This window comes from Oncorhynchus kisutch, unplaced genomic scaffold, assembly GCF_002021735.2.
Source record: "Oncorhynchus kisutch isolate 150728-3 unplaced genomic scaffold, Okis_V2 Okis03b-Okis08b_hom, whole genome shotgun sequence".
Lineage (NCBI taxonomy): Eukaryota > Metazoa > Chordata > Actinopteri > Salmoniformes > Salmonidae > Oncorhynchus > Oncorhynchus kisutch.
Window position 1 is genome coordinate 15,885,022 of NW_022261980.1, and position 60,948 is coordinate 15,945,969.

The 60,948-nt window shown below is 48.1% G+C and overlaps 2 protein-coding genes across 2 annotated transcripts; one reads left to right on the forward strand and one right to left on the reverse strand.

The window, feature by feature from the left end:
* Positions 1 to 1,764: 1,764 nt before the first annotated feature.
* On the reverse strand, positions 1,765 to 3,206 carry LOC116359619 (C2 calcium-dependent domain-containing protein 4C-like). Its single transcript, XM_031812616.1, has one exon. The coding sequence runs from the start codon at positions 3,176 to 3,178 to the stop codon at positions 1,775 to 1,777; it is 1,404 nt and encodes a 467-aa protein (XP_031668476.1). The 5' UTR covers positions 3,179 to 3,206; the 3' UTR covers positions 1,765 to 1,774.
* Positions 3,207 to 36,381: 33,175 nt separating this feature from the next.
* On the forward strand, positions 36,382 to 37,055 carry LOC109886123 (galactose-specific lectin nattectin). The gene has a single exon (XM_020477864.2). The coding sequence runs from the start codon at positions 36,493 to 36,495 to the stop codon at positions 36,991 to 36,993; it is 501 nt and encodes a 166-aa protein (XP_020333453.1). The 5' UTR covers positions 36,382 to 36,492; the 3' UTR covers positions 36,994 to 37,055.
* Positions 37,056 to 60,948: the final 23,893 nt, after the last annotated feature.

Here is a 60,948-nt window from a genome sequence, read left to right on the forward strand (position 1 = left end):
TGTTTTTCTCGTTAGCATCATATCCCCAAGACTGGTTATAGCTAGTTAGCTAGTTAGCATTAGGGCTTGTTTGTTTGTATTAAAATGCTGATAGCTAACCTAGCCGCATTAGCATTGCTTGCTCTGTATAGGTTAGCGACGCTTTAAAACTGTCATTCCAACCTCTTCTGTGCGTTTCACTTACCTCCCCAAATGCCAATCTTCAACTGGGACTTGTCGAGGTTTTCCACATAGTCTCCGATGAACCTGTTCAGGAGATCACTGACCATAGATTCAAACACCATTGTTGAACTTCGTGGCTAACACTACTACCCTTGTTGATGTGGGTAAATGCCGAGATTATCCCGTGATCTGTGTGAACGCCTTTCCGTAGCACAAGATGACAAGAGCTTAATATGAAAGTGATTCGCTCTGCGATCGACTAGTAACCTAGGTAATCGACTAGTAATCTAGGTAATCGACTAGTAATGCCTGTATACTGTGACAGCCAGTGGTCTCAAATTATGTGATCTTGAATAAACTGTATATGCAAATAACAGAAGTGTGATCATGCAAAAAAAAAAATTTGTGGCCAGAATTAAATCATTGAATGACATTTAAACATGAGGGAATGTAGTCCTTTGTAACATATCGATTAACCATATTTGGTAGTGTCATCTTTGACAAGGTTATTAACCATTTTGTGTTTAGCCTTCTCATCATAGGGCAATGTAATTGTATGTGTATTTGTTAAATAAAAGCTTTTCCAATTCATTAAATGTATATTATAAAATGTAATGCTCTTAAAGATGATTTACTATAGGTTTTAAAGCAGGTCCAATTCATTCTTCTTCTTCTTCTTTAAATACATTTTCCCATTCATGTGGTCATTTATTGCAATGGTTTCAAATGAGGAAAATATTATAATTATTTGTGTGTTGTATGGAGGGGGGGGGGGATACTGTCACTGCACATTCCTCTGCTCAGACATTGCTGACGCCTGACAGATCGTACAACGTCTGGATAGGTATTTACTCATCAGCAAACCACGTCACATGTCCTAGCAATCTGTCAGTCGACGAGACACAGTCGATGACGTAGCAGGCAGCCAGTGGTTGATACGTCAACGTCGTGAGAAAGGTATAAAATAAAATAAGCAACCTCTTCAAAGATCAAACGCCCGCCTAACATTGTATTGTTTCCATTTATGGACCAAATCTAAATCATGAATTACATTTCTAAATCCTTCCTTGTGTCGATGTAGGCTGTTGTGTAGACGATTGCAGCTGTTGAAACAGACCAGTGGAGGCTGCTGAGGGAGGACGGCTCATAAACGTCTGGAACGGAGCAAATGGAATGACACCAAACACATGGAAACCATGGAAACCAAACACTGATTCCGCTCCGCACCACTGATTCCGCTCCAGCCATTACCACGAGCCCGTCCTCCCCAATTAAGGTTCCACCAACCACCGGTGAAATAAACTGTCTCTGAATACAGTCACACTTTAGTAGGACAAGACTCAAAACAACCAGATGTTTTTTTTTTACGTTGATTTAATAAATATGTAGCAGTATAAAAAGTTGTTTAAAATTCTTATATACAATCTGCAGGGTAGCCTAGTGGTTAGAGCGTTGGACTAGAAACTGGAAGGTTGCAAGTTCAATCCCCCGAGCTGACAAGGTACAAATCTGTCATTCTGCCCCTGAACAGGCAGTTAACCCACTGTTCCTAGGCCGTCATTGAAAATAAGAATTTGTTCTTAACTGACTTGACTGGTTAAATAAAAAAATTCTACATTGATAATAAACTTTTCAGCAAAATCTCACAGTCTCCCAAAATATAGTCTCTTTTCATGGAGGACATTTTGTTGACAACTTTGAACCGCAGCGACCGACAGCAGATATCTTCCTGTGAGATACCATAGAAGAAGAAATCCTCGTTGAAGAGGGGGTTCCTGCTCCTCTTAATCACCGCGCTGCGTTGCTTCTGAATCTTCCCCGGTAACAGACAGATACTGATGCTGCAGTTGATGCTCTTAGGATCCACAGCGATAGCATACAGTCCCTCAGCACTGATCAACCTCACTCTGAGTCTCTGGTTGTCTAGGCAGTACTCTGCTGAGAGCCGTAGTGCCCCCTCTCTACCTACAGGAGCTAGACTCTCCTTCATGACCCTCTCTCTGTGGAGGACGAGGTCTATGGGGAAGATGGCAGGGGGAGCCAGGGTGAAGGCACCTGGAAGGGGTTTTACTAATCCAGCATCAGAGGCTCTCCGGATGATATTGGGGCTGTTGTCCGTGGAGCTGCCTTCATCCGTGGACAGAGAGTTGTTTCTGGAGAGCACAGCTTTTCTCATAGTCCGGGACAGCAGTCTGTCGTGGCTCAGGGCTTTGAGCAGGGAGGTCTTGGGAGGCGGCCTGGCCAGGAGAGGGGAGCTGAAGGGGGAAGACTCGGCGGAGGAGGTGGTGTCACTGTCCAGGGTGCTCTGTCTCTGGAGAGCCACCAGCCTGGAGCCTCCCGGAGACAGCCTGCCGGAGGTCAGCTTGGTGAGGCTGAAGGAGGACGACGGGGAGTGGGGTAGAGATGAGGTTCTGGAGGAGTACGTTTTGGAGCGGCCGCGAGGCCCGGGAGAGGCAGCGATCAGGGGGAGGGGGCAGGCGTTGGGGTGGCTGTGGAACAGAGACTCTTTCCTCCGGGTGTGGGGGCTCTCCAGGAGGGTACAGAAACCGTAGCAGGTCTGGGCCTTGGCCAGGTGGGGCAGGGAGAGAGCTGCTTGGCTCTGGGGGTCGGCGTTGGTACTCTCCTCATCACTGAAGCCCTGGTCGTATGGAGTCTCGTCCACGCTCTCTACCTGGATGAGGGTTGGATGAGTGTTGATGAAGGGTTCTCTCACTGCTACCTCCCTCTCCGGGCTGCTGCCCTTCTCAGGTGAAAAGGACACCTTTCCAACAGGGCTAGTTTTACTCCAGTCCACCGTCTTTAGCTCCTGCTGTGGCGAGATCTTTGGTGGGATGCAGAACTCTGGGATTGTATTCGGAGTGATGATGTTAGGACACAGAGAGATCGTTTTCCTTCCTTTCTCCCGAGATGTTCTTTCTCCCAACATGATGTCTGAGATGCGGAGGCTGTACTCCGCTATTGGCAACAGAAGGTTGTTTTTGGCCACTGAAACACGGATCTGTTCAGCAACCCACATTACATGAGCTTTGTCAGGATCACAGCTCTGGAGAAAGAGAAGGAAGAAAATTAACAGTTAGGTCAGATCACAGGCAACTTTCTCAAAACCAAAAAACACACAAGCAACAAAGTCTACAACATTTCAAAACCAATAATTGCAAAGCCAATTCTCCCTCATCATGTAATATATGAATTCAATTCAGTTCCTTATTCAATTCAATGAATTGAAATAATAATACCTGTATCCTGGTCAGGGATAGTTGACTACAAAAGGTTTTTTACTGTAAAGGAAATGACCTAGAATGTAAGAGCACATTCAAGCCTGGTCCTTTGACTCCCTGCGGTTATAGTCACCTGTTGCACTGTCAGTGTCAGTCTACTTATAGAGAGTGTCAGGCTCAGTGTCCCTCCTGTAGTATCTTCCTGTAGGATCCTCCTGTAGGATCCTCCTGTAGGATCCTCCTGTAGTATCCTCCTGTAGTATCCTCCTGTTGTATCCAGTGTGTGTGATGCTATAGGAGACGGCCAAGCAGGTTAAATAGGGCTGTGGATCTGGGCAGCGGTCACTGCTGTTAAGAAGATCCTCCCTCTCTGTCCTGGTCATCCCTTCACAGACAGGCCAGCCCAGCAGGCTGTTCACATGGAAACACACGGCAACCACTCTCTGGTCATCCCTTCACAGACAGGCCAGCCAGGCAGGCTGTTCACATGGAAACACACGGCAACCAATGCCACGATACTGCACCCTGGGGTCAGCACATGGGATATCAGCTGGACCATGAACAGACACACAACAGAAACATGGGAGATACCACAGTCAGACCAGACACACCACAGAGACATCACAGAGACCACAGCCAGACCAGACACACCACAGAGACCACAGCCAGACCAGACACACCACAGAGACATAGGAGAGACCACAGTCAGACCAGACACACCACAGACACCACAGCCAGACCAGACACACCACAGAGACCACAGTCAGACCAGACACACCACAGAGACCACAGCCAGACCAGACACACCACAGAGACCACAGCCAGACCAGACACACCACAGAGACCACAGCCAGACCAGACGCACTACAGAGACCACAGCCAGACCAGACACACCACAGAGACCACAGCCAGACCAGACACACCACAGAGACCACAGCCAGAGCAGACACACCACAGAGACTCCACAGAGACTACAGCCAGACCAGACACACCACAGAGACCACAGCCAGACCAGACACACCACAGAGACATAGGAGAGACCACAGTCAGACCAGACACACCACAGACACCACAGCCAGACCAGACACACCACAGAGACCACAGTCAGACCAGACACACCACAGAGACCACAGCCAGACCAGACACACCACAGATACATAGGAGAGACCACAGCCAGACCAGACACACCACAGAGACATCACAGAGACCACAGTCAGACCAGACACACCACAGAGACATCACAGAGACCACAGCCAGACCAGACACACCACAGAGACCACAGCCAGACCAGACACACCACAGAGACCACAGCCAGACCAGACACACCACAGAGACATAGGAGAGACCACAGCCAGACCAGACACACCACAGAGACCACAGCCAGACCAGACACACCACAGAGACATCACAGAGACCACAGCCAGACCAGACACACCACAGAGACCACAGCCAGACCAGACACACCACAGAGACCACAGCCAGACCAGACACACCACAGAGACATAGGAGAGACCACAGCCAGACCAGACACACCACAGAGACCACAGCCAGACCAGACACACCACAGAGACCACAGCCAGACCAGACACACCACAGAGACATAGGAGAGACCACAGCCAGACCAGACACACCACAGAGACCACAGCCAGACCAGACACACCACAGAGACCACAGCCAGACCAGACACACCACAGAGACCACAGCCAGACCAGACACACCACAGAGACCACAGCCAGACCAGACACACCACAGAGACACCACCGATGATGTTGAGAAAGATCTATCCAGGGGGTGTAAAGTAGAGGTTAAGAAGCACATGAACGTGATACGGATCTGTCCAGGGGGTGTAAAGTAGAGGTTAAGAAGCACATGAACGTGATACGGATCTATCCAGGGGAGTGGGACGGGTGTAAAGTAGAGGTTAAGAACCACATGAACGTGATACGGATCTGTCCAGGGGAGTGGGACGGGTGTACAGTAGAGGTTAAGAAACACATGAACGTGATACGGATCTGTCCAGGGGTTTCCACGGGAACATAATGGGGCTGTTAAATACAGATCCGTAGCCTCGGGACAATAGTTAAAGACTAGATATAGAATGATCTGTTTTGATTTTGACAATTCATTTCTGATGGCAGAATTCTGGACAATATTTCTATCAATGGGCTCATAGACAGCCTCTAGACAGGGGAAAATGTCATAACCCTCATAGTTCCAGAATGGTTGGATAATGGCAGCCATATTGGTCAGGGAGACATCCTTACCAGTCTAATTGTAATAATGAATGGCATTAGATACAGAGGTGATGCATGTCCTGCATTTACTCAAGGAGGAGAATAAAAGTAAGGCATGTGATATATCAGAAACGGTGTAATAGAAATAATGTCCTATAATTATAAATCATTTATACAGTTTTGTTGTTGTTGGTATAAATAGCCTCTATGTTTGTTCTCTTGGAAAGCTGTGAGGGTTACAATATGATCAAATATTCGTACTGGTTGCTTTTATAAGTTGTCTAAGTGCAATAGAACTAGAACCCCCATAGCCACATACCACTTTAGAAGCCCCCCTATCCACATACCACTATAGAACCCCCATAGCCACATACCACTCTAGAACCCCCCATAGCCACATACCACTCTAGAACCCCCCATAGCCACATACCACTCTAGAACCCCCATAGCTACATACCACTTTAGAAGCCCCCCTATCCACATACCACTATATACCCCCATAGCCACATACCACTCTAGAACCCCCATAGCCACATACCACTATAGAACCCCCATATCCACATACCACTATATACCCCCCATAGCCACATACCACTATAGAACCCCCATAGCCACATACCACTATAGAACCCCCATAGCCACATACCACTATAGAACCCCCATAGCCACATACCACTATAGAACCCCCATAGCCACATACCACTATAGAACCCCCATAGCCACATACCACTATAGAACCCCCATAGCCACATACCACTATAGAACCCCCATAGCCACATACCACTATAGAACCCCCATAGCCACATACCACTATAGAACCCCCATAGCCACATACCACTATAGAACCCCCATAGCCACATACCACTCTAGAACCCCCCCTAGCCACATACCACTATAGAACCCCCATAGCCACATACCACTCTAGAACCCCCATAGCTACATACCACTTTAGAAGCCCCCATATCCACATACCACTATATACCCCCCATAGCCACATACCACTATATAAGCCCCCTATCCACATACCACTATATACCCCCCATAGCCACATACCACTATAGAACCCCCATAGCCACATACCACTATAGAACCCCCCCTAGCCACATACCACTTTAGAAGCCCCCCTATCCACATACCACTATATACCCCCCATAGCCACATACCACTCTAGAACCCCCATAGCTACATACCACTATAGAACCCCCATAGCCACATACCACTATAGAACCCCCATAGCCACATACCACTATAGGACCCCCATAGCCACATACCACTATAGAACCCCCATAGCCACATACCACTATAGAACCCCCATAGCCACATACCACTATAGAACCCCCATAGCCACATACCACTATAGAACCCCCATAGCCTCACTAGCCACTTTAACTATGCCACTTTGTTTACATACTCATCTCATATGTATATACTGTACTCGATACCATCTACTGTATCTTGCCTATGCTGCTCTGTACCATCACTCATTCATATATCCTTATGTACATATTCTTTATCCCCTTACACTGTGTATAAGACAGTAGTTTTGGAATTGTTAGTTAGATTACTCATTGGTTATTACTGCATTGTCGGAACTAGAAGCACAAGCATTTCGCTACACTCGCATTAACATCTGCTAACCATGTGTATGTGACAAATAAAATTTGATTTGATTTTGATTTGATTTTATAAGTTGTCTAAGTGCAATCGTCACATTATTTCAGCCGGTGCATGGCTGTGGAATGTCTGCATTCTTTGTAAGGAATGTTGGCATATTGACAGTTAACTTGATAAAGTTAATAGAATCATTCCAACTTAAAACTGGGTCATGGCTAGAAGAGATCCAGCTTTTGTCAAATTAAAGTCAGATTAGTCTTTTTTTGGGATCAGGGTTAGGAGAATTTAGGCTGCAGGTTAGGAGAATTTAGGCTGCAGGTTACGATAATTTAGGCTGCAGGTTAGGAGAATTTAGGCTGCAGGTTAGGAGAATTTAGGCTGCAGGTTAGGAGAATTAACGTATCAGGTTAGGAGAATTTAGGCTGCAGGTTAGGGGAATTTAGGCTGCAGGTTAGGAGAATTTAGGCTGCAGGTTAGGAAAATTAAGGCTGCAGGTTAGGAGAATTAACGTATCAGGTTAGGAGAATTTACGCTGCAGGTTAGGAGAATATAGGCTGCAGGTTAGGATAATTTAGGCTGCAGGTTAGGAGAATATAGGCTGCAGGGTAGGAGAATTTAGGCTGCAGGTTAGGAGAATTTAGGCTGCAGGTTAGGAGAATTTAGGCTGCAGGTTAGGAGAATATAGGCTGCAGGTTAGGATAATTTAGGCTGCAGGTTAGGAGAATTTAGGCTGCAGGTTAGGAGAATTAACGTATCAGGTTAGGATAATGAGGTTAAAGTTAGGAAAAGGGTTAGGGTAAGCTTAAATGCAACAACAACAAAAATCTATTTTTGACGATACTTTGAGAAAAGCTGAATCCCTTCTAGCCATGAGCCTAAAAGTGTCTAACTTATTAGCTAATAAACATACAGATAAGTGTCTAGCTAGCTAGCTAATAAACTGTGCAGATAAGTGTCTAGCTAGCTAGCTAATAAACTGTGCAGATAAGTGTCTAGCTAGCTAGCTAATAAACTGTGCAGATAAGTGTCTAGCTAGCTAGCTAATAAACTGTGCAGATAAGTGTCTAGCTAGCTAGCTAATAAACTGTGCAGATAAGTGTCTAGCTAGCTAGCTAATAAACTGTGCAGATAAGTGTCTAGCTAGCTAGCTAATAAACTGTGCCGATAATCTTAAAATTCATTGTTTGACTAAATATATTATCACAGCATTAGCTGACCATGGTTGACCAACCTCTTAACCAAAATGTCAGAACCTTCTATTTTTTTAACCTTTATTTAACATGGCAAGTCAGTTAAGAACAAATTCTTATTTTCAATGACGGCCTAGGAATAGTGGGTTAACTGGCCTAGGAACAGTGGGTTAACTGGTCTAGGAACAGTGGGTTAACTGGCCTAGGAACAGTGGGGTTAACTGGTCTAGGAACAGTGGGTTAACTGGTCTAGGAACAGTGGGTTAACTGGTCTAGGAACAGTGGGTTAACTGGTCTAGGAACAGTGGGTTAACTGGCCTAGGAACAGTGGGGTTAACTGGTCTAGGAACAGTGGGTTAACTGGTCTAGGAACAGTGGGTTAACTGGTCTAGGAACAGTGGGTTAACTGGTCTAGGAACAGTGGGAACAGTGGGTTAACTGGTCTAGGAACAGTGGGAATAGTGGGTTAACTGGTCTAGGAACAGTGGGTTAACTGGTCTAGGAACAGTGGGTTAACTGACCTAGGAACAGTGGGTTAACTGGTCTAGGAACAGTGGGTTAACTGACCTAAGAACAGTGGGTTAACTGGTCTAGGAACAGTGGGTTAACTGGTCTAGGAACAGTGGGTTGACTGGCCTAGGAACAGTGGGTTAACTGGTCTAGGAACAGTGGGTTAACTGGTCTAGGAACAGTGGGTTAACTGGCCTAGGAACAGTGGGTTAACTGGTCTAGGAACAGTGGGTTAACTGGTCTAGGAACAGTGGGTTAACTGGTCTAGGAACAGTGGGTTAACTGGTCTAGGAACAGTGGGTTAACTGCCTGTTCAGGGGCAGAACGACAGATTTGTACCTTCTCAGCTCGGGGGTTTGAACTTGCATCCTTCCGGTTACTAGTCCAACGCTCTAACCACTAGGCTACCCTGCCGCCCCTCCACTCTAACCACTAGGCTATCCTGCCGCCCCTCACTCTAACCACTAGGCTATCCTGCCGCCCCTCCACTCTAACCACTAGTCTACCTGCCTTCCCCTCCACTCTAACCACTAGGCTACCCTGCCGCCCCTCCACTCTAACCACTAGACTACCTGCCATCCCTCCACTCTAACCACTAGACTACCCTGCCGCCCCTCCACTCTAACCACTAGGCTACCCTGCCGCCCCTCCACTCTAACCACAAGTCTACCCTGCCATCCCTCCACTCTAACCACTAGGCTACCCTGCCGCCCCTCCACTCTAACCACTAGGCTACCCTGCCGCCCCTCCACTCTAACCACTAGACTACCCTGCCGCCCCTCCACTCTAACCACTAGGCTACCCTGCCGCCCCTCCACTCTAACCACTAGAATACCCTGCCGCCCCTCCACTCTAACCACTAGGCTACCCTGCCGCCCCTCCACTCTAACCACTAGGCTACCCTGCCGCCCCTCACTCTAACCACTAGGCTACCCTGCCGCCCCTCCACTCTAACCACTAGACTACCTGCCGCCCCTCCACTCTAACCACTAGACTACCTGCCGCCCCTCCACTCTAACCACTAGTCTACCCTGCCGCCCCTCCACTCTAACCACTAGGCTATCCTGCCGCCCCTCCACTCTAACCACTAGTCTACCCTGCCGCCCCTCCACTCTAACCACTAGTCTACCCTGCCGCCCCTCCACTCTAACCACTAGGCCACCCTGCCGCCCCTCCACTCTAAACACTAGGCTACCCTGCCGCCCCTCCACTCTAACCACTAGGCTACCCTGCCACCCCTCCACTCTAACCACTAGGCTATCCTGCCGCCCCTCTATACTGTCATAAGATAGTTCATGTCCATTCTATGGTTCTAATGCCTAATTCTATGGTTTCAGGGACCCATTTTGGCTCAAGAGCTCTGTGAAGTTATGTATCGCCTGTTTAAGACTATGATTTCTGTCTAGTTCAGGGACCCATTTTGGCTCAAGAGCTCTGTGAAGTTATGTATGGCCTGTTTAAGACTTATTGGAAGGTACAACACAATATAAAGATGGATAAAGGAACCGGATAGATATCCCAAAACAACAGCAGTAACTTTTAAACAACAATCATGACGTTTAATGTACAATTTACCCGGAATTTTACAGACTTCTACCCTCTAGTGGTTACTTCATGAACTTCCTGTCTTGGCACAAAACGTGTACTTCTAATATTGTCCAAGAGATGGCGGTATTTACTTATTTTCTGAGGAAAGGTCCTCTGTAGGGAGGCTTTGATCCTCATTTCTGTCCATGAAGAAGAGGTCCTGTAGACTAGAACATCTCATTATAGATACTATTATAGAGTCACGGAGAGTCACAGTCTAGTGATGCATATAAACTATAAAAACACACACACACACACACAAACACACACACACACACACACACACACACAAACACACTCACACACACACACACATACATACACACATACACACACACACACACATACACACACACACACTCACACTCCTGCTGTCCTGCTGCTGTCCGCTTCAGAAAATAAACAAACCAGAATGACAAACATCAGCGGGTGGCCACAGCGTGTTACCGTACACCTGCTGGGTGTTGGGGTCTGTATCTTCTACTGTCTAGTGTCTGTATGTGGCTAGGGGGGGGGGGGGGGGGCGATCTAAAGTGGTATGTGGCTAGGGGGGTTCTATAGTGGTATGTGGCTAGGGGGGTTCTATAGTGGTATGTGGCTGGGGGGGTTCTATAGTGGTATGTGGCTGGGGGGGTTCTATAGTGGTATGTGGCTGGGGGGGTTCTATAGTGGTATGTGGCTGGGGGGGTTCTATAGTGGTATGTGGCTGGGGGGGTTCTATAGTGGTATGTGGCTGGGGGGGTTCTATAGTGGTATGTAGCTTGGGGGGAGGGTTCTAAAGTGGTATGTGGCTATGGGGGTTCTATAGTGGTATGTAGCTATGGGGGATCTATAGTGGTATGTGGCTATGGGGGGGGGGTTATATAGTGGTATGTGGCTAGGAGGGGTTCTATAGTGGTATGTGGCTGGGGGGGGTTCAATAGTGGTATGTGGCTGGGGGGGGTTCTATAGTAGTATGTGACTATGGGGATTCTATAGTGGTATGTGGATAGGGGGGGTTCTATAGTGGTATGTGGATAGGGGGGTTCCATAGTGGTATGAGGCAGGGGGGGTTATATAGTGGTATGTGGATAGGGGGGTTCCATAGTGGTATGAGGCAGGGGGGTTCCATAGTGGTATGAGGCAGGGGGGGTTATATAGTGGTATGTAGCTGGGGGGTTCTATAGTGGTATGTGGCTGGGGGGGTTCTATAGTGGTATGTGGCTATGGGGGGTTCTATAGTGGTATGTGGCTATGGGGGTTCTATAGTGGTATGTGGCTATGGGGGTTCTATAGTGGTATGTGGCTATGGGGGTTCTATAATGGTATGTGGCTGGGGGGGTTCTATAGTGGTATGTGGCTGGGGGGGTTCTATAGTGGTATGTGGCTGGGGGGGTTCTATAGTGGTATGTGGCTAGGGGGGTTCTATAGTGGTATGTGGCTAGGGGGGGTTCTATTGTAGTATGTGGCTATGGGGGTTCTATCGTGGTATGTGGCTATGGGGGTTCTATAGTGGTATGTGGCTAGGGGGGGTTCTATATTGGTATGTGGCTATGGGGGTTCTATAGTGGTATGTGGCTATGGGGTGTATATAGTGGTATGTGGATAGGGGGGCTTCTAAAGTGGTATGTGGCTATGGGGGTTCTATAGTGGTATGTGGCTAGGGGGGGTTCTATAGTGGTATGTGGCTATGGGGGTTCTATAGAGGTACCACTATTGTTTTCACTATATATTTTACCTCTTGGGGATGTTATTCGAAAACATAATGTTAACTTTCACTGCTATGCGGATGACACACAGCTGTACATTTCAATGAAACATGGTGAAGCCCCAAAATTGCCCTCGCTAGAAGCATGTGTTTCAGACATAAGGAAGTGGATGGCTGCAAACTTTCTACTTTTAAACTCAGACAAAACAGAGATGCTTGTTCTAGGTCCCAAGAAACAAAGAGATCTTCTGTTGAATCTGACAATTAATCTTGATGGTTGTACAGTCGTCTCAAATAAAACTGTGAAGGACCTCGGCGTTACTCTGGACCCTGATCTCTCTTTTGAAGAACATATCAAGACCATTTCAAAGACAGCTTTTTTCCATCTACGTAACATTGCAAAAATCGGAAACTTTCTGTCCAAAAATGATGCAGAAAAATGAATCTATGCTTTTGTCACTTCTAGGTTAGACTACTGCAATGCTCTATTTTCCGGCTACCCGGATAAAGCACTAAATAAACTTCAGTTAGTGCTAAATACGGCTGCTAGAATCCTGACTAGAACCAAAAAATTTGATCATATTAGTCCAGTGCTAGCCTCTCTACACTGGCTTCCTGTCAAAGCAAGGGCTGATTTCAAGGTTTTACTGCTAACCTACAAAGCATTACATGGGCTTGCTCCTACCTATCTCTCTGATTTGGTCCTGCCGTACATACCTACACGTATGCTACGGTCACAAGACGCAGGCCTCCTAATTGTCCCTAGAATTTCTAAGCAAACAGCTGGAGGCAGGGCTTTCTCCTATAGAGCTCCATTTTTATGGAACGGTCTGCCTACCCATGTCAGAGACGCAAACTCGGTCTCAACCTTTAAGTCTTTATTGAAGACTCATCTCTTCAATAGGTCCTATGATTGAGTGTAGTCTGGCCAGGAGTGGGAAGGTGAACGGAAAGGCTCTGGAGCAACGAACCGCCCTTGCTGTCTCTGCCTGGCCGGTTCCCCTCTTTCCACTGGGATTCTCTGCCTCTAACCCTATTACAGGGGCTGAGTCACTGGCTTACTGGGGCTCTCTCATGCCGTCCCTGGAGGGGGTGCGTCACCTGAGTGGGTTGATTCACTGTTGTGGTCATCCTGTCTGGGTTGGCGCCCCCCCTTGGGTTGTGCCATGGCGGAGATCTTTGTGGGCTATACTCGGCCTTGTCTCAGGATGGTAAGTTGGTGGTTGAAGATATCCCTCTAGTGGTGTGGGGGCTGTGCTTTGGCAGAGTGGGTGGGGTTATATCCTTCCTGTTTGGCCCTGTCCGGGGGTGTCCTCGGATGGGGCCACAGTGTCTCCTGACCCCTCCTGTCTCAGCCTCCAGTATTTATGCTGCAGTAGTTTATGTGTCGGGGGGCTAGGGTCAGTTTGTTATATCTGGAGTACCTCTCCTTTCCTATTCGGTGTCCTGTGTGAATCTAAGTGTGCGTTCTCTAATTCTCTCTTTCTGTCTTTCTCTCTCTTTCTCGGAGGACCTGAGCCCTAGGACCATGCCCCAGGACTACCTGACATGATGACTCCTTGCTGTCCCCAGTCCACCTGACCGTGCTGCTGCTCCAGTTTCAACTGTTCTGCCTTATTATTATACGACCATGCTGGTCATTTATGAACATTTGAACATCTTGGCCATGTTCTGTTATAATCTCCACCCGGCACAGCCAGAAGAGGACTGGCCACCCCACATAGCCTGGTTCCTCTCTAGGTTTCTTCCTAGGTTTTGGCCTTTCTAGGGAGTTTTTCCTAGCCACCGTGCTTCTACACCTGCATTGCTTGCTGTTTGGGGTTTTAGGCTGGGTTTCTGTACAGCACTTTGAGATATCAGCTGATGTACGAAGGGCTGTATAAATACATTTGATTTCATTTGATTTGATGTGGCTAGGGGGGGGTTCTATAGTGGTATGTGGCTAGGGGGGGTTCTATAGTGGTATGTGGCTAGGGGGGGTTCTATAGCTGTATGTGGCTAGGGTGGGTTCTATAGTGGTATGTGGCTGGGGGGGCGGGGTTCTATAGTGGTATGTTTCTAGGGGGGGGGGTTCTATAGTGGTATGTGGTTAGGGGGGAGGGTTCTACAGTGGTCTGTGGCTATGGGGGTTCTATAGTAATATGTGGATGGTGGGGTTTTATAGTGGTTTCTGGTTAGGGGGGTTCAATAGTGGTACGTATATAACCAGAACTCTGGTTATAACCAGCTGTATATAATCATAACTCTGGGGATAACCAGCTGTATATAACCAGAACTCTGGGGATAACCAGCTGTATATAACCAGAACTCTGGGGATAACCAGCTGTATATAACCATAACTCTGGTTATAACCAGCTGTATATAATCATAACTCTGGTTATAACCAGCTGTATATAACCAGAACTCTGGGGATAACCAGCTATATATAACCAGAACTCTGGTTATAACCAGCTGTATATAATCATAACTCTGGTTATAACCAGCTGTATATAACCAGAACTCTGGGGATAACCAGCTGTATATAACCAGAACTCTGGGGATAACCAGCTATATATAACCAGAACTCTGGGGATAACCAGCTGTATATAACCAGAACTCTGGGGATAACCAGCTATATATAACCAGAACTCTGGGGATAACCAGCTATATATAACCAGAACTCTGGGGATAACCAGCTGTATATAACCAGAACTCTGGGGATAACCAGCTATATATAACCAGAACTCTGGGGATAACCAGCTATATATAACCAGAACTCTGGGGATAACCAGCTATATATAACCAGAACTCTGGGGATAACCAGCTGTATATAACCAGAACTCTGGGGATAACCAGCTATATATAACCAGAACTCTGGGGATAACCAGCTATATATAACCAGAACTCTGGGGATAACCAGCTATATATAACCAGAACTCTGGGGATAACCAGCTATATATAACCAGAACTCTGGGGATAACCAGCTATATATAACCAGAACTCTGGTTATAACCAGTTCGTATATAACCAGAACTCTGGGGATAACCAGCTATATATAACCAGAACTCTGGGGATAACCAGCTATATATAACCAGAACTCTGGGGATAACCAGCTATATATAACCAGAACTCTGGGGATAACCAGCTATATATAACCAGAACTCTGGGGATAACCAGCTATATATAACCAGAACTCTGGGGATAACCAGCTATATATAACCAGAACTCTGGTTATAACCAGTTCGTATATAACCAGAACTCTGGTGAAAACCAGCCCGTATATAACCAGAACTACTACCGTCAGGGCCCGGTCCAAATAACTACCTCTCCCCTATATAGGTCACTACTACCGTCAGGGCCCGGTCCAGATAACTACCTCTCCCCTATATAGTCCACTACTACCGTCAGGGCCCGGTCCAGATAACTACTTCTTCCCTATATAGTCCACTACTACCGTCAGGGCCCGGTCCAGATAACTACCTCTCCCCTATATAGTCCACTACTACCGTCAGGGCCCGGTCCAAATAACTACCTCTTCCCTATATAGTTCACTACTACCGTCAGGGTCCGGTCCAAATAACTACCTCTCCCCTATATAGGTCACTACTACCGTCAGGGCCCGGTCCAGATAACTACCTCTCCCCTATATAGTCCACTACTACCGTCAGGGCCCGGTCCAGATAACTACTTCTTCCCTATATAGTCCACTACTACCGTCAGGGCCCGGTCCAGATAACTACCTCTCCCCTATATAGTCCACTACTACCGTCAGGGCCCGGTTCAAATAACTACCTCTTCCCTATATAGTTCACTACTACCGTCAGGGTCCGGTCCAAATAACTACCTCTCCCCTATATAGTCCACTACTACCATCAGGGCCCGGTCCAAATAACTCCACTGACTTGGGAATCGAGTTCCATCTGAGACATAACTCTGTTCTCTAATCTCAAAGATACCCTGGTGATGTCAGAGCAATTATCCAATCACGATCCTGAACCCCCCCCCCATGATCCAACAATCACCGTGACGACCTCTGCTAAGTGAGGAGACGTCCAGTAGCGCGTGTCAGCGTCATTAGAAGTGTATTCCGGGGTGGAGTTAAATGTAAGGAGGATAGCAGAGAAAGGCCCACTTTGTGATGATTAAAAAACTAAGGTTTGAGGTGTTATAAAACGGAGGGATTCACAGGCGGAGCTTGGGGAAAGGACTGACTGACAGTCCATGAGGTCAGCATGATAGTTTTAACCATATTTTGAAACTACACAAAGAGCTGTAAAAGAAAAAACCCAGAGTGGATCTTTGAGCTGTAGATGATGTCAAATCTAAAGAAGCAGGTCCCGTTATGGGGCGGTTGTCGTAAAACCTCTTATCAGATCAACGTCATCTGAGGAGACGGGGGAACTCCGGGGACAACAGTGTCAACTGTTAAAAAAAAACGAATGAACAGGATTGTAGTGTTCCCACAGGTTGATATGAAGATACCTAAAACTGATAAGTGTCTCTGACCATTACTTTACTGACGCTCCACAAGGACAAGAAAGGAACATGACATGTCTTTGTGAAGCAAAGTCGTGGGCTAGAGTTGGAGTTGTAGAGCATCATCTCTCCTCCTCTCTCTCCTCTCTCCTCTCTCTCCTCCTCTCTCCTCCTCTCTCCTCCTGGTAAAGGTGGGGGCTGGAGTTGGAGTTGTAGAGCATCATCTCTTCTCCTCTCTCTCCTCTCTCCTCTCTCTCCTCCTCTCTCCTCCTCTCTCCTCCTGGTAAAGGTGGGGGCTGGAGTTGGAGTTGTAGAGCATCATCTCTCCTCCTCTCTCTCCTCTCTACACCCCTCTCCTCTCTCTCCTCCTCTCTCCTCCTCTCTCCTCCTGGTAAAGGTGGGGGCTGGAGTTGGAGTTGTAGAGCATCATCTCTCCTCCTCTCTCTCCTCTCTACACCCCTCTCCTCCTCTCTCCTCCTCTCTCCTCCTCTCTCCTCCTGGTAACGGTGGGGGCTGGAGTTGGAGTTGTAGAGCATCATCTCTCCTCCTCTCTTTCCTCTCTACACCCCTCTCCTCTCTCCTCCTCTCTCCTCCTCTCTCCTCCTGGTAAAGGTGGGGGCTGGAGTTGGAGTTGTAGAGCATCATCTCTCCTCCTCTCTCTCCTCTCTACACCCCTCTCCTCTCTCTCCTCCTCTCTCCTCCTCTCTCCTCCTAGTAAAGCTGGGGGCTGGATTTGGAGTTGTAGAGCATCGAGGAGAGCAGTATCAGTCATCCTTTAAGAGACTGGAGAGTGAGACAGCCAGACATCAGGAATAACCAGCACACCCCTCTCTTCTCTACTCCTCTCTCCTCCTCTCTCCTCCTCTCTACACCCCTTTCTCCTCCCCTCTCCTCCTCTTCTCCTCTCTACACCCCTCTCTCCTCTCTACTCCTCTCTACACCCCTTTCTCCTCCCCTCTCTCCTCTCTACACCCCTCTCCTCATCTATACACCCCTCTCTCCTCCCCTCTCCTCTCTCCTCCTCTCTCCTCCTCTCTACACTCCTCTCTCCTCTACTCTCTCCTCCTCTCTACATCCCTCTCCCTACTCCAATCACCTCCTCTCCCTTCTTCTCTCTCCTCCTCTCTACACCCCTTTCTCCTCAACTCTCTCCTCTCTACATCCCTATCTCTACTCCAATCTCCTCCCCTCCCTTCTTCTCTCACCTCCTCTCTACCCCTTTTCTCTCTCCTCCTGGTAAAGGTCCACTTGGATAACAAGCTATATATATACCTTGAGATGGAAACTCTGTCCCCGTAATGGAGTCTGTTTCATCAGTGTCCCTCTATATATATACCTGGAGATGGAAACTCTGTCCCCCTAATGGAGTCTGTTTTATCAGTGTCCCTCTATATATATATACCTGGAGATGGAAACTCTGTCCCCGTAATGGAGTCTGTTTCATCAGTGTTCCACTATATATATATATATACCTGGAGATGGAAACTCTGTCCCCCTAATGGAGTCTGTTTCATCAGTGTCCCTCTATATATATACCTGGAGATGGAAACTCTGTCCCCGTAATGGAGTCTCAGGAGCAACTGGTTTGAAGTGTCTCCAAGGCAGCAGGTGATTGAGTCTTGCATTCCTGGGATTGAGCCACATGCTAACTGCCAGTCGCAGCTGGAGGCTGCCGATGAAGGTAATTATTTCCTCATTTGCTCCCTGGATTGAAACGAGCGAACGTTATCAACACAGCGGTCCGCTATCTATAGTCGGGCGGTTGTGTTCACCGTGGCGCCGCCGATGGATTATACACGCGGGAATACAGATGGATGTATGGACACAGACGTGTGTGTGTGTAGAAAGAAAGATCCCTCTAAACCCATTTAGCTCTCAAAGTGTCACACCCTGACCATAGTTTGCTTTGTATGTTTCTATGTTTTGATTGGTCAGGGTGTGATCTGAGTGGGCATTCTATGTTGGATGTCTTGTTTGTCTATTTCTATGTCTGGCCTGATATGGTTCTCAATCAGAGGCAGGTGTTAGTCATTGTCTCTGATTGGGAACCATATTTAGGTAGCCTGGGTTTCACTGTGTGTTTGTGGATGATTGTTCCTGTCTCTGTGTTTTGCACCAGACAGGGCTGTTTTTGGTTTTCCACGTTTATTGTTTTGTAGTGTTCGTGTTTATCTGTTTTCATTAAACATGAATCAATATAACCACGCTGCGTTTTGGTCCGCCTCTACTTCACCTAATGAAAACCGTGACACAAAGCTCTGAAAGCCATTACCCAACAGGGGGTCCTTTCCCAGGGAATTGGTCACCATATCATCTAGACATGTTGTAATCAATACGTCACGCTAAACTACAGTGAGGATGTGTGGGAAACGGTATATCCTACCTACTGAATATTGCTTTTTAAGTTGACCTTTATTTAACCTTGAAAAAGACCCCCGGAGGTTACAAACCTCTTTTTACGAGGTGAACCTGGCAAGAGGTCAGGAGGAAGTTGTCAGCGTGTAAATATAACACATGAACACAATACAATACAATACACACCACACTATACAACACAATACAATACACACCACACCACCACACAATATAATACACACCACACCACACAATACAATACACACCACACCACACAATACAATACACACCACACCACACAATACAATACACACCACACCACACAATACAATACACACCACACCACACAATACAATACACACCACACCACACAATACAATACACACCACACAATACACCACAATACAATACAATACACACCACACCACAATACACCACACCACAATACACCACAACACACCACACAATACAATACACACCACACCACACAATACAATACAATACACACACCACACACCACACCACAACACACCACACAACACAACACAATACACACCACAACACAACACCACACAATACACACCACAACACAATACACACCACAACACAACACAACACAATACAACACAACTACAACGGTGAATTACAAAAAAAAGTACTCTCAATTCCTGAAATTCCTTGCTCAGCAAGGTCCATCCCCAACAGGGTCCATCCCCAACAGGGCCCATCCCAACAGGGCCCATCCCAACAGGGCCCATCCCAACAGGGCCCATCCCAACAGGGTTCATCCCAACAGGGTCCATCCCAACAGGGCTCATCCCAACAGGGTCCATCCCCAACAGGGTCCATCCCCAACAGGGTATATCCCAACAGGGTCCATCCCCAACAGGGCCCATCCCAACAGGGTCCATCCCCAACAGGGTATATCCCAACAGGGTCCATCCCAACAGGGTATATCCCCAACAAGGTATACCTACCAACAGGGTATATCCCCAACAAGGTATACCTACCAACAGGGTATATCCCCAACAGGGTCCATCCCAACAGGGTCCATCCCAACAGGGCCCATCCCAACAGGGTCCATCCCAACAGGGTCCATCCCAACAGGGCCCATCCCAACAGGGTCCATCCCAACAGGGCCCATCCCCAACAGGGTCCATCCCCAACAGGGCCCATCCCAACAGGGCCCATCCCAAAAGAGCCCATCCCAACAGGGCCCATCCCAACAGGGTTCATCCCAACAGGGTCCATCCCCAACAGGGTATATCCCAACAGGGCCCATCCCAACAGGGCCCATCCCAACAGGGTCCATCCCCAACAGGGTATATCCCAACAGGGTCCATCCCCAACAGGGCCCATCCCAACAGGGTCCATCCCCAACAGGGTATATCCCAACAGGGTCCACCCCAACAGGGTATATCCCCAACAAGGTATACCTACCAACAGGGTATATCCCAACAGGGTCCATCCCAACAGGGTCCATCCCCAACAGGGTCCATCACCAACAGGGTCTATCCCAACAGGGTCCATCCCCAACAGGGTCCATCCCCAACAGGGTCCATCACCAACAGGGTCTATCCCAACAGGGTCCATCCCAACAGGGTCCATCCCAACAGGGTCCATCCCCAACAGGGTCCATCACCAACAGGGTCCATCCCGACAGGAACGATGTCAACATCCTGTAATCAACACTTCAGACAACACAACAGTGAGGTGCGAACTTAGGGAGAACGATGTCGGGTATTTCCATTCACGGTTGTTCTGTTCCTAGGTAACGCAGACAAAGAAAATAAATGATTTTTAGAAAAAAAGGAAAGCCATTAAAACATAAAGTATTGTCTGTGTGTTTTGGAAGTGGCCTCTGGGAAATCGGCGCTGGGCGCTAGGCGGCTAAAGCGGAAACCACCAATTCCGATCATTACAGACAAGGTCCATTACCAACAGGGTCTGTTCCTAAGACATTGATACCATCTAGATATATTGTAATCAATACTCAGGGTGAGAGTTTAGAGCAGGGAGAAGGATGGTTCAGGTTAACTGCTGATCCCTCTCTAAAGAATAAAGACAAAGAAACAATCTTAGATGGAGCAGACAAAGACAGGTCACGCAAAGAAAACCTTGAGCCATTTACCCAAACGTGTTAGCTATAGTGTTCTGTGAGTGGACAGCTTGGTGGCTGAAGCATTAACAATAGTGTTCTGTGAGTGGACAGCTTGGTGGCTGAAGCCTTAGCTATAGTGTTCTGTGAGTGGACAGCTTGGTGGCTGAAGCCTCAGCTATAGTGTTCTGTGAGTGGACAGCTTGGTGGCTGAAGCCTTAGCTATAGTGTTCTGTGAGTGGACAGCTTGGTGGCTGAAGCCTTAGCTATAGTGTTCTGTGAGTGGACAGCTTGGTGGCTGAAGCCTCAGCTATAGTGTTCTGTGAGTGGGCAGCTTGGTGGCTGAAGCCTTAGCTATAGTGTTCTGTGAGTGGACAGCTTGGTGGCTGAAGCCTTAGCTATAGTGTTCTGTGAGTGGGCAGCATGGTGGCTGAAGCCTTAGCTATAGTGTTCTGTGAGTGGACAGCTTGGTGGCTGAAGCCTCAGCTATAGTGTTCTGTGAGTGGGCAGCATGGTGGCTGAAGCCTCAGCTATAGTGTTCTGTGAGTGGACAGGTTGGTGGCTGAAGCCTTAGCTATAGTGTTCTGTGAGTGGACAGCTTGGTGGCTGAAGGCTCAGCTATAGTGTTCTGTGAGTGGGCAGCATGGTGGCTGAAGCCTCAACTATAGTGTTCTGTGAGTGGACAGGTTGGTGGCTGAAGCCTCAGCTATAGTGTTCTGTGAGTGGACAGCTTGGTGGCTGAAGACTCAGCTATAGTGTTCTGTGAGTGGGCAGCATGGTGGCTGAAGCCTCAGCTATAGTGTTCTGTGAGTGGACAGCTTGGTGGCTGAAGCCTTAGCTATAGTGTTCTGTGAGTGGACAGCTTGGTGGCTGAAGCCTTAGCTATAGTGTTCTGTGAGTGGGCAGTTTGGTGGCTGAAGCATTAACAATAGTGTTCTGTGAGTGGACAGCTTGGTGGCTGAAGCCTTAGCTATAGTGTTCTGTGAGTGGACAGCTTGGTGGCTGAAGCCTCAGCTATAGTGTTCTGTGAGTGGACAGCTTGGTGGCTGAAGCCTTAGCTATAGTGTTCTGTGAGTGGACAGCTTGGTGGCTGAAGCCTTAGCTATAGTGTTCTGTGAGTGGACAGCTTGGTGGCTGAAGCCTCAGCTATAGTGTTCTGTGAGTGGGCAGCTTGGTGGCTGAAGCCTTAGCTATAGTGTTCTGTGAGTGGACAGCTTGGTGGCTGAAGCCTTAGCTATAGTGATCTGTGAGTGGGCAGCATGGTGGCTGAAGCCTTAGCTATAGTGTTCTGTGAGTGGACAGCTTGGTGGCTGAAGCCTCAGCTATAGTGTTCTGTGAGTGGACAGCTTGGTGGCTGAAGCCTCAGCTATAGTGTTCTGTGAGTGGGCAGCTTGGTGGCTGAAGCCTTAGCTATAGTGTTCTGTGAGTGGACAGCTTGGTGGCTGAAGCCTTAGCTATAGTGTTCTGTGAGTGGACAGCTTGGTGGCTGAAGCCTTAGCTATAGTGTTCTGTGAGTGGACAGCTTGGTGGCTGAAGCCTCAGCTATAGTGTTCTGTGAGTGGACAGCTTGGTGGCTGAAGCCTTAGCTATAGTGTTCTGTGAGTGGACAGCTTGGTGGCTGAAGCCTTAGCTATAGTGTTCTGTGAGTGGACAGCTTGGTGGCTGAAGCCTCAGCTATAGTGTTCTGTGAGTGGACAGCTTGGTGGCTGAAGCCTTAGCTATAGTGTTCTGTGAGTGGACAGCTTGGTGGCTGAAGCCTTAGCTATAGTGTTCTGTGAGTGGACAGCTTGGTGGCTGAAGCCTCAGCTATAATGTTCTGTGAGTGGACAGCTTGGTGGCTGAAGCCTTAGCTATAGTGTTCTGTGAGTGGGCAGCTTGGTGGCTGAAGCCTCAGCTATAGTGTTCTGTAAGTGGGCAGCATGGTGGCTGAAGCCTCAGCTATAGTGTTCTGTGAGTGGACAGCTTGGTGGCTGAAGCCTTAGCTATAGTGTTCTGTGAGTGGGCAGCATGGTGGCTGAAGCCTTAGCTATAGTGTTCTGTGAGTGGGCAGCTTGGTGGCTGAAGCCTTAGCTATAGTGTTCTGTGAGTGGACAGCTTGGTGGCTGAAGCCTTAGCTATAGTGTTCTGTGAGTGGACAGCTTGGATTCCAATCTGCTAGAGGAGGAGGTTTTGTGCCGACCAGTATTCAGTTCAACAACAGCTCTTTGAGATGGTTTGACATCAGAATTCAACGTTTGTCCAGGAGGGAAAAACATCAAGTGTTTACGGTTAAGGTAAGGGTTAAGGTAAGGGGTAAGGTAAGGGTTAAGGTAAGGGTTAGGGTAAGGGTTAAGGTAAGGGTTAGGGTAAGGGTTAAGGTAAGGGTTAAGGTAAGGGTTAAGGTAAGGGTTAAGGTAAGGGTTAAGGTAAGGGTTAAGGTAAGGGTTTAGGTAAGGGTTAAGGTAAGGGTTAAGGTAAGGGTTAAGGTAAGGGTTAAGGTGAGGGTTAAGGTAAGGGTTAAGGTAAGGGTTAATGTAAGGGTTAATGTAAGGGTTAAGGTAAGGGTTAAGGTAAGGGTTAAGGTTTAATGTAAGGGTTAAGGTAAGGGTTAAGGTTTAATGTAAGGGTTAAGGTAAAGGTTAAGTTTAAGGTTTAATGTAAGGGGTAAGGTAAGGGTTAAGGGAAAGGTTAAGGTAAGGGTTAAGGTAAGGGTTAAGGGAAAGGTTAAGGTAAGGGTTAAGGTAAGGGTTAAGGGAAAGGTTAAGGTAAGGGTTAAGGTAAGGGTTAAGGTAAGGGTTAAGCATCAGTCAGTCATTAGGAACCATCTGTATAGACCCAGGCTGACCATCATCACCCAGCATCAGTCAGTCATTAGGAACCATCTGTATAGACCTAGACTGACCATCATAACCCAGTATCAGTCAGTCATTAGGAACCATCTGTATAGACCCAGACTGACCATCATCACCCAGCATCAGTCAGTCATTAGGAACCATCTGTATAGACCCAGGCTGACCATCATCACCCAGCATCAGTCAGTCATTAGGAACCATCTGTATAGACCCAGACTGACCATCATAACCCAGCATCAGTCAGTCATTAGGAACCATCTGTAAAGACCCAGGCTGACCATCATAACCCAGCATCAGTCAGTCATTAGGAACCATCTGTAAAGACCCAGGCTGACCATCATAACCCAGCATCAGTCAGTCATTAGGAACCATCTCTATAGACCCAGGCTGTGTCACAAACGGCACCCTGTTCCCTATTTAATGTAGTGCACTACTTTTGACCAAGGCCCATAAGGCGCTGGTCGAAAGAAGTGCACCTACGTAGGGAATAGAGTGCCGTGTCAGACGCACCCCCAGCATCTCTGAAGGGAGGAAGGCAGCGTTTAAGGGTCTCCGAAAGACACAAACAAACAAATTAACAAAGGCTGTGGGTTTATTCTGTTAGACCTGTTAGACTGGCAGCATCTCCCAGCAGGCTGTTAGAGCTATCCAGCTGGCTGACCAGAACCTGGCTGTGGGTTCACCCTGTTAGATCTGTTAGAGCTATCCAGCTGACTGACCAGAACCTCGCTGTGGATTCACCCTGTTAGATCTGTTAGAGCTATCCAGCTGGCTGACCAGAACCTGACTGTGGGTTCACCCTGTTAGAGCTATCCAGCTGGCTGACCAGAACCTGACTGTGGGTTCACCCTGTTAGATCTGTTAGAGCTATCCAGCTGGCTGACCAGAACCTGGCTGTGGGTTCAACCTGTTAGAGCTATCCAGCTGGCTGACCAGAACCTGGCTGTGGGTTCACCCTGTTAGAGCTATCCAGCTGACCGACCAGAACCTGGCTGTGGGTTCACCCTGTTAGAGCTATCCAGCTGGCTGACCAGAACCTGGCTGTGGGTTCACCCTGTTAGAGCTATCCAGCTGGCTGACCAGAACCTGGCTGTGGGTTCACCCTGTTAGAGTTATCCAGCTGGCTGACCAGAACCTGGCTGTGGGTTCACCCTGTTAGATCTGTTAGAGCTATCCAGCACACTGACCAGAACCTCGCTGTGGATTCACCCTGTTAGATCTGTTAGAGCTATCCAGCTGGCTGACCAGAACCTGACTGTGGGTTCACCCTGTTAGAACTTTCCAGCTGGCTGACCAGAACCTGACTGTGGGTTCACCCTGTTAGACCGGTTAGAGCTATCCAGCTGGCTGACCAGAACCTGACTGTGGGTTCACCCTGTTAGAGCTATCCAGCTGGCTGACCAGAACCTGGCTGTGGGTTCACCCTGTTAGATCTGTTAGAGCTATCCAGCTGGCTGACCAGAACCTGACTGTGGGTTCACCCTGTTAGACCTGTTAGAGCTATCCAGCTGGCTGACCAGAACCTGACTGTGGGTTCGCCCTGTTAGATCTGTTAGAGCTATCCAGCTGGCTGACCAGAACCTGGCTGTGGGTTCACCCTGTTAGAGCTATCCAGCTGACTGACCAGAACCTGACTGTGGGTTCACCCTGCTAGATCTGTTAGAGCTATCCAGCTGGCTGACCAGAACCTGGCTGTGGGTTCACCCTGTTAGAGCTATCCAGCTGACTGACCAGAACCTGGCTGTGGGTTCACCCTGTTAGAGCTATCCAGCTTGCTGACCAGAACCTGGCTGTGGGTTCACCCTGTTAAATCTGTTAGAGCTATCCAGCTGACTGACCAGAACCTGGCTGTGGGTTCACCCTGTTAGATCTGTTAGAGTGGCAGCATCTCCCAGCAGGCTGTTAGAGCTATCCAGCTGGCTGCTCCCAAATGTCACCCTATATAGTGCACTACGTTTCACCAGAGCATGGACAACACTAGTGCACTGTAAAAGGGAATAGGCTGCCGTTTTTGATCACAGCCGCTGTTAGAAAGCTCCCAGGGTCTCAAGTGGCTCGTTAACATCACTAAAGAGGACCGGAGGAGAATTAGATGCCTCTAAGTGCTGGGAACCAGGCATCACAGCAACACAGGTCATGTAGGAAACCTGAGCAGCATCACTATCTGGATAGAAACTGAGCTAATGACGTTGTCTGGTTGGGTGAGACAGGATAGAATAGGATGAGATGCAATGTCACAAAGGGGGGGAATTAGTCTTAGACGCACAGTACTGCTGTAAACAAAATAGACACCTTCAAACATATATATATTTTTTAACCTTTATTTAAGTAGGCAAGTCAGTTAAGAACAAATTCTTATTTACAATGACGGCCTACCGGGGAACAGTGGGTTAACTACCTTGTTCAGGGGCAGAACAACATATTTTTAACTTGTCAGCTCTGAGATTCAATCCAGCAACCTTTTCTGTTACTAGTCCAACACTCGAACCCCTAGGCTACCTGCTGGTTACTAGTCCAACGCTCTAACCACTAGGCTACCTGCTGGTTACTAGTCCAACGTTCTAACCACTAGGCTACCTGCTGGTTACTAGTCCAACGCTCTAACCACTAGGCTACCTGCTGGTTACTGACCCAACACTCTAACCACTAGTCTACCTGCTGGTTACTGACCTAACACTCTAACCACTAGTCTTCCTGCTGGTTACTTGTCCAACACTCTAACCACTAATCTACCTGCTGGTTACTAGTCCAACACTCTAACCACTAGACTACCTGCTGGTTACTAGTCCAACACTCTAACCACTAGGCTACCTACTGGTTACTAGTCCAACACTCTAACCACTAGGCTACCTGCTGGTTACTAGTCCAACACTAACAACTAGGCTACCTGCTGGTTACTAGTCCAACACTCTAACCACTAGGCTACCTGCTGGTTACTAGTCCAACACTCTAACCACTAGGCCACCTGCTGGTTACTAGTCCAACACTCTAACCACTAGACTACCTGCTGGTTACTAGTCCAACACTAACAACTAGGCTACCTGCTGGTTGCTGGCCCAACGCTCTAACCATTAGGCTACCTGCTGGTTACTAGTCCAACACTAACCACTAGGCTACCTGCTGGTTACTCGTCCAACACTCTAACCATTAGGCTACCTGCTGGTTACTAGTCCAACACTCTAACCACTCGACTACCTTCTGGTTACTGACCCAACGCTCTAACCACTAGGCTACCTGCTGGTTACTAGTCCAATGCTCTAACCACTAGGCTACCTGCTGGTTACTAGTCCAACACTCTAACCACTAGACTACCTGCTGGTTACTAGTCCAACACTCTAACCACTAGGCTACCTGCTGGTTCCTAGTCCAACGCTCTAACCACTAGGCTACCTGCTGGTTACTAGTCCAACGCTCTAACCCCTAGGCTACCTGCTGGTTACTAGTCCAACGCTCTAACCACTAGTCTACCTGCTGGTTACTAGTCCAACGCTCTAACCACTAGGCTACCTGCTGGTTACTGGCCCAACACTCTAACCACTAGACTACCTGCTGGTTACTAGTCCAATGCTCTAACCACTAGGCTACCTGCTGGTTACTAGTCCAACACTCTAACCACTAGGCTACCTGCTGGTTACTAGTCCAACGCTCTAACCACTAGGCTACCTGCTGGTTACTAGTCCAATGCTCTAACCACTAGACTACCTGCTGGTTACTAGTCCAACGCTCTAACCCCTAGGCTACCTGCTGGTTACTAGTCCAACGCTCTAACCACTAGTCTACCTGCTGGTTACTAGTCCAACGCTCTAACCACTAGGCTACCTGCTGGTTACTGGCCCAACACTCTAACCACTCTAATCTATTATTGTCCCTTAACCCTACCACCCCTCCCCTAATCAGAGTAAACTAATGGACAACAACCCTTTGGCTTCTACTTCCAGCTTATACATACTATATATATTTTAGAGACACAGTCTATTTGACAAATAGTTATGTTTTGTTTGTTTTTTAATCCCATTGTTCAGCTCCTCCCATCTATCTCTGAACACCATCCAGCAAGATGTTTTGCTATCGTTCTGTTGAAATGTATTGTAGTGTAATAATTTCTTTCTTTTTGGGATATGAATACCGAGTATGTCCTCTTCACCGTCAGACCAATGTACATAGAGCAGCAGTCTCTAAGGTTCAGGGCAGGATACTGGGCAGAGGCCGGCTAGTGACACTGACTAAGGTTCAGGGCAGGGTACTGGGCAGAGGCCAGCTAGTGACACTAACTAAGGTTCAGGGCAGGATACTGGGCAGAGGCCGGCTAGTTACACTGACTAAGGTTCAGGGCAGGGTACTGGGCAGAGGCCGGCTAGTGACACTGACTAAGGTTCAGGGCAGGGTACTGGGCAGAGGCCGGCTAGTGACACTGACTAAGGTTCAGGGCAGGGTACTGGGCAGAGGCCGGCTAGTGACACTGACTAAGGTTCAGGGCAGGGTACTAGGCTGAGGCCAGCTAGTGACACTGACTAAGGTTCAGGGCAGGGTACTGGGCAGAGGCCGGCTAGTGACACTGACTAAGGTTCAGGGCAGGGTACTAGGCTGAGGCCAGCTAGTGACACTGACTAAGGTTCAGGGCAGGGTACTGAGCAGAGGCCGGCTAGTGACACTGACTAAGGTTCAGGGCAGGGTACTGGGCAGAGGCCAGCTAGTGACACTGACTAAGGTTCAGGGCAGGGTACTGGGCAGAGGCCGGCTAGTGACACTGACTAAGGTTCAGGGCAGGGTACTGGGCAGAGGCCAGCTAGTGACACTGACTAAGGTTCAGGGCAGGGTACTGGGCAGAGGCCGGCTAGTGACACTGACTAAGGTTCAGGGCAGGGTACTGGGCAGAGGCCGGCTAGTGACACTGACTAAGGTTCAGGGCAGGGTACTGGGCAGAGGCCGGCTAGTGACACTGACTAAGGTTCAGGGCAGGGTACTGGGCAGAGGCCGGCTAGTGACACTGACTAAGGTTCAGGGCAGGGTACTGGGCAGAGGCCGGCTAGTGACACTGACTAAGGTTCAGGGCAGGGTACTGGGCAGAGGCCGGCTAGTGACACTAACTAAGGTTCAGGGCAGGGTACTGGGCAGAGGCCGGCTAGTGACACTGACTAAGGTTCAGGGCAGGGTACTGGGCAGAGGCCAGCTAGTGACACTGACTAAGGTTCAGGGTAGGGTACTGGGCAGAGGCCAGCTAGTGACACTAACTAAGGTTCAGGGCAGGATACTGGGCAGAGGCCAGCTAGTGACACTGACTAAGGTTCAGGGCAGGGTACTGGGCAGAGGCCGGCTAGTGACACTGACTAAGGTTCAGGGCAGGGTACTGGGCAGAGGCCGGCTAGTGACACTGACTAAGGTTCAGGGCAGGGTACTGGGCAGAGGCCGGCTAGTGACACTGACTAAGGTTCAGGGCAGGGTACTGGGCAGAGGCCAGCTAGTGACACTGACTAAGGTTCAGGGCAGGGTACTGGGCAGAGGCCAGCTAGTGACACTGACTAAGCTTCAGGGCAGGGTACTGGGCAGAGGCCAGCTAGTGACACTAACTAAGGTTCAGGGCAGGATACTGGGCAGAGGCCAGCTAGTGACACTGACTAAGGTTCAGGGCAGGGTACTAGGCAGAGGCCAGCTAGTGACACTGACTAAGGTTCAGGGCAGGGTACTAGGCAGAGGCTAGCAAGTGACACTGACTAAGGTTCAGGGCAGGGTACTGGGTGGAGGCCGGCTAGTGACACTGACTAAGGTTCAGGGCAGGGTACTGGGCAGAGGCCGGCTAGTGACACTAACTAAGGTTCAGGGCAGGGTACTGGGCAGAGGCCGGCTAGTGACACTGATTAAGGTTCAGGGCAGGGTACTGGGCGGAGGCCGGCTAGTGACACTGACTAAGGTTCAGGGCAGGGTACTGGGCAGAGGCCGGCTAGTGACACTGACTAAGGTTCAGGGCAGGGTACTATGCAGAGGCCGGCTAGTGACACTGACTAAGGTTCAGGGCAGGGTACTGGGCAGAGGCCGGCTAGTGACACTGACTAAGGTTCAGGGCAGGGTACTGGGCAGAGGCCGGCTAGTGACACTGACTAAGGTTCAGGGCAGGGTACTGGGCAGAGGCCGGCTAGTGACACTGACTAAGGTTCAGGGCAGGGTACTGGGCAGAGGCCGGCTAGTGACACTGACTAAGGTTCAGGGCAGGGTACTGGGCAGAGGCCGGCTAGTGACACTGACTAAGGTTCAGGGCAGGGTACTGGGCAGAGGCCGGCTAGTGACACTGACTAAGGTTCAGGGCAGGGTACTGGGCAGAGGCCGGCTAGTGACACTGACTAAGGTTCAGGGCAGGGTACTGGGCAGAGGCCGGCTAGTGACACTGACTAAGGTTCAGGGCAGGGTACTGGGCAGAGGCCGGCTAGTGACACTGACTAAGGTTCAGGGCAGGGTACTGGGCAGAGGCCGGCTAGTGACACTGACTAAGGTTCAGGGCAGGGTACTGGGCAGAGGCCGGCTAGTGACACTGACTAAGGTTCAGGGCAGGGTACTGGGCAGAGGCCGGCTAGTGACACCAACTAAGGTTCAGGGCAGGGTACTGGGCAGAGGCCGGCTAGTGACACTGACTAAGGTTCAGGGCAGGGTACTGGGCAGAGGCCAGCTAGTGACACTGACTAAGGTTCAGGGTAGGGTACTGGGCAGAGGCCAGCTAGTGACACTAACTAAGGTTCAGGGCAGGATACTGGGCAGAGGCCAGCTAGTGACACTGACTAAGGTTCAGGGCAGGGTACTAGGCAGAGGCTAGCTAGTGACACTGACTAAGGTTCAGGGCAGGGTACTGGGCGGAGGACGGCTAGTGACACTGACTAAGGTTCAGGGCAGGGTACTGGGCAGAGGCCGGCTAGTGACACTAACTAAGGTTCAGGGCAGGGTACTGGGCAGAGGCCGGCTAGTGACACTGACTAAGGTTCAGGGCAGGGTACTGGGCGGAGGCCGGCTAGTGACACTGACTAAGGTTCAGGGCAGGGTACTGGGTGGAGGCCGGCTAGTGACACTGACTAAGGTTCAGGGCAGGGTACTGGGCAGAGGCCGGCTAGTGACACTGACTAAGGTTCAGGGCAGGGTACTGGGCAGAGGCCGGCTAGTGACACTGACTAAGGTTCAGGGCAGGGTACTGGGCAGAGGCCAGCTAGTGACACTGACTAAGGTTCAGGGCAGGGTACTGGGCAGAGGCTGGCTAGTGACACTGACTAAGGTTCAGGGCAGGGTACTATGCAGAGGCCGGCTAGTGACACTGACTAAGGTTCAGGGCAGGGTACTGGGCAGAGGCCGGCTAGTGACACTGACTAAGGTTCAGGGCAGGGTACTGGGCAGAGGCCAGCTAGTGACACTGACTAAGGTTCAGGGCAGGGTACTGGGCAGAGGCCGGCTAGTGACACTGACTAAGGTTCAGGGCAGGGTACTGGGCAGAGGCCAGCTAGTGACACTGACTAAGGTTCAGGGCAGGGTACTGGGCAGAGGCCGGCTAGTGACACTGACTAAGGTTCAGGGCAGGGTACTGGGCAGAGGCCGGCTAGTGACACTGACTAAGGTTCAGGGCAGGGTACTGGGCAGAGGCCGGCTAGTGACACTGACTAAGGTTCAGGGCAGGGTACTGGGCAGAGGCCGGCTAGTGACACTGACTAAGGTTCAGGGCAGGGTACTGGGCAGAGGCCTGCTAGTGACACTGACTAAGGTTCAGGGCAGGGTACTGGGCAGAGGCCGGCTAGTGACACTAACTAAGGTTCAGGGCAGGGTACTGGGCAGAGGCCGGCTAGTGACACTGACTAAGGTTCAGGGCAGGGTACTGGGCAGAGGCCAGCTAGTGACACTGACTAAGGTTCAGGGTAGGGTACTGGGCAGAGGCCAGCTAGTGACACTAACTAAGGTTCAGGGCAGGATACTGGGCAGAGGCCAGCTAGTGACACTGACTAAGGTTCAGGGCAGGGTACTAGGCAGAGGCTAGCTAGTGACACTGACTAAGGTTCAGGGCAGGGTACTGGGCGGAGGCCGGCTAGTGACACTGACTAAGGTTCAGGGCAGGGTACTGGGCAGAGGCCGGCTAGTGACACTAACTAAGGTTCAGGGCAGGGTACTGGGCAGAGGCCGGCTAGTGACACTGACTAAGGTTCAGGGCAGGGTACTGGGCGGAGGCCGGCTAGTGACACTGACTAAGGTTCAGGGCAGGGTACTGGGCGGAGGCCGGCTAGTGACACTGACTAAGGTTCAGGGCAGGGTACTGGGTGGAGGCCGGCTAGTGACACTGACTAAGGTTCAGGGCAGGGTACTGGGCAGAGGCCGGCTAGTGACACTGACTAAGGTTCAGGGCAGGGTACTGGGCAGAGGCCGGCTAGTGACACTGACTAAGGTTCAGGGCAGGGTACTGGGCAGAGGCCAGCTAGTGACACTGACTAAGGTTCAGGGCAGGGTACTGGGCAGAGGCTGGCTAGTGACACTGACTAAGGTTCAGGGCAGGGTACTATGCAGAGGCCGGCTAGTGACACTGACTAAGGTTCAGGGCAGGGTACTGGGCAGAGGCCGGCTAGTGACACTGACTAAGGTTCAGGGCAGGGTACTGGGCAGAGGCCAGCTAGTGACACTGACTAAGGTTCAGGGCAGGGTACTGGGCAGAGGCCGGCTAGTGACACTGACTAAGGTTCAGGGCAGGGTACTGGGCAGAGGCCAGCTAGTGACACTGACTAAGGTTCAGGGCAGGGTACTGGGCAGAGGCCGGCTAGTGACACTGACTAAGGTTCAGGGCAGGGTACTGGGCAGAGGCCGGCTAGTGACACTGACTAAGGTTCAGGGCAGGGTACTGGGCAGAGGCCGGCTAGTGACACTGACTAAGGTTCAGGGCAGGGTACTGGGCAGAGGCCGGCTAGTGACACTGACTAAGGTTCAGGGCAGGGTACTGGGCAGAGGCCTGCTAGTGACACTGACTAAGGTTCAGGGCAGGGTACTGGGCAGAGGCCGGCTAGTGACACTAACTAAGGTTCAGGGCAGGGTACTGGGCAGAGGCCGGCTAGTGACACTGACTAAGGTTCAGGGCAGGGTACTGGGCAGAGGCCAGCTAGTGACACTGACTAAGGTTCAGGGTAGGGTACTGGGCAGAGGCCAGCTAGTGACACTAACTAAGGTTCAGGGCAGGATACTGGGCAGAGGCCAGCTAGTGACACTGACTAAGGTTCAGGGCAGGGTACTAGGCAGAGGCTAGCTAGTGACACTGACTAAGGTTCAGGGCAGGGTACTGGGCGGAGGCCGGCTAGTGACACTGACTAAGGTTCAGGGCAGGGTACTGGGCAGAGGCCGGCTAGTGACACTAACTAAGGTTCAGGGCAGGGTACTGGGCAGAGGCCGGCTAGTGACACTGACTAAGGTTCAGGGCAGGGTACTGGGCGGAGGCCGGCTAGTGACACTGACTAAGGTTCAGGGCAGGGTACTGGGTGGAGGCCGGCTAGTGACACTGACTAAGGTTCAGGGCAGGGTACTGGGCAGAGGCCGGCTAGTGACACTGACTAAGGTTCAGGGCAGGGTACTATGCAGAGGCCGGCTAGTGACACTGACTAAGGTTCAGGGCAGGGTACTGGGCAGAGGCCGGCTAGTGACACTGACTAAGGTTCAGGGCAGGGTACTGGGCAGAGGCCAGCTAGTGACACTGACTAAGGTTCAGGGCAGGGTACTGGGCAGAGGCCGGCTAGTGACACTGACTAAGGTTCAGGGCAGGGTACTGGGCAGAGGCCGGCTAGTGACACTGACTAAGGTTCAGGGCAGGGTACTGGGCAGAGGCCGGCTAGTGACACTGACTAAGGTTCAGGGCAGGGTACTGGGCAGAGGCCAGCTAGTGACACTGACTAAGGTTCAGGGCAGGGTACTGGGCAGAGGCCGGCTAGTGACACTGACTAAGGTTCAGGGCAGGGTACTGGGCAGAGGCCAGCTAGTGACACTGACTAAGGTTCAGGGCAGGGTACTGGGCAGAGGCCGGCTAGTGACACTGACTAAGGTTCAGGGCAGGGTACTGGGCAGAGGCCGGCTAGTGACACTGACTAAGGTTCAGGGCAGGGTACTGGGCAGAGGCCGGCTAGTGACACTGACTAAGGTTCAGGGCAGGGTACTGGGCAGAGGCCGGCTAGTGACACTGACTAAGGTTCAGGGCAGGGTACTGGGCAGAGGCCGGCTAGTGACACTGACTAAGGTTCAGGGCAGGGTACTGGGCAGAGGCCGGCTAGTGACACTAACTAAGGTTCAGGGCAGGGTACTGGGCAGAGGCCGGCTAGTGACACTGACTAAGGTTCAGGGCAGGGTACTGGGCAGAGGCCAGCTAGTGTCACTGACTAAGGTTCAGGGTAGGGTACTGGGCAGAGGCCAGCTAGTGACACTAACTAAGGTTCAGGGCAGGATACTGGGCAGAGGCCGGCTAGTGACACTGACTAAGGTTCAGGGCAGGGTACTGGGCAGAGGCCGGCTAGTGACACTGACTAAGGTTCAGGGCAGGGTACTGGGCAGAGGCCGGCTAGTGACACTGACTAAGGTTCAGGGCAGGGTACTGGGCAGAGGCCGGCTAGTGACACTGACTAAGGTTCAGGGCAGGGTACTGGGCAGAGGCCAGCTAGTGACACTGACTAAGGTTCAGGGCAGGGTACTAGGCTGAGGCCAGCTAGTGACACTGACTAAGCTTCAGGGCAGGGTACTGGGCAGAGGCCAGCTAGTGACACTAACTAAGGTTCAGGGCAGGATACTGGGCAGAGGCCAGCTAGTGACACTGACTAAGGTTCAGGGCAGGGTACTAGGCAGAGGCCAGCTAGTGACACTGACTAAGGTTCAGGGCAGGGTACTAGGCAGAGGCTAGCTAGTGACACTGACTAAGGTTCAGGGCAGGGTACTGGGTGGAGGCCGGCTAGTGACACTGACTAAGGTTCAGGGCAGGGTACTAGGCTGAGGCCAGCTAGTGACACTGACTAAGGTTCAGGGCAGGGTACTGGGTGGAGGTCGGCTAGTGACACTGACTAAGGTTCAGGGCAGGGTACTGGGCAGAGGCCTGCGAGTGTTGACTGTTTACCAGTCTGATGGTCTGGCTGTTTATCAGTCTGATGGCCTGGCTGTTTACCAGTCTGATGGTCTGGCTGTTTATCAGTCTAATGGCCTGGCTGTTTACCAATCTGATGGCCTGGCTGTTTACCAGTGTGATGGCCTGGCTGTTTACCAGTCTGATGGCCTGGCTGTTTACCAGTCTGATGGCCTGGCTGTTTATCAGTCTGATGGTCTGGCTGTTTACCAGTCTGATGGCCTGGCTATTTACCAGTCTGATGGCCTGGCTGTTTATCAGTCTGATGACCTGGCTGTTTACCAGTCTGATGGCCTGGCTGTTTATCAGTCTCTCCATTCCAGATTTGATGCACCTGTACTGTCTCCTTTTACGAGATGGTAGAGGGGTGAACAGGCCGTGGCTCGGGTGGCTGAGGTCTTTGATGATCTTCTGGATGGTAGAGGGGTGAACAGGCCGTGGCTCGGCTGGTTGATGTCCTTGATGATCTTCTTCTGGATGGTAGAGGGGTGGACAGGCCGTTGCTCGGGTGGCAGAGGTCCTTGATGATCTTCTGGGTGGTAGTGGGGTGGACAGGCCGTTGCTCGGGTGGCTGAGGTCCTTGATGATCTTCTGGGTGGTAGTGGGGTGGACAGGCCGTTGCTCGGGTGGCTGAGGTCCTTGATGATCTTCTGGGTGGTAGTGGGGTGGACAGGCCGTTGCTCGGGTGGCAGAGGTCCTTGATGATCTTCTGGGTGGTAGTGGGGTGGACAGGCCGTTGCTCGGGTGGCTGAGGTCCTTGATGATCTTCTTGTCCTTCCTGTATCACCGATTGCTGTAGATGTCCTGGAGGGCAGGCAGTGGGCTCCTAGTGATGCGTTGGGCTGACCACACCCACCTCTGGAAAGTCCTGCAGTTTTGGGACGGTGTTGTTGCCGTCCCAGGCGGTGATACCGCCGGACAGCACGCTCTCAATGGCACATTACTTTATCTAGTAACTGAGATATGGTCCTGTATTCACAAAGGATGAACTACTGAACTAGGAGTTGTGGTTTTAAAAAAAATCATAATGAATAAGAGTGGCGTACCTGATCCTAGATCAGCACTATTACTCTGAGACGCTTTGTGATGAGTGGCCCTGGGACCAAACTAAAAATAACATGGGAAGACCACAGCTGCAAATCTATAGAACTACTGGGTTACGTGTCATGGTCGCAGTACCACCTTATCTTGGGAAAATGCTGCTTTTGGAAAACAAGGAATTGAGCCAAACACTTCTCAATGAGAAATGAACATAATGATCTACCAATGGTCTCTCTGCCAACTTCTCCCCATCCTCTCAACATGAGATAAAAGGACCCACTGCAGCCCACATACCTTCCTACCTAGCTAGCCCAGAACACAGGAGCAGAGCTGCAGACCAGAACCCAGGACACTAGAGTCATTCTCCTGTCTACTTCAGTGTCTCTTCACCAGGAACAGAAGCCTCTTCAACATGTCTGTTCCCCTCCGCTTCCTCTGTCTTCTCAGCCTGGCTGTTGGTGCTCTACACTGCACTCCCGTGTCTGACCAGGAGGGGGAGCTCTCAGAGCCTCAGTATTGTCCCCAGGACTGGTCAAGCTACAACAACCGGTGCTTCAGGTACGTCGCCTCTCAGCTGGACTGGGCCGATGCAGAGTCCTACTGCGTGTCCCTGGGAGCCAATCTGGCCTCTGTGAACAATAAAGGGGAATTCAGCTTCGTGAAAAACCTGATCAAGAGCTTCGACCCTGCTGAGAGCTATACCTGGATCGGGCTGAGTGACCTCCACAAGGAAGGGAGATGGATGTGGACGGACGGCTCCAAGGTGGTCTACACGAGCTGGTCTTCAGGTGAGCCCAATGGAAGTAGAGAGGAGAACTGTGTTCACACCAACCACCAGAAGGACAAGCTGTGGAACGACATTACCTGCTCATACAAGCATGCCTTTGTCTGCGCCACGCGTCCCGGCCTCTGAACCTCTGAGTCTTGAGTTCAAAAGATGCTTTGGTTTCCATAAAAAAATTTTTTTAACTTTCACTGAAATCTCCTTGTTGGTCCTCTGTCTGATTCAACTTGTCCTTTATCCTCCCTTGGTTAGACTGAGAAGTAGTGAGTGTGTAGTGTTGGTTTCGTTGTGACGTCTGACACTTTCTGTATGACATGCAACACCTGTCTCTTAGATCAAGTGTCCCCCCCCCAAAAAAAACAACTCTGTCTCTTAGATCAAGTGTCGTCCCCCCCAAAAAAACAACTCTGTCTCTTAGATCAAGTGCCCCCCCCCAAAAAAACAACAACAACTCTGTCTCTTAGATCAAGTGTTCCCCCCCCAAAAAAACAACTCTGTCTCTTAGATCAAGTGTCCCCCCCCAAAAAAAAAAACTCTGTCTCTTAGATCAAGTGTCGTCCCCCCCCCCCCCCAAAAAAACAACTCTGTCTCTTAGATCAAGTGCCCCCCCCCCAAAAAAAACAACAACAACTCTGTCTCTTAGATCAAGTGCCGCCCCCCCCCAAAAAAAACCCAACTCTGTCTCTTAGATCAAGTGTCCCCCCCCCCCAAAAAAACAACTCTGTCTCTTAGATCAAGTGTCCCCCCCCCCAAAAAAAACCTCTGTCTCTTAGATCAAGTGTCGTCCCTCCCCCCCCCCAAAAAAACAACTCTGTCTCTTAGATCAAGTGTCCCCCCCCAAAAAAAAAAAAACAACTCTGTCTCTTAGATCAAGTGTTCCCCCCCCCAAAAAACAACAACAACAACAACAAAACAGAACAGAACAGGTAAAATAACAGGGTTGTTGTCACAGCAACCAGAACCAAATCTAGGCCTCTGGCACCGGTACTGCTACTGGTTGCCATGACAGTTACTCCATGTTTACAATGCCACGGAGTCATCTATCATTGTGTAATGTATTCTTCTTCTTTTTATTAGGTTTATTTAACATTTATTTAACTAGGCAAGTCAGTTAAAACCTCCAGTGACTCCCCATCCCGCGTGCGGGAGCGTAATCATCGACTGACACTAATTAGCATGACGCAACGGACATAAATATTCCTAGAAAATATTCCTATTCATGAAAATCACAAGTGAAATATATTGAGACACAGCTTAGCCTTTGTTAATCACCCTGTCATCTCAGATTTTCAAAATATGCTTTACAGCCAAAGCTAGACAAGCATTTGTGTAAGTTTATCGATAGCCTAGCATAGCATTTTGTCCAGCTAGCAGCAGGAAATCAGAAAAGCAATCAAGTTAAATTGTTTACCTTTGATGAGCTTCAGATGTTTTCACTCACGAGACTCCCAGTTAGATAGCAAATGTTCCTTTTTTCCAAAAATATTATTTTTGTAGGCGAAATAGCTCCGTTTGTTCTTCACATTTGGCTGAGAAATCACCTCGGAAATAGCAGTCACGCTCCATAATATCGACAGAAACATGGCAAACGTTGTTTATAATCAATCATCAAGGTGTTTTTCAAATATATATTCAATAATACTGTATATCCACCGGGACAAGTGGTTTTTCAGCTGACTGATTGGAATAATGGCTACCTCTGTATTTTGAGCGAGAATCACTCTGGGAGCCATCAGGTGACCACTTGCGCAATGCAGCCGCTTACAGGTATTCTTCAACATAAATGCGTAAAACTACGTCACAATGCTGTAGACACCTTGGGGAATACGGAGAAAAAGTAATCTGGTTGATAGCCCTTTCACTGCTCAATAGGGACGCATTGGAACGCAGAGCTTTCAAAAGATGAGGCACTTCCGGATTGGATTTTTCTCAGGCTTTCGCCTGCAATATCAGTTCTGTTATACTCACAGATAATATTTTTACAGTTTTGGAAACTTTAGAGTGTTTTCTATCCCAAGCTGTCAATTATATGCATATTCTAGCATCTTGTCCTGACAAAATATCCCGTTTACTACGGGAACGTTATTTTTCAAAAAATGAAAATACTGCCCCCTAGTCACAAAACGTTTAAAGAACAAATTCTTATTTTCAATGACGGCCTAGGATTCGAACCAGGGTCTGTAGTGACGCCTCTTGCACTGAGGTGCAGTGCCTTAGACCTTGGCCACAGCTATGAACCAGTCACACTGAACACATTCTGCAAGTGACAGCTACTAACTACCTAATTACGGAACGCCGTTTGGGTCAAGAAAAGATACACGTCAAACAACACTATTTGACGTGTCAAATAAGTTTGTTGACCAATCAGGCCCTAAATATGACTGCACGTCACATAATAATTTAACACGTATATTCATTGTTTACAGTAGTTATTACACATTGATTACACTATTTCACTCGTATTTCATCTGTCACAACGATTCATCGATACATATGCTGCGATCCTGGTAAAGTTTTGTCACGCGCACCTGCCCTTCCCCAAGCTCTGGACCTGCCCTTCTCCAAGCTTTGGACCTACCCTTCCCCAAGCTCTGGACCTGCCCTCCCCCAAGCTCTGGACCTGCCCTCCCCCAAGCTCTGGACCCCCAAGCTCTGGACCTGCCCTCCCCCAAGCTCTGGACCCCCAAGCTCTGGACCTGTCCTTCTCCAAGCTCTGGACAGCGCTGGTCATTAAAAAAGCTAGCTCGCTGATGGATACAATCAATGGTCTCCCCCCCAAATATAGCAAAACGACATCATCTGTTTCAGTAGCTATAGTAGGCTAACTAACTATCTAGCTGGGTGTCATCATATAAAATACCCATCATTTATAAGAAAGTTCTTCTTTGATTGACGGTGGTCGGACCGATCTATGTGAAGCTAGCCACAGTAAGGATTAGCCGGCCTTCAAAACAAAAGTATGTAATTGATGGTGACGAAAACTAATACAAATAGTGGAATTAAGCCATAATTGAATAGATCATGCTAAAAACAATGTAAGAATGTTGTTATATAAAAATCAACAAAAGACAATCATTTGTTAATTTGACAAAAATATGTTGAAATCACACTGGATGTATTTCACCTTTATTTAACCAGGTAGACCAGATCACCTTTATTTAACCAGGTAGACCAGATCACCTTTATTTAACCAGGTAGACCAGATCACCTTTATTTAACCAGGTAGGCCAGATCATCTTTATTTCACCAGGTAGACCAGATCACCTTTATTTAACCAGGTAGACCAGATCACCTTTATTTAACCAGGTAGACCAGATCACCTTTATTTAACCAGGTAGGCCAGATCACCTTTATTTCACCAGGTAGACCAGATCACCTTTATTTATCCAGGTAGGCCAGATCACCTTTATTTAACCAGGTAGACCAGATCACCTTTATTTAACCAGGTAGACCAGATCACCTTTATTTAACCAGGTAGGGCAGATCACCTTTATTTAACCAGGTAGACCAGATCACCTTTATTTAACCAGGTAGACCAGATCACCTTTATTTAACCAGGTAGACCAGATCACCTTTATTTAACCAGGTAGGCCAGATCACCTTTATTTAACCAGGTAGACCAGATCACCTTTATTTAACCAGGTAGACCAGATCACCTTTATTTAACCAGGTAGGCCAGATCACCTTTATTTAACCAGGTAGGCCAGATCACCTTTATTTAACCAGGTAGACCAGATCACCTTTATTTAACCAGGTAGACCAGATCACCTGTATTTAACCAGGTAGACCAGATCACCTTTATTTAACCAGTTAGACCAGATCACCTTTAATTAACCAGGTAGACCAGATCACCTTTATTTAACCAGGTAGACCAGATCACCTTTAATTAACCAGGTAGGCCAGATCACCTTTATTTAGCAATTACAATTTAGAAATTAAACACTGGAGTGATAGATGTGCAGAAAATGCATGTGCAAGTAGAGATACTGGGGTGCAAAGGAGAAGAAAATAAATAACAATATGGGGGATGAGGAATTTCGGTGGGCTATTTACAGATGGGCTGTGTACAGGTGCAATGATCGGTAAGCTGCTCTGACAGCTGGTGCTTAAAGTTAGTGAGGGAGATGTGAGTCACCAGCTTCAGTGATTTTTGCAATTCGTTCCAGCCTTTGGCAGCAGAGAACTGGAAGGAAACACTGCCAAATGAGGAATAGGCTTTGGGGATGACCAGTGAAATATACCTGCTGGAGCGCGTGCTACGGGTGGGTGTTGGCTTTGGGGATGACCAGTGAAATATATCTGCTGGAGCGCGTGCTACGGGTGGGTGTTGGCTTTGGGGATGACCAGTGACTTATATCTGCTGGAGCGCGTGCTACGGGTGGGTGTTGGCTTTGGGGATGACCAGTGAGATATATCTGCTGGAGCGCGTGCTACGGGTGGGTGTTGGCTTTGGGGATGACCAGTGAAATATATCTGCTGGAGCGCGTGCTACGGGTGGGTGTTGGCTTTGGGGATGACCAGTGAAATATATCTGCTGGAGCGCGTGCTACGGGTGGGTGTTGGCTTTGGGGATGACCAGTGAGATATATCTGCTGGAGCGCGTGCTACGGGTGGGTGCTGCTATGGTGATCAGTGAGCTGAGATAAGGCGGGGCTTTACCTAGCAAAGACCTATAGATGACCTGGAGCCAGTGGGTTTGGCGACGAGTATGAAGTGAGGGCCAGCCAACAAGAGCATACAGGTCGCAGAGGTGGGTAGTATACGGGACTTTGGTGGCAAAACGGATGGCACTGTGATAGACTGCATCCAATTTGCTGAGTAGAGTGTCGGAGGCTATTCTGTAAATGACATCGCCAAAGTCAAGGATCGGTGGGATAGTCAGTTTTACAAGGGTATGTTTGGCAGCATGAGTGAAGGAGGCTTTGTTGCGACATAGGAAGCAAATTCTAGACTTAATTTTGAATTGGAGATGCTTAATGCTTAGTCTGGAAGGAGAGTTTACAGTCTAACCAGACAGATATTTGTAGTTGTCTAAGTCAGAACCGGGATGGGCGGGCAGCGATCAGTTGAAGAGCATTTAGTTTTACCTGCATTTAGGAGCAGTTGGAAGGAGAGTTGTATTTCACTGTACAGCCTTACCTATGAATTGTGGATCAATGACATGGGGTATCAGTCTACTCAGTGATACCCCAGAGAACATTAGCGTCGTAGCTCTTATTGCGGGACTCTGAAACAACTGTGAATTGAGCCACATTTTTTTGTACCAGTCAACCAACTATGTGTATTGAACACTATTCCAGAGGAAGGACAATGCGACTTTGATGTTTTGGAGTCTGAGAACTCCGAGGAGGACTTTGGGGAAAAAGTACTTGAGTACTGAGTAGACTGATACCCCATTTCATTGATCCCCAATCCAACCCTTGTTTAACATGATCTAGTCTATGGCATGATTCCACCAATTGTAACCTTCTGCGTCACTTTCGACGAGGGACTTTTATTTTGAAGGAGAACTGCAAATTCCAACATTGTGGCTAGCTTCACAACACATAACCCGGTCCTGTCGAGCCAGAAGAAGCTAGTTGGCTGCTTATTTATTTAACCTTTGTTTTTTAACTAGGTAAGTCAATTAAGATCAAATTCTTATTTACAATGATGGCCTACCAAAAGGCCTTCTGCGGGGACGGGGGCAGAGATAAAAAAAAAAAAACACATATATATATATATATATACACTGCTCAAAAAAATAAAGGGAACACTACAATAACACATCCTAGATCTGAATGAATCTTTTTTTTAAATGAAATACTTTTTTCTTTACATAGTTGAATGTGCTGACAACAAAATCACAATCACATTATAAATGGAAATCAAATTTATCAACCCATGGAGGTCTGGATATGGAGTCACACTCAAAATTAAAGTGGAAAACCACACTACAGGCTGATCCAACTTTGATGTAATGTCCTTAAAACAAGTCAAAATGAGGCTCAGTAGTGTGTGTGGCCTCCACGTGCCTGTATGACCTCCCTACAATGCCTGGACATGCTCCTGATGAGGTGGCGGATGGTCTCCTGAGGGATCTCCTCCCAGACCTGGACTAAAGCATCCACCAACTCCTGGACAGTCTGTGGTGCAACGTGGCGTTGGTGGATGGAGCGAGACATGATGTCCCAGATGTGCTCAATTGGATTCAGGTCTGGGGAATGGGCGGGCCAGTCCATAGCATCAATGCCTTCCTCTTGCAGGAACTGCTGACACACTCCAGGCACATGAGGTCTAGCATTGTCTTGCATTAGGAGGAACCCAGGGCCAACCGCACCAGCATATGGTCTCACAAGGGGTCTGAGGATCTCATCTCGGTACCTAATGGCAGTCAGGCTTCCTCTGGCGAGCACATGGAGGGCTGTGCGGCCCCCCAAAGAAATGCCACCCCACACCATGACTGACCCACCGCCAAACCGGTCATGCTGGAGGATGTTGCAGGCAGCAGAACGTTCTCCACAGCATCTCCAGACTCGGTCACATGTGCTCAGTGTGAACCTGCTTTCATCTGTGAAGAGCACAGGGCGCCAGTGGCGAATTTGCCAATCTTGGTGTTCTCTGGCAAATGCCAAACGTCCTGCACGGTGTTGGGCTGTAAGCACCACCCTCATGGAGTCTGTTTCTGACCGTTTGAGCAGACACATGCACATTTGTGGCCTGCTGGATGTCATTTTGCAGGGCTCTGGCAGTGCTCCTCCTGCTCCTCCTTGCACAAAGACGGAGGTAGCGGTCCTGCTGCTGGGTTGTTGCCCTCCTACGGCCTCCTGCACGTCTCCTCCACGTCTCCTGATGGACTGGCCTTTCTCCTGGTAGCGCCTCCATGCTCTGGACACTACGCTGACAGACACAGCAAACCTTCTTGCCACAGCTCGCATTGATGTGCCATCCTGGATGAGCTGCACTACCTGAGCCACTTGTGTGGGTTGTAGACTCCGTCTCATTTCACTAGAGTGAAAGCACCGCCAGCATTCAAAAGTGACCAAAACATCAGCCAGGAAGCATAGGAACTGAGAAGTGGTCTGTGGTCACCACCTGCAGAACCACTCCTTTATTGGTTGGTGTCTTGCTAATTGCCTATAATTTCCACCTGTTGTCTATTCCATTTGCACAACAGCATGTGAAATTTATTGTCAATCAGTGTTGCTTCCTAAGTGGACAGTTTGATTTCACAGAAGTGTGATTGACTTGGAGTTACATTGTGTTGTTTAAGTGTTCCCTTTATTTTTTTGAGCAGTGTACATTGTGTGCAAAAGGCATGTTTTGCAGATTAACACTGAGGTGATGAATGATCAGATGGTCATGTACAGGTAGAGATACAGGTGTGCAAAAAAGCAGAAAAGTAAATAAATAAAAACAGTATGGGGATGAGATAGGTAAATTGGGAGGGCTATTTACCGATGGACTATGTACAGCTGCAGTGATCGGTTAGCTGCTCAGATAGCAGATGTTTAAAGTTGGTGAGGGAGATAAAAGTCTCCAACTTCAGTGATTTTTTCAATTCGTTCCAGTCACAGCCAGTAGAGAGCTGGAAGGAAAGGCGGCCAAATGAGGTGTTGGCTTTAGGGATGATCAGTGAGATATACCTGCTGGAGTGCGTGCTACGGGTGGGTGTTGCCATCGTGACCAGTGAACTGAGATAAGGCGGAGCTTTACCTAGCATGGACTTGTAGATGACCTGGAGCCAGTGGGTCTGGCGACGAATATGTAGCGAGGGCCAGCCGACTAGAGCATACAGGTCGCAGTGGTGGGTGGAGAAGGTGCTTTAGTAACAAAACGGATGGCACTGTGATAAACTGCATCCAGTTTGCTGAGTAGAGTATTGGAAGCTATTTTGTAGATGACATCGCCGAAGTCAGTAGGATAGTCAGTTTTACTAGGGTAAGTTTGGCAGCGTGAGTGAAGGAGGCTTTGTTGATGAATAGAAAGCCGACTCTAGATTTGATTTTAGATTGGAGATGTTTGATATGAGTCTGGAAGGAGAGTTTACAGTGTAGCCAGACACCTAGGTACTTATAGATGTCCACATATTCTAGGTCGGAACCATCCAGGGTGGTGATGCTAGTCGGGCGTGCGGGTGCAGGCAGCGAACGGTTGAAAAGCATGCATTTGGTTTTACTAGCGTTTAAGAGCAGTTGGAGGCCACGGAAGGAGTGTTGTATGGCATTGAAGCTCGTTTGCAGGTTAGATAGGAAGGGCCAGAAGTATACAGAATGGTGTCGTCTGCGTAGAGGTGGATCAGGGAATCGCCTGCAGAAAGAGCAACATCATTGATATATACAGAGAAAAGAGTCGGCCCGAGAATTGAACCCTGTGGCACCCCCATAGAGACTGCCAGAGAACCGGACAACATGCCCTCCGATTTGACACACTGAACTCTGTCTGCAAAGTAGTTGGTGAACCAGGCAAGGCAGTCATTAGAAAAACCGAGGCTACTGAGTCTGCCGATAAGAATATGGTGATTGACAGAGTCGAAAGCCTTGGCAAGGTCGATGAAGACGGCTGCACAGTACTGGCTTTTATCGATGGCGGTTATGATATCGTTTAGTACCTTGAGCGTGGCTGAGGTGCACCCGTGACTGGCTCGGAAACCAGATTGCAACGCGGAGAATGTACGGTGGGATTCGTGATGGTCAGTGATCTGTTTGTTGACTTGGCTTTCGAAGACCTTAGATAGGCAGGGCAGGATGGATATAGGTCTGTAGCAGTTTGGGTCCAGGGTGTCTCGCCCTTTGAAGAGGGGGATGACTGCGGCAGCTTTCCAATCCTTGGGGATCTCAGACGATATGAAAGAGAGGTTGAACAGGCTGGTAATAGGGGTTGCGACAATAGCGGCGGATAGTTTCAGAAATAGATTGTCCAGATTGTCAAGCCCAGCTGATTTGTACGGGTCCAGATTTTGCAGCTCTTTCAGAACATCTGCTATCTGGATTTGGGTAAAGGAGAAGCTGGGGAGCCTTGGATGAGTAGCTGTGGGTGGGGCGGAGCTGTTGGCCGAGGTTGGAGTAGCCAGGCGGAAGGCATGGCCAGCTGTTGAGAAATGCTTGTTGAAGTTTTCGATTATCATGGATTTATCGGTGGTGACCATGTTACCTAGCCTCAGTGCAGTGGGCAGCTGGGAGGAGGTGCTCTTGTTCTCCATGAACTTCACAGTTTCCCAGAACTTTTTGGAGTTAGCGCTACAGGATGCAAATATCTGCTTGAAAAAGCTGGCCTTTGCTTTCCTGACTGACTGCGTGTATTGGTTCCTGACTTCCCTGAACAGTTGCATATCGTGGGGACTATTCGATGCTATTGCAGTCCGCCACAATTTCAATAGGTGAGCAACAAGTGGCTACCTAGCGAATACTTACTCACAAGGATTCCTAAATCATTGCTGAGAATATTGAAAATGACTGCAGTTTCTACTGGTCATTGTTTTCAGGTTAGTTGCAGTGGTGCTAGCTAGTGTAACCGATGTGAAATGGATAGCTAGTTAGCGGTGGTGCACTCTAATAGCGTTTCAATCGGTGACGTCACTCGCTCTGAGACTTTGAAGTAGTTGTTCCTCTTGCTCTTCAAGGGCCGCGGCTTTTTTGGAGCGATGGGTAACGATGCTTCGAGGGTGGCTGTTGTCGATGTGTGCAGAGGGTCCCTGGTTCGAGCCCAGGTAGGGGCGAGGAGAGGGGCGGAAGCTATACTGTTACACTAGGTACCAAGCTAAAGCTAGCTACCAAGCTAAAGCTAGCTACCAAGCTAAAGCTAGCTACCACAGAAGTTGATAATAACATCTGCATCAAAGATATTTCCCCCCCCCAAAATGTTTTTATTCACAAATTCATTTATTTGAAATATTCACAAATATTGTTATTTGACTTGTATCTTTTCGAAACGCAACGACCAAACAACGTTCCATACCTTAAGGTTTGACATGTCCCCCTACCCTCTAGTAACCGAGATAACGGCCTATATTCACAAAGGACTGGTTTGACATGTCCCTCTACCCTCTAGTAACTGAGATATGGGTCTGTATTCACAAAGGACTGGTTTGACATGTCCCCCTACCCTCTAGTAACTGAGATATGGTCCTGTATTCACAAAGGATGAACTACTGAACTAGGAGTTGTGTTTTTTTTTATCATAATGAATATGAGTGGCGGACCTGATCCTAGATCAGCACTCTTACTCTGAGACGCTTTGTGATGAGTGGCCCTGGGACCAAACTAAAAATAACATGGGAAGACCACAGCTGCAGATCTATAGAACTACTGGGTTACGTGTCATGGTCGCACTGCCACCTTATCTTGGGAAAATGCTGCTTTTGGAAAACAAGGAATTGAGCCAAACACTTCTCAATGAGAAATGAACATAATGATCTACCATTGGCCTCTCTGCCAACTATCCTGGCACAGCGGTCTAAGGCACTGCATCTCAGGGCTAGAGGCGTCACTACAGACCCTGGTTCTATCCCAGGCTGTATCACAGCGGTCTAAGGTACGGCATCTCAGGGCTAGAGGCGTCACTACAGACCCTGGTTCGATTCCAGGCTGTATCACAGCGGTCTAAGGTACTGCATCTCAGTGCTAGAGGCATCACTACAGACCCTGGTTCTATCCCAGGCTGTATCACAGCGGTCTAAGGTACTACAGACCCTGGTTCGATTCCAGGCTGTATCACAGTGGTCTAAGGCACTGCTTCTCAGTGCTAGAGGCATCACTACAGACCCTGGTTCTATCCCAGGCTGTATCACAGCGGTCTAAGGTACTACAGACCCTGGTTCAATTCCAGGCTGTATCACAGTGGTCTAAGGCACTGCTTCTCAGTGCTAGAGGCATCACTACAGACCCTGGTTCTATCCCAGGCTGTATCACAGCGGTCTAAGGTACTGCATCTCAGGGCTAGAGGCGTCACTACAGACCCTGGTTCGATTCCAGGCTGTATCACAGCGGTCTAAGGTACTGCATCTTAGTGCTAGAGGCGTCACTACAGACCCTGGTTCGATTCCAGGCTGTATCACAGCGGTCTAAGGTACTACAGACCCTGGTTCGATTCCAGGCTGTATCACAGTGGTCTAAGGCACTGCATCTCAGTGCTAGAGGCATCACTACAGACCCTGGTTCTATCCCAGGCTGTATCACAGCGGTCTAAGGTACTGCATCTCAGGGCTAGAGGCGTCACTACAGACCCTGGTTCGATTCCAGGCTGTATCACAGCGGTCTAAGGTACTGCATCTTAGTGCTAGAGGCGTCACTACAGACCCTGGTTCGATTCCAGGCTGTATCACAGCGGTCTAAGGTACTACAGACCCTGGTTCGATTCCAGGCTGTATCACAGTGGTCTAAGGTACTACAGACCCTGGTTCCATTCCAGGCTGTATCACAACCGGCCGTGATTGGGAGACCCATAGGGGGGCTCAGAATTGGCCCAGCGCCGTCCTGGTTTAGTCGGGGTAGTCCGACTAAAGTCGGGGTAGTCCGACGATTGTAAATAATAATTTGTTCTTAGCTAACTTGCCTAGTGAAATAAAGGTTAAATAAAAATGTATAAATAAATAAAATAAATGCACATGATGTCACATATCCTGTCCTATACTGTAGGTCAACGGTGTAGAGAGGTCATAGGTTAATCAGTACATGTCCTGTAGGGCACTGTACTGCACATCATGTCACATATCCTGTCCTATACTGTAGGTCAACGGTGTAGAGAGGTCATAGGTTAATCAGTACATGTCCTGTAGGGCACTGTACTGCGCATCATGTCACATATCCTGTCCTATACTGTAGGTCAACGGTGTAGAGAGGTCATAGGTTAATCAGTACATGTCCTGTAGGGCACTGTACTGCACATCATGTCACATATCCTGTCCTATACTGTAGGTCAACGGTGTAGAGAGGTCATAGGTTAATCAGTACATGTCCTGTAGGGCACTGTACTGCACATATCCTGTCCTATACTGTAGGTCAACAGTGTCGAGAGGTCATAGGTTAATCAGTACATGTCCTGTAGGGCACTGTACTGCACATCATGTCACATATCCTGTCCTATACTGTAGGTCAACGGTGTAGAGAGGTCATAGGTTAATCAGTACATGTCCTGTAGGGCACTGTACTGCACATCATGTCACATATCCTGTCCTATACTGTAGGTCAACGGTGTCGAGAGGTCATAGGTTAATCAGTACATGTCCTGTAGGGCACTGTACTGCACATCATGTCACATATCCTGTCCTATACTGTAGGTCAACGGTGTAGAGAGGTCATAGGTTAATCAGTACATGTCCTGTAGGGCACTGTACTGCACATATCCTGTCCTATACTGTAGGTCAACGGTGTAGAGAGGTCATAGGTTAATCAGTACATGTCCTGTAGGGCACTGTACTGCGCATCATGTCACATATCCTGTCCTATACTGTAGGTCAACGGTGTAGAGAGGTCATAGGTTAATCAGTACATGTCCTGTAGGGCACTGTACTGCACATCATGTCACATATCCTGTCCTATACTGTAGGTCAACGATGTCGAGAGGTCATAGGTTAATCAGTACATGTCCTGTAGGGCACTGTACTGCACATCATGTCACATATCCTGTCCTATACTGTAGGTCAACAGTGTCGAGAGGTCATAGGTTAATCAGTACATGTCCTGTAGGGCACTGTACTGCACATCATGTCACATATCCTGTCCTATACTGTAGGTCAACGATGTAGAGAGGTCATAGGTTAATCAGTACATGTCCTGTAGGGCACTGTACTGCACATCATGTCACATATCCTGTCCTATACTGTAGGTCAACAGTGTCGAGAGGTCATAGGTTAATCAGTACATGTCCTGTAGGGCACTGTACTGCACATCATGTCACATATCCTGTCCTATACTGTAGGTCAACGATGTAGAGAGGTCATAGGTTAATCAGTACATGTCCTGTAGGGCACTGTACTGCACATCATGTCACATATCCTGTCCTATACTGTAGGTCAACGGTGTAGAGAGGTCATAGGTTAATCAGTACATGTCCTGTAGGGCACTGTACTGCACATATCCTGTCCTATACTGTAGGTCAACGGTGTAGAGAGGTCATAGGTTAATCAGTACATGTCCTGTAGGGCACTGTACTGCGCATCATGTCACATATCCTGTCCTATACTGTAGGTCAACGGTGTAGAGAGGTCATAGGTTAATCAGTACATGTCCTGTAGGGCACTGTACTGCACATCATGTCACATATCCTGTCCTATACTGTAGGTCAACGATGTCGAGAGGTCATAGGTTAATCAGTACATGTCCTGTAGGGCACTGTACTGCACATCATGTCACATATCCTGTCCTATACTGTAGGTCAACGATGTAGAGAGGTCATAGGTTCATCAGTACATGTCCTGTAGGGCACTGTACTGCGCATCATGTCACATATCCTGTCCTATACTGTAGGTCAACGGTGTAGAGAGGTCATAGGTTAATCAGTACATGTCCTGTAGGGCACTGTACTGCACATCATGTCACATATCCTGTCCTATACTGTAGGTTAACGGTGTAGAGAGGTCATAGGTTAATCAGTACATGTCCTGTAGGGCACTGTACTGCACATCATGTCACATATCCTGTCCTATACTGTAGGTCAACAGTGTCGAGAGGTCATAGGTTAATCAGTACATGTCCTGTAGGGCACTGTACTGCACATCATGTCACATATCCTGTCCTATACTGTAGGTCAACGGTGTAGAGAGGTCATAGGTTAATCAGTACATGTCCTGTAGGGCACTGTACTGCACATCATGTCACATATCCTGTCCTATACTGTAGGTCAACGGTGTCGAGAGGTCATAGGTTAATCAGTACATGTCCTGTAGGGCACTGTACTGCACATCATGTCACATATCCTGTCCTATACTGTAGGTCAACGGTGTAGAGAGGTCATAGGTTAATCAGTACATGTCCTGTAGGGCACTGTACTGCACATATCCTGTCCTATACTGTAGGTCAACGGTGTAGAGAGGTCATAGGTTAATCAGTACATGTCCTGTAGGGCACTGTACTGCGCATCATGTCACATATCCTGTCCTATACTGTAGGTCAACGGTGTAGAGAGGTCATAGGTTAATCAGTACATGTCCTGTAGGGCACTGTACTGCACATATCCTGTCCTATACTGTAGGTCAACAGTGTCGAGAGGTCATAGGTTAATCAGTACATGTCCTGTAGGGCACTGTACTGCGCATCATGTCACATATCCTGTCCTATACTGTAGGTCAACGATGTAGAGAGGTCATAGGTTAATCAGTACATGTCCTGTAGGGCACTGTACTGCACATATCCTGTCCTATACTGTAGGTCAACAGTGTCGAGAGGTCATAGGTTAATCAGTACATGTCCTGTAGGGCACTGTACTGCGCATCATGTCACATATCCTGTCCTATACTGTAGGTCAACGATGTAGAGAGGTCATAGGTTAATCAGTACATGTCCTGTAGGGCACTGTACTGCACATATCCTGTCCTATACTGTAGGTCAACGGTGTAGAGAGGTCATAGGTTAATCAGTACTTGTCCTGTAGGGCACTGTACTGCACATATCCTGTCCTATACTGTAGGTCAACGGTGTAGAGAGGTCATAGGTTAATCAGTACATGTCCTGTAGGGCACTGTACTGCACATATCCTGTCCTATACTGTAGGTCAACGGTGTAGAGAGGTCATAGGTTAATCAGTACATGTCCTGTAGGGCACTGTACTGCACATCATGTCACATATCCTGTCCTATACTGTAGGTCAACGGTGTAGAGAGGTCATAGGTTAATCAGTACATGTCCTGTAGGGCACTGTACTGCACATATCCTGTCCTATACTGTAGGTCAACGGTGTAGAGAGGTCATAGGTTAATCAGTACATGTCCTGTAGGGCACTGTACTGCACATATCCTGTCCTATACTGTAGGTCAACGGTGTAGAGAGGTCATAGGTTAATCAGTACATGTCCTGTAGGGCACTGTACTGCACATATCCTGTCCTATACTGTAGGTCAACGGTGTAGAGAGGTCATAGGTTAATCAGTACATGTCCTGTAGGGCACTGTACTGCACATCATGTCACATATCCTGTCCTATACTGTAGGTCAACGGTGTCGAGAGGTCATAGGTTAATCAGTACATGTCCTGTAGGGCACTGTACTGCACATCATGTCACATATCCTGTCCTATACTGTAGGTCAACGGTGTAGAGAGGTCATAGGTTAATCAGTACATGTCCTGTAGGGCACTGTACTGCACATATCCTGTCCTATACTGTAGGTCAACGGTGTAGAGAGGTCATAGGTTAATCAGTACATGTCCTGTAGGGCACTGTACTGCGCATCATGTCACATATCCTGTCCTATACTGTAGGTCAACGGTGTCGAGAGGTCATAGGTTAAAAAGCTACAGATACACATGAAGGACAACAATGTACCTTACTGACTCTGCCCTGGATTACAGACCTCTGTGTAACAGTATAACTTCAGTCCGTCCCCTCGCCGGGCTCGAACCAGGGACCCCCTGCACACATCAACAACGGACACCCACGAAGCATCGTTACCCATCACTCCACAAAAGCCGCGGCCCTTGCAGAGCAAAGGGGAACCACTACTTCAAGGTCTCAGAGCGAGTGACGTCACCGATCGAAACGTTATTAGCGCGCACCACCGCTAACTAGCTAGCCGTTTCACATCGGTTACACTAGCTAGCACCACCGCTAACTAGCTAGCCGTTTCACATCGGTTACACTAGCTAGCACCACCGCTAACTAGCTAGCCGTTTCACATCGGTTACACTAGCTAGCACCACCGCTAACTAGCTATCCATTTTACATTGGTTACACTAGCTAGCACCATCGCTAACTAGCTAGCCGTTTCACATCGGTTACATCTGCCTGCACTTGACCCTGTCTTTTGCCTGCCCCTTTCTGTTTGGTCAATAAACTTCTGTGATTCTAGCTGTGTGCATCTGGGTCTTATCCTGAGTTCTGATGTATAAGGTGTGGGCTCTGGTCAACAGTAGTGCACTGTTTAGGGAATAGGGTGCCATTTGGGACTCACAGGTCAACTGGTTTCATTCTATTTGCAGATTGTAATATGATAACTGTGGTTTATAGCTGCCATTGATGGGTACTTGCTTGCTCTCAGGGCGATGATGAGTGATGGGAGGAGTAGGTTCCTCTGCACTGGCTGACGTGATGTGATCTTCTCATCGTAGCTAACGAACAAGTACCGCAAATACATGCTTTAAACACAACACATAGCTGATCTAGTTTATAGCTGGATGTTGCTGGGCCAAACACATAGCTGATCTAGTTTATAGCTGGATGTTGCTGGGCCAAACACATAGCTGATCTAGTTTATAGCTGGATGTTGCTGGGCCAAACACATAGCTGATCTAGTTTATAGCTGGATGTTGCTGGGCCAAACACATAGCTGATCTAGTTTATAGCTGGATGTTGCTGGGCACAACACATAGCTGATCTAGTTTATAGCTGGATGTTGCTGGGCCAAACACATAGCTGATCTAGTTTATAGCTGTATGTTGCTGGGCCAAACACATAGCTGATCTAGTTTATAGCTGAATGTTGCTGGGCCAAACACATAGCTGATCTAGTTTATAGCTGGATGTTGCTGGGCCAAACACATAGCTGATCTAGTTTATAGCTGGATGTTGCTGGGCACAACACATAGCTGATCTAGTTTATAGCTGGATGTTGCTGGGCCAAACACATAGCTGATCTAGTTTATAGCTGGATGTTGCTGGGCCAAACACATACACCAAACACAACATGTGCAGATCAAAACACCACCGACAGACAAAACAACACCAAACACATACTGATATACAACACATGATAGAGACAGTCAAAACACCACCGACAGACAAAACAACACCAAACACAACATGTGCAGATCAAAACACCACCGACAGACAAAACAACACCAAACACATACTGATATACAACACATGATAGAGACAGTCAAAACACCACCGACAGACAAAACAACACCAAACACATACTGATATACAACACATGATAGAGACAGTCAAAACACCACCGACAGACAAAACAACACCAAACACAACATGTGCAGATCAAAACACCACCGACAGACAAAACAACACCAAACACATACTGATATACAACACATGATAGAGACAGTCAAAACACCACCGACAGACAAAACAACACCAAACACATACTGATATACAACACACGATAGACAGTCAAAACACCATGCAGAGAACCTTTCAAACCTGAAATCCAACAGTGCATGCTGGGAATGTATTTATTTTTGTTGTTCTTTTTTCTTTCCTCTACGTGTGTAAAAGTGACCTGCAGTGTGTAAATATATTGAGGTGGAAGGTGACCTGCAGTGTGTAAATATATTGAGGTGGAAGGTGACCTGCAGTGTGTAAATATATTGAGGTGGAAGGTGACCTGCAGTGTGTAAATATATTGAGGTGGAAGGTGACCTGTAGTGTAAATATATTGAGGTGGAAGGTGACCTGCAGTGTGTAAATATATTGAGGTGTATGGTGACCTGCAGTGTGTAAATATATTGAGGTGGAAGATACCCTGCAGTGTGTAAATATATTGAGGTGTATGGTGACCTGTAGTGTAAATATATTGAGGTGGAAGGTGACCTGCAGTGTAAATATATTGAGGTGGAAGTTACCCTGCAGTGTGTAAATATATTGAGGTGGAAGGTGACCTGCAGTGTGTAAATATATTGAGGTGGAAGGTGACCTGCAGTGTGTAAATATATTGAGGTGTATGGTGACCTACAGTGTGTAAATATATTGAGGTGGAAGGTGACCTGCAGTGTGTAAATATATTGAGGTGTATGGTGACCTGCAGTGTGTAAATATATTGAGGTGGAAGATACCCTGCAGTGTGTAAATATATTGAGGTGGAAGGTGACCTGCAGTGTGTAAATATATTGAGGTGGAAGGTGACCTGCAGTGTGTAAATATATTGAGGTGTATGGTGACCTGCAGTGTGTAAATATATTGAGGTGGAAGATACCCTGTAGTGTGTAAATATATTGAGGTGGAAGGTGACCTGCAGTGTGTAAATATATTGAGGTGGAAGGTGACCTGCAGTGTGTAAATATATTGAGGTGTATGGTGACCTGCAGTGTGTAAATATATTGAGGTGGAAGATACCCTGTAGTGTGTAAATATATTGAGGTGTATGGTGACCTGTAGTGTAAATATATTGAGGTGGAAGGTGACCTGTAGTGTGTAAATATATTGAGGTGGAAGATACCCTGTAGTGTGTAAATATATTGAGGTGTATGGTGACCTGTAGTGTAAATATATTGAGGTGTATGTTGACCTGTAGTGTAAATATATTGAGGTGGAAGGTGACCTGTAGTGTGTAAATATATTGAGGTGGAAGGTGACCTGCAGTGTGTAAATATATTGAGGTGGAAGGTGACCGGCAGTGTAAATATATTGAGGTGGAATGTGACCTGTAGTGTAAATATATTGAGGTGGAAGGTGACCTGTAGTGTAAATATATTGAGGTGGAATGTGACCTGTAGTGTAAATATATTGAGGTGGAAGGTGACCTGTAGTGTAAATATATTGAGGTGGAAGGTGACCTGTAGTGTAAATATATTGAGGTGGAAGGTGACCTGCAGTGTGTAAATATATTGAGGTGGAAGGTGACCTGCAGTGTGTAAATATATTGAGGTGGTGCACTCCAACCAAGTTGTAGAAACATCTCAAGGATGATCAATGGAAACAAGATGCACCTGAGCTCAATTTCGAGTCTCATAGCAAAGGGTCTGAATACTGATGTATTTCTGGGCTATAACACAACAAATACATTAACTTTCTAGCTACAGGCTTGAGTCAAACACAACACAAGAGTGAAACCCTATGTATTTTCAAGTATTGTGGTGGCAGCATCATGTTATGGGTATGCTTGTCATCGGCAGGGACTGGGGAGTTGTCAGGATCAAAATTAATATGAAAAGGAGCAAAGGCCAGAACCTACATCAGTCGGAGCAAAGGCCAAAACCTACATCAGTCTTCTGAAAACCTAACCCGTGACAGGCCCTGGTCAAAAGTAGTGCACTATATAGGGAATAGGGCCCTGGTCAAAAGTAGTGCACTATATAGGGAATAGGGCCCTGGTCAAAAGTAGTGCACTATATAGGGAATAGGGCTCTGGTCTATAGTAGTACCACTATATAGGGAATAGGGCTCTGGTCTATAGTAGTACCACTATATAGGGAATAGGGCTCTGGTCTATAGTAGTGCACTATATAGGGAATAGGGCCCTGGTCAAAAGTAGTGCACTATATAGGGAATAGGGCTCTGGTCTATAGTAGTACCACTATATAGGGAATAGGGCTCTGGTCTATAGTAGTACCACTATATAGGGAATAGGGCTCTGGTCTATAGTAGTACCACTATATAGGGAATAGGGCCCTGGTCAAAAGTAGTGCACTATATAGGGAATAGGGCTCTGGTCTATAGTAGTACCACTATATAGGGAATAGGGCTCTGGTCTATAGTAGGACCACTATATAGGGAATAGGGCTCTGGTCTATAGTAGTACCACTATATAGGGAATAGGGCCCTGGTCAAAAGTAGTGCACTATATAGGGAATAGGGCCCTGGTCAAAAGTAGTGCACTATATAGGGAATAGGGCTCTGGTCTATAGTAGTACCACTATATAGGGAATAGGGCTCTGGTCTATAGTAGGACCACTATATAGGGAATAGGGCTCTGGTCTATAGTAGTACCACTATATAGGGAATAGGGCCCTGGTCAAAAGTAGTGCACTATATAGGGAATAGGGCCCTGGTCAAAAGTAGTGCACTATATAGGGAATAGGGCTCTGGTCTATAGTAGTACCACTATATAGGGAATAGGGCTCTGGTCTATAGTAGTACCACTATATAGGGAATAGGGCTCTGGTCTATAGTAGTACCACTATATAGGGAATAGGGCCCTGGTCAAAAGTAGTGCACTATATAGGGAATAGGGCTCTGGTCTATAGTAGTACCACTATATAGGGAATAGGGCCCTGGTCTATAGTAGTGCACTATATAGGGAATAGGGCCCTGGTCAAAAGTAGTGCACTATATAGGGAATAGGGCTCTGGTCTATAGTAGTACCACTATATAGGGAATAGGGCCCTGGTCAAAGGTAGTGCACTATATAGGGAATAGGGCCCTGGTCAAAAGTAGTGCACTATATAGGGAATAGGGCTCTGGTCTATAGTAGTACCACTATATAGGGAATAGGGCTCTGGTCTATAGTAGGACCACTATATAGGGAATAGGGCTCTGGTCTATAGTAGTACCACTATATAGGGAATAGGGCTCTGGTCTATAGTAGTACCACTATATAGGGAATAGGGCCCTGGTCAAAAGTAGTGCACTATATAGGGAATAGGGCTCTGGTCTATAGTAGTACCACTATATAGGGAATAGGGCTCTGGTCTATAGTAGGACCACTATATAGGGAATAGGGCCCTGGTCAAAAGTAGTGCACTATATAGGGAATAGGGCTCTGGTCTATAGTAGTACCACTATATAGGGAATAGGGCTCTGGTCTATAGTAGTACCACTATATAGGGAATAGGGCTCTGGTCTATAGTAGTACCACTATATAGGGAATAGGGCCCTGGTCAAAAGTAGTGCACTATATAGGGAATAGGGCTCTGGTCTATAGTAGTACCACTATATAGGGAATAGGGCCCTGGTCTATAGTAGTGCACTATATAGGGAATAGGGCCCTGGTCAAAAGTAGTGCACTATATAGGGAATAGGGCTCTGGTCTATAGTAGTACCACTATATAGGGAATAGGGCTCTGGTCTATAGTAGGACCACTATATAGGGAATAGGGCTCTGGTCTATAGTAGTACCACTATATAGGGAATAGGGCCCTGGTCAAAGGTAGTGCACTATATAGGGAATAGGGCCCTGGTCAAAAGTAGTGCACTATATAGGGAATAGGGCTCTGGTCTATAGTAGTACCACTATATAGGGAATAGGGCTCTGGTCTATAGTAGTACCACTATATAGGGAATAGGGCTCTGGTCTATAGTAGTACCACTATATAGGGAATAGGGCTCTGGTCTATAGTAGTACCACTATATAGGGAATAGGGCCCTGGTCAAAAGTAGTGCACTATATAGGGAATAGGGCTCTGGTCTATAGTAGTACCACTATATAGGGAATAGGGCTCTGGTGTATAGTAGGACCACTATATAGGGAATAGGGCCCTGGTCAAAAGTAGTGTACTATATAGGGAATAGGGCTCTGGTCTATAGTAGTACCACTATATAGGGAATAGGGCTCTGGTCTATAGTAGTACCACTATATGGGGAATAGGGCTCTGGTCTATAGTAGTACCACTATATAGGGAATAGGGCTCTGGTCTATAGTAGTACCACTATATAGGGAATAGGGCCCTGGTCAAAAGTAGTGCACTATATAGGGAATAGGGCTCTGGTCTATAGTAGTACCACTATATAGGGAATAGGGCTCTGGTCTATAGTAGTACCACTATATAGGGAATAGGGCTCTGGTCTATAGTAGTACCACTATATAGGGAATAGGGCCCTGGTCAAAAGTAGTGCACTATATAGGGAATAGGGCTCTGGTCTATAGTAGTACCACTATATAGGGAATAGGGCTCTGGTCTATAGTAGTGCACTATATAGGGAATAGGACTCTGGTCTATAGTAGTGTACTATATAGGGAATAGGGTGGCATTTGTGACGTGGTGGGAGTACAGTGTCGCAGGGTTTTAATAAACAGAGCAGTATAATTATTCTGCATGAACATCTCCTATAAACATGGAATGCATAAACAGTGAACTCAGAATAGTAACACTGACGGCAGCTCATTCCAACAGACCACAGCAGCAGACAATACGCCACAAGCTACCCACAGAGGTGGCAATGATGTAAACAGACTCATTTTCAATGGCTCTCCAACCCTGTTCCTGGAGAGCTACCCTCCTGTAGGTTTTAATTCAAACCCTGTTCCTGGAGAGCTACCCTCCTGTAGGTTTTAACTCCAACCCTGTTCCTGGAGAGCTACCCTCCTGTAGGTTTTAATTTCAACCCTGTTCCTGGAGTGCTACCCTCCTGTAGGTTTTAACTCCAACCCTGTTCCTGGGGAGCTACCCTCCTGTAGGTTTTAATTCCAACCCTGTTCCTGGAGTGCTACCCTCCTGTAGGGTTTTAATTCCAACCCTGTTCCTGGATAGCTACCCTCCTGTAGGGTTTTAATTCCAACCCTGTTCCTGGAGTGCTACCCTCCTGTAGGGTTTTAACTCCAACCCTGTTCCTGGAGAGCTACCCTCCTGTAGGGTTTTAACTCCAACCCTGTTCCTGGAGAGCTACCCTCCTGTAGGTTTTAATTCCAACCCTGTTCCTGGAGAGCTACCCTCCTGTAGGGTTTTAACTCCAACCCTGTTCCTGGAGAGCTACCCTCCTGTAGGTTTTAATTCCAACCCTGTTCCTGGAGAGCTACCCTCCTGTAGGGTTTTAACTCCAACCCTGTTCCTGGAGAGCTACCCTCCTGTAGGTTTTAATTCCAACCCTGTTCCTGGAGAGCTACCCTCCTGTAGGTTTTAACTCCAACCCTGTTCCTGGAGAGCTACCCTCCTGTAGGTTTTAACTCCAACCCTGTTCCTGCAGAGAAACCCTCATGTAGGTTTTAACTCCAACCCTGTTCCTGGAGAGCTACCCTCCTGTAGGGTTTTAGGCTCCAACCCTGTTCCTGGAGAGCTACCCTCCTGTAGGTTTTAATTCCAACCCTGTTCCTAGGGAGCTTCCTTCCTGTAGGGTTTTAGACTCCAACCCTGTTCCTGGAGAGCTACCCTCCTGTAGGTTTTAATTCCAACCCTGTTCCTAGGGAGCTTCCTTCCTGTAGGGTTTTAGACTCCAACCCTGTTCCTGGGGAGATACCCTCCTGTAGGTTTTAACTCCAACCCTGTTCCTGGAGAGCTACCCTCCTGTAGGTTTTAACTCCAACCCTGTTCCTGGAGAGCTACCCTCCTGTAGGGTTTTAACTCTTCACATTGGGGAATGAAGTCATGTGCTGAGGGCAACAAATTACATCCTGTTTTCTATATACAGCCCTATGGGTTCTGTTTAAAAGTAGTGCACTATATAGGGAATAGGGTGCCATAGGGCTCTGGTCTAAAGTAGTGCACTATATAGGGGATAGGGTGCCATTTGGGATGCAACCATGGAGGTGCTCATCTTTACATTTCTCTGTTCTTTTTTTTGTCCTCCATTTTGTTTTACCAAGACAGGACCAGTGGTGACCAAGACATGTTGTCCTCCATTTTGTTTTACCAATACAGGACCAGTGGTGACCAAGACATGTTGTCCTCCATTTTGTTTTACCAATACAGGAACACTGGTGACCATACCAGATGAATGTGAGACATGTTATCCTCCATTTTGTTTTAGTAATACAGGACCAGTGGTGACCAAGACATGTTGTCCTCCATTTTGTTTTACTAATACAGGACCACTGGTGACCATACCTGATGAATGTAAGACATGTTGTCCTCCATTTTGTTTTACCAAGACAGGACCCGTGGTGACCATACCAGATGAATGTAAGACATGTTGTCCTCCATTTTGTTTTACCAAGACAGGACCAGTGGTGACCAAGACATGTTGTCCTCCATTTTGTTTTACTAATACAGGAACACTGGTGACCATACCAGATGAATGTAAGACATGTTGTCCTCCATTTTGTTTTACTAATACAGGAACACTGGTGACCAAGACATGCTGGGAATGTAGAAAAGTACTTATACACAGTACATGAATTACACAGGGGTAAAATCTTACAAACATTTAACATCTATACTGACGCTTAAACTATTCCACAGAGAATTACATGTAAAATATTTCATGCAAATGCACAAACACATTGATCAATGCAGGCGAGCAGCACTCCATTGTAGTCCGTGTTCTAAATGGCACACTCTTCCCTATACAGTGCACTACTTTTGACTAGACTTATAATCAAAGTAGTGCACTAAATAGTGAATAGGGTGCCATTT

Bases quoted from the DNA above. Each gene is read 5' to 3' on its own strand.
- LOC109886123 (XM_020477864.2), top strand. From the start codon at position 36,493: ATGTCTGTTCCCCTCCGCTTCCTCTGTCTTCTCAGCCTGGCTGTTGGT.
- LOC116359619 (XM_031812616.1), bottom strand. From the start codon at position 3,178: ATGTGGGTTGCTGAACAGATCCGTGTTTCAGTGGCCAAAAACAACCTT.